The sequence below is a fragment of the Phaethon aethereus genome (assembly GCF_964289735.1).
Source record: "Phaethon aethereus genome assembly, chromosome: 1".
Classification (NCBI taxonomy): Eukaryota; Metazoa; Chordata; class Aves; order Phaethontiformes; family Phaethontidae; genus Phaethon; species Phaethon aethereus.
Window position 1 is genome coordinate 41,803,466 of NC_138575.1, and position 67,770 is coordinate 41,871,235.

At 38.3% G+C, this 67,770-nt stretch overlaps 2 protein-coding genes across 2 annotated transcripts in view; both read left to right on the forward strand.

The window, feature by feature from the left end:
* Positions 1-6,371, forward strand: part of RAB21 (RAB21, member RAS oncogene family) — a gene marked incomplete at both ends in the record, with an annotated part of 11,572 nt that extends 5,201 nt beyond the window's left edge. Inside the window, 6 exons of the mRNA XM_082004055.1 lie at positions 2,031-2,090; positions 2,273-2,380; positions 3,883-3,946; positions 4,756-4,810; positions 5,245-5,333; positions 6,232-6,371. Coding sequence (XP_081860181.1) covers positions 2,031-2,090; positions 2,273-2,380; positions 3,883-3,946; positions 4,756-4,810; positions 5,245-5,333; positions 6,232-6,371 — 516 coding nt within the window. The remainder of the gene's footprint in view (positions 1-2,030; positions 2,091-2,272; positions 2,381-3,882; positions 3,947-4,755; positions 4,811-5,244; positions 5,334-6,231) is intronic.
* Positions 6,372-33,776: 27,405 nt separating this feature from the next.
* On the forward strand, positions 33,777-60,275 carry TBC1D15 (TBC1 domain family member 15). The gene is made up of 14 exons (XM_081997351.1): positions 33,777-34,057; positions 35,659-35,869; positions 42,518-42,620; positions 43,594-43,791; positions 45,331-45,459; positions 47,603-47,706; positions 48,006-48,100; positions 49,532-49,648; positions 52,404-52,504; positions 53,222-53,321; positions 53,689-53,786; positions 58,540-58,656; positions 59,223-59,309; positions 59,999-60,275. The coding sequence occupies exons 1-14, from the start codon at positions 34,012-34,014 to the stop codon at positions 60,203-60,205; spliced, it is 1,713 nt and encodes a 570-aa protein (XP_081853477.1). The 5' UTR covers positions 33,777-34,011; the 3' UTR covers positions 60,206-60,275.
* The last annotated feature ends 7,495 nt before the right edge of the window (positions 60,276-67,770 follow it).

The window sequence follows — 67,770 nt, forward strand, 5'->3', positions numbered from 1 at the left end:
CCTTTGAGATTTGCATGAGAATATCAAGTACTGTAGTACAGCATATCAATATTATCAAGTAAGCTTGATTCCTTGTGTCTATCCATACCTGCTCTTAATATAGCCCAAGTGTTGGTGAATGAAAACTTCTGAAGTCACTTTTAAGGTTTTGGCTTTTAAAATCTGGTGTAGTAGGACAAATTATTGCATAAAGACTAGACACTGATCAGATAATCCTTAGGGACAGCTAGCTGAAAGCCATAAACTGCTTTCTGCAGAGTTTTTGATTAAAGAAATAAAGGTTTCCTGATGTTTAAGATTAGCTACTCTGCTGTTAAGCTGTTTGTTACAAGTTGGCTGGAGTGTTAAATACTTTTAACATGCTATCTGGAACTTTCTCTGAAGTTGACTTATGCCATCTCCTTGTAGACCGAAGGGGTAGCATTAACGCTTTAGTTACCTTGAATACAAGGGTCATGATTAGTTCGTTGATACCTGCTCTTGGAAAGCTTCTTTTTTTTTTCCTCTGGTCAGTTTATCAGACTTAGTGGAAAACTTTGGGAGAAGGTACAATTTACTTCAAAGAAAGAAGAGTTTCTTGAATCATCTCTGCTTAGGTCATACAGATGCCAGAGTTGATGTTAGGAAAGTAGCTGAAGAGCAGGAGCTGCTCTAGCAGCTGAGTGTTGGATGACTTTAACTGTAATCCAGGCAGCACTCCAGAGAGGCACTTTAACAGCAGTTTAGGCTGGTGTAAATTGAACTACCATGGTCTTCTGTGTGTGTACTGGTTGCTTGTATAGTTAAGCAGTAGACTGGTTCAAGCAGCTAACTTAGCCTATGACACTTTCCACATACACTTGGCTTTTAGTTAGCTCAGTGCCTGGTCAGTGCTCATACAGAGAGCTCATGTTGAGCTGCCACCAGTCCAGCCTAGAATAATCTGGCATGAATGTACCATAAAATACAACTGAGTACTTGTTTGTATCCAAATGCAAGTTGAGATGAAGCTGAAAGGAAAACTGAGTATAATTTGAGGAAAAAGACAAAAGTTAACCCTTGGCAACTGAATTGTCTGATGTTAACCTGTTACTGCTAGTCTTCAGAACGGAGGGAGCAGGTTCCTAATGTACCAACTCCTTCAGACCCTGTTCTAGCCTATTAAACTTATATTAAATTATAGCCCTTTTTAGCCACCGAATTATAAACTTGGCAACAGAGGTGGTGTTTGAAAATGTGGATCATGCAGGCTTGGAGAAGAACAGACGTACTCTTGAGTTACTGAAATTAGACTAACCATGCAATATGCTCTGGTCCTGTAAAATGTTTTCAGAAGATAATGTCGTGGAATTCTTAGAGCAGCTTGTATGCTTATTCTGAGGTTTTTCTTGTCCTGCCACTTGCTTTCCTTTTGTGTTTTAGCTGAGAAGCATATCACTGAGCTTTCAGGAACAGTGTCTGGAAAAAAAACCCCACCCCACCCCCCAACAAACCACACTACTGCCCCCAAAAACCACCCCAAAACAGATGGGGAGAGTTGTGGGTTCACTTGAGCAAAAAAAGGGAAAATATATGGACAAGGAAACTTAGAGAATACTGGTGTTCTGAGTCTTTTAGTGATAAACTATTTTATTTTGTTCTGGTAGCTGACTAATAGTGAACTACTTTGCCTAATTCCTGCAAATTAAAAATCATGTTAGGCCAGTTGCTACCCAAATTTCATGTACTTTTGTGAAATGCTTTGAGTTCATCTTATCAGTGTTGTGAATTCAGACTCTTTCCACACAACTCTTATCCTTCCCAAATCATTCAAAACAACAGCAAAAAGACGTAGTAAATCATTGGCTTCAGGCAAATGTATTCAGAATAGACTCCTGGCAAACTGTAGTGAAATGACTAACAGGTTTAGTATTGACTCGGCCTTCTGCCTTAAAGAGTATTTTGATCCAGAAATCTGTCTTTTATTGATTCAGATGTTTTTATTAGTAAAATAATCTGAAGTCAAACAAGACATTTGTGTGTAAAATTTAACTCTGTTTTCTGCTTTCTAGGCATCTTTTCTTACAAAGAAGCTAAATATTGGTGGGAAGAGAGTAAACCTTGCAATATGGGTATGTTTACTTTCCTATTTTCCCTCTCCTAGCTAAATAGACTATTTTCCTGAAAAATTACTTAAGTTTACTAGAACTCAAATATTAGGAACTTCTTAATAAAGTAAAATTTCAAAGTGTTGGAGTTTCTTGAAGTATTGTTTGTTTTGTCTTAAATACTGATAAGTGCATTTTAAATGCAGGATACAGCTGGTCAAGAAAGATTTCATGCGTTGGGGCCTATCTACTACAGGGATTCTAATGGCGCTATTCTAGTATATGATATAACAGATGAAGACTCTTTTCAAAAGGTACTGGACAGATTTTTATCTTGGATGTGAACTCATGGAAAGATAATCTGTGATATGAGTGCATAAATGGGAACCTTCTGTTTTCAGCAATAGCAATATATATTACATCTGCAAACTTAGACCATATAATGGAAGGATATGCCTTATTAGTATGCTTTTGAAGGCTGACTTTTTCAGTCTACTAAAGTTCTAGCAGGGTTATTCAAAGAACACCAGAGAATTAGATGTGTGAATTAATCTGTGACAAGCTATAAACATAAACTAGTACTGTTGTGATAGTATGCAATACTGATCTCAACTGTATAAACCAAATTGCTAAAAGATATTAAGTGACATGACCTTTTACAGATCTGAGAACTCTGAAATTGCAATACATGATAGTGGAAACATTACTTTCTCACTGATAATAAATACCTAGACCCCAAATCCTCATCAAAACCTGAAATTTGATGGCTGATTATTTTACAACAGTATTAGTTGATCAGTCTGAGTAGGTGAGTTTTTTCAAACCCTATGTCAAATCAGTGCTATCACTCTGTAGGATGTTCCATCTGAAAAATGGTGACAATCTTTCCTAAGTGAGTTTGTCTCCAATTAGCTTGTGGCAAAACCAGTGGGACTTCTGTGTAGAGGAGTAAGAAATTGTAATTGTATGGGCAACACTTGGGTTAGCAGTGATACAAGTAGTATAAGAGTATAGTTCCACAACACCTTAAGTAATTTAAATAGTCTGTAGGGCAAGTAAAGCACTTGTGCTAGCAGTTAAACTCTTGTCCCTCATCTGCAAAACTGTGACAACTTGTGAGTGCTACTTCAACTTGTGCCTTTTCATGCTGAGCCGTACTTAGTAAAATTCTGTGATATCAAAACTCTTATATTCTCTGAAAAAAGAGGGGAGGTTAATTTGCAGAAGTTATTGCCTAATTACCTGTGTATCACGTATCCTAACTATTTTGAGGTTCTTGAAGTGATTGCCTCTCTTCATGACTTAAATTCCCTTAAAATACCAGTAAGTCATTGCAGTGATCATACAACTTGAAAGCATGACAACAGATACCTTACTATCAGATGCCGTGACACTCTTGTCCCACTTGTTTTCTCAGGAAACAAACATCTATTATAATCTAACCTCAACAGCTCAGTTCAGGTACCTCTACCCTTAAAGTACCATTTGTGATCTGTCAGTAAGTGGCTGTTGATAAAAGATCTCATGGCTGACCTAAAGTAGCCAATGCAGTGAACTTGTTCCTTGGAGTGGTGAGTTATATTTCTGGAGTAATTGAACCATTTTACCCAAGTAATTTGCTCTTACCTTCAGCTGTGAACTAAAACCTGCTGAACAAGAGCTATGTGTAGCTATCTAAAGACTATTTTGTCCATCGATGTTACTTCTAAATGTTTAAGTTTAGAGTAAACAGTTAGTGAAGGAAATGGGTCAGTTCTGCAATGCTTTAAGCTAGTAGTATATCAAGTGAAAATAAACTTAACTGTTCTTTTTGCAGGTAAAAAACTGGGTTAAGGAATTAAGAAAAATGTTGGGAAATGAAATCTGTTTATGTATAGTAGGTAAGTGTTTTTTAACATGTGATTCTAACAACTGAATCAAATGTTTCTTCTGATTAATAGCAACTTCCAAACACTGCTTTGACAGCTTGTACATGTGAAGGGGTAAAGCTTATGTTAGTTTGATATTTAAAACTCAGTTGGAGCTAGAAATTTCAGTCGACTGAAGAAAATAAGAGTTAGTTTTGAAGAACAAGCTGTTTAATGATACACCATGTCAGAAGTGCATGGTACAGACACATGCAGACTGTAGTTGAACAGAGAAACACAAACCTCAAACATGTATTATCCTTCTTGCAAGTACTCAAATGTCATGTTTTTTACTGTTCTCAGTGGCATAGGCTGGATACTTGTCATAATCAAGTGCTCTGGGGTAGCACGAGTCCTAAAGCTTGGATATTTCAATGCAAACAGAATGCATCAGAAGTACTGGGTTTGGATTTAAAATCAGATCTAGTAATTAAAATGCTGTCGGGAGGATAAATGTATGGATATCCTATAAAAACTACCTCTGCAGCACAGATAAGCTGCTAATAAATTACAAAAGAAAAGCAGAAGGCTGAATCAGTGGCTTAATATGGAAGCATTTAGCTATCCTGATCTCTCTTAAAGAAGTAGAACTTCATTGCCTGCAAATGCTTGAGTGAAAGGGGATTCTTAAATCTTTGTGCTCCATATTGAGAGCTGTGTAAAAAGTCAGTCTTTACTGGGACAGCTTTTAAGAAAATGGTGGGGTACAATGATTACATGACTGCTTTTTTGGGGGCAATTTTGTAGTACAAAGACTTGAAAGATTAACTTGTTTCCATCAGGTAACAAAATAGACTTGGAAAAAGAGAGACATGTTTCAGTGCAAGAAGCGGAAACGTAAGTCACACCAATTTATTAATAGAAACAGTCATTGCAGAATTATGCTGGAGTAATAAACTTGTGATGCTGTTAACAACGGGCAGGCATAAACCAGCAGTGCCTAGCTGGCTGCTGTGTTAAGTGTTCTATTAGTATCAGAGTCCTGGAATGTCCTTACTGACCAAAGTGTAACTTGAGTGTATGTGATTAAAGTCAACATTTGCTGTTTAAATGCATTTCTAGACATGACATTTTCTTTATTTCAGCTAATGTTTTTCATAAATCATGGCAGTTTTAATTACATAGTTTCCTTTTTACATTAAATCAGCATGTGTAGATTAACTCTGAACTTAGAATAAAACCTCTTGTGATCATCTTTTTGCTTCATGTAAAGTGGCTTAGAAAGATTGAGTCCTTTAGTACAATGAAGTTCTGTACCTGCATTCCTACAGGTATGCTGAATCTGTTGGAGCAAAACATTATCATACTTCAGCTAAACAGAACAAAGGAATTGAAGAACTGTTTCTTGACCTCTGTAAAAGTAGGTATTATCTAGCTTCTTGGTAAAAAGCTTATTCATAAAATGCTCAAGGGTTCAGAATGCTTAAAACCCTATAGAAAAGCCTTAATGTAAACTATTACTAAGAACTGACTTCATTGAGTCTACTTCAAGCCACTTGTGTACTGTAACAGCTATGGAAGCTTGATCTCTGGATGCTTACAATATTGGAAATTCATGCTGTACGCCAGAAATGTCTTAGCAGTTGGTGTTCCAACAAATGACAGTTTCACTCAGCATATGTAAATAGTAACCTCAAATCAAACTTTGTGACTGGTCTCACTATTTCCTGCTTCAAAGTTTCAACCTCTTTCAAAAATCTTCTCAAATGATGTTAATTACAAATCATAAACTCAAAGCTGTAATGATGCAAATTTTACCCAGCAGTCTAAGCAAATGGTGGAGACCACGTTAATATAGGACAAAATGTTGCAACAGGGAAGTTGTGCTATTCATTGTATTCTCATGATACAAGGATTTAAGCAAAACTTCACCTGTGTGTCTGAAGAGTAGGTTGCACTTTTTGGGAGGTGGGGCGATAGATGGTGTGGGAGGTTTCTTGTTTTCATTTTTAACAGAATGTTCATGATATGGGTGGGTAAATCTAACTTTTGAAATCACTAACTTCAGAACATTTGAGTGTCTGAGATCTCCCTTAGTCAACAGGAGCTGCTGGATGTTTCTTACTTCAGGAAGAAGATTTATGTATGTTCTTACAGCTATGCCATGTGATACCTGAGTACTTAGTTCTGCACAATAAACAGGAGAACCAGTCTTGCTGAACTTTGTGCATGTAACTCAAGATGTCAGAGATTAAAATCTCAAAGTCGTGTGTAGAAAATGCAGTGGAATGTCATCTAATACGTTTCTTCCTTTACAGGAATGATAGAAACTGCTCAAGTGGATGAAAGAGCAAGAGGCAATGGTTCCAGTCAGTCAGGAATAGCAAGGCGAGGTGTACAGATCATTGATGATGAGCCACAAGTACAGAGCAGTGGAGGGTGCTGTTCTTCTGGATAATTACAAAACTGTGCATCACTGCCCTCTCAATATGAAGACTGCCATATTCCAAGTCACGCGTTCTTTACCAATGGAGTAATAGAATTAACAGTATTTAAAAATAATCACATGTAACACTGCAGAGACCTTAAGTGCTAAACTAGTGGCGTCTGTGACCAGAGAATTGGCATTTTCTACAGTGGTTAACAAAGCAATTACCAATGGCCTTTTTACATATTTTTTCTTTAATGAGGAATAATATGCATGTAGAAAAGACCTACTTAAAGGCTTCATTTATATTCTTTTAAATCAGATCATTATTTAATAACTTATATACATTGTTGTTGGAATGGTATACGTTTTTGCAGCTCTTTGTATTTTGTGGTAGATTGAATTGTATCACTTCTAAAATGGAAATTGATTTTTTTTTTTTAAATTAGCAGATATCTGAAGTAATATTTTTGCAGGGCCTCCACAAGCCTATAACTGTCAACTACTTTGATATATTCTGTTCATCCTGTATGCCAAGCTGGTAAAACACATTGTAAATTACGTATTATTTTATCTGCTTTTATAATTGCAGGTGCAGAAATATGTACATCAGTCCTGTCAGTGATTGTGAAGTGAATAAGTCAGTGAAAGATGCAAGCTTTTCATCTGTACTGTTGAATTGCTCATTCTATTCCCCCTACCTGAAAACAGCTTTTTTTGGTACATTCATAGCTACAGCATTTTTTTAAGCCTTTTCTGGCAAGCAGCAGTATTTCCATATCCCTTTAGTGGGAAGAGAATGCTTCCTTAGACTGCTGTTTAACATTGAGGTGTTTGACTCCCAGCTAGAACGGTTGGCACATGCATATATCTTGCCTCTGCAGTTACTTTGGCCTCTCAGAATATCCCCAGAAAGTCAAAGCAACTTTAGCTTTCATCTGTCTGGTAGCCAGTAAACCAGATGCACGAGAAACTCTTAAGCTGCATTAATACATTTGTGTCTCAAATAATAGCATTATAAACTATTAATGAGCATAATTTTTTTTCCCCTGTATTGCAGGGCTTGAGTGAACAAATGAATTGGCGTTAACTAGAACTGCTTCTGATTTGGAGTGATTAAATGGAAGACATGAAATTTGCCAGATGTAGTTGTAACTTTGGGGATACTAGACAGAACTGAACTTACTCCTGACTTGTTTTTTCTCTTGTAAAGCGTTTTGAAACCCACTTAAGTTTTGGGAGGAGGGTTTTCAGAAAAAGTGTATAAACTGCTATTGCAAAGGAACACAAATGGTGGTAGCTGAAAATTCAAAATGTTTTGTGCTCTGACTTTTTTTTACTTGTCTTGCTTGGAAAAAACAGTAAAGTTGATGTCTATGACAAAATAGAATATTCCTTGGCCTTCCTTTTTCTGAAGGGTAGAATTAGTCTTGTATATGAATGCATTGAATGGTGTGGGTATGTTCTGATGCACAAAAGGAGGAGTAGTAACTAATCAGGCTGTGTAAGCGAAGTGTGCTGTCTTCAGTCTGATTTTCATTTTCTCTGAAATAATAGGTGGCTTTTAAACAGACTGGTCCTGGTGCATCTCTCCCCTTTTTGCTTAAACTGTGGTATAGATACTTTCTCTTAAGCCACCATTGCTGTGCTCTTCTGACATGATTGTGTGCATGATAGACAAAGGTGATCTGTTCATGCTGGTGAAGGTAAAGTGTCTTGACTGCACAGAGCTTTGGTGTGAATCTAAAATTCATGAGTGTGTGTATATGTAGCAATACCATCAAGTTAACATTCTTTTATTGTAGTGAACTTAACAGTGAGCCTTGCCAAAGTTAAACAGGTCAGTTTGATCTAAAGCCAGTACCTTGAAATCCATACAGTTAGATGAAAGTCAGTCTTGTCAATATTGATATAAGGAGTGAAATTGGCAAGACTCTATGTTCAAGACTGGAATCTCCTCATAATAGGAATTCCAGATTTTTTGATTCACATTTCATTTTTCAGAGATGGGGAAAAAGACAACCCAACCTCAATTAGACTTGTGTCGTGGTTTAGTATTACTACTGAGAACTTAGGTGGGAGTAAGGAGGCTTACAATTTTGTATGATTAAAAAGGTTCTGGTTGGTATTAGCAAAATTTTTTTAAGGGAAATTCTCAGAAGTTAATTTTCTTAAGCTACAGCATGGAAAATACTTTCTGGAAATCTTCCTGTCTAAGCTCCAGTTTGGTTGGACTTTATGTATGGAACTTAAAGCCTGTGCTTAGCAGGGTATCATTATATTGCCTTACAAAAGAAGTATAGCTTCATGAAGTCAGGGAAGTTGGTTTTGAAGACACAAGTGAAAACATTATGGATTGTTTAGACTGATTAACATAAGATTTCAGCTATTCATTGTTAGCAGACAAAATACAACAGTTCCAGGAAAAAGCATCTTTATTGAAGATATCTATAGAGTGTTCTTTTTATTAAATATAGGAAGGCATAGATAGCTTGGTTTTCTGTATTTGAGCAGGATCTTACTCAAGTAACCTGGTATTACTACTGTGTGGCTTGGTTTTCAAGAGTCTGGCATTTTCTGGAATCTATCCAGATGGCCTGGTTTGTGTGTCTTTGGGAAAACTGTTTTCTTGTTGCTGAAAAAAGTAAGCTATCTTTTGTTTTTCTGAGGAGAGTGCAAGAGAACAGCTATGTCTGTAGAAAGTACCTCTATTGTGGGGTGGATAGAACCAGCCAGACATCTCTTACAGCACGTAAGTCAACATTGAGCATGCTTCCTCAGACTAAATCTTGACAAAGATTACTCATATAATAAAGGTCTGGCTTACTACAAATACCATTCTAAAACAACTTTATAGTACTTTCTCAGTCTTGATGCTGCTGCTATGAATACTTGAGCTACCTATGAAACTTTATCACTTGCCGAGATAAAAATCTAACAAACTAAAGTCCAAACACTTAATGCAGCAGTATGTATCTCTGTTAGGAGTTATAAATGGACATTGTCTTACTGCACTTAGACTATAGTTCAGAAGTTATCTGAATCAGTCCATCTGGTCTTTTATAAGAACACTGTAATAAATTCAGATGTGTAGTACTTGGAGATGAGTGTAATTAGCTGTAAAGATTGGGGGCGATTACTTCATCTGGTTTGCAGTGATCTTGCATACAGTTCCATGATGGGGACATCTAATGTCCAGATGAACTGCATTGGCTGGTCTCTTGAAGCAGTCAAGGGTGATACCTTGACTACATGGTTTTCTTCAATGTTCACACATTGTGGACAGGCATTCTTGCTTACTACCACACTAAAAAGTATCCCATAGCCCTTTTCATCATGCTGCTTTTATTCTAGGCGTTTAACTTGTACTTTTGCCCGCACCTCTTGAAGAAACTAGTAATTCAGTTTCTACTTTAGAGTCCAAGCCAGATGAAAAAAGCTATGCAAAAAGGTATGAGGTCACGGAAAGTGGTTGGAGCTCAAATAGAGTTCTCTGAAAATGTTAGATGCTGTCAGTAAAAACAGTTTAAAGAAGGTAAGAAGAATGGTAGTCCTGCTTGAGGACAAATGGAGGTCAGGAATCTCCACAAGCTGAAAGCAGTTAAGTGGTATGAATGGTAGAGTATGGGAATAAGAGAGTTGGAGCTGGCCACCTCTGTTTTTCTGCTTTTTGTAGAAGGAAAAGAAGTAGAAAGAAAAAAGCAAGTAAGAGAAGCTGAAGTTGCTGGTAAAACTGAAGGTGACCAGTTAGTGGGCTAATGAGTTATGTCTTGGTGGAGTTGCTAGTATATCTTCTCAGCAAGGTAGTTGCCTAATTCAAGACTTTTCTAATATTACTAGGTTGTTTTTCCTTCTGTGAAATACCATTTTTGCTTCACAAAAGAGAATACAACTACCTTTGAACAGTTTTTCAGACATGATGCTAACCTACTTAAAACGATTAGAATATGCTAGTTTATGAGCTATTTACAGTTAACTGACTTTGTTAATCTTAGTTTGTGTTGCAGTTTAGGATTTTTTTTTTCCTGACAAATCAGGAAATGCATATTGCAGTGAGGATAACTTTTACTACAGTTGTGTCAAGGAGTTGCAGATGAAGACTGAGATCCTTGGCACTAGTTGCTGCACAAGCTCAAGAAAGATAGCCCCAAAACTAGCTCTCTTTTAACTGTGCTGAGCACTGTTGTTCATGCTACTCTTTGGGGGATTCTGCTCAACACCAGGATTTTTATTCTATTTAGGACAAACCTGTCCATCTCAGTGATGAAGCTGTTTACTGAATTTAGGCTTTTTCTGTCAAAAAAAATAACAATGTGCACTTTTCCCTCTTGTATTTCTAGAGCTGTCACTGGCTACTGTATTGAGCAGAATGAGATGGAGAAACAGTTTTGAGAGTTGTGGAGAATCTGGAATGTTTCTTGTCTTCAGATGGCTTGAAAAGGGACAATTTATGAAACTCATTATTATGACAAAGGTAGTATTCTGTCCAAGACAACTGAAAATATTTTGGCTTGGAGAAAGTTATACTATAATCTGCTTAAAGTGATAGATTGCTCTACTTCCAAAATGAAAATTTACTTCAAGTTGATCTCTTTTCTTAATTTTTTCCAAGACTTAAATTTACCAAACTTGGCCGAAACAATTGGTTGGCATGTTCTACAGCACTAAAATAATGTCTGTGACTGTAGGGAGGAGCTGTGTACTCATTCATATGGCCCTGGACAGTTCAAAGCTTTGATTGTATTTATACCAGGATGTTGAAAGATAGACTGTAAAAAGAATTTTTTCCACTGCTTTGCATGCTCAGGCAAGCAGTGTGACCTGATGCAGCTGCAGAGTGAATGTGAAAAGAGGGCTTCTGTCCCTTTCCTCCTACTTCTTGGCTGCACTGATGCTCATGTAGTAGTAAATTCATTAACTACTACAGGAAACTTTCCGTGCTGGAGATCCCTCTGTATAAGTAAGGAAACATATGTTCCCTGCTTTTCTAGCTCTTCTAGACAGTGGTCTACTACAGCAGTAATATCCAGTTCCTCCTCAGAGGAGCTTATTTCTTGACAAGTCTTTTTTTTTAGTGTATCTAGTCATCCAGTCTCACTGATCTCTTGCAAGGAGTTTTAATACTTCATTCTAGGTCACCCAGAAGCAATGCAATGTGAAAGTATGACAACAAAGGATGATGAGTACCAGTATTGCAACAATCTTCCCCAGCAATTTGTTGTATCCTACCTCCAAACCACTGAAGAGAGAATATTGGAAGTTTAATGGTGAGTCCTTGCTACCTCTGGTACCTGACTCCTGATTCTTGGATATTGGAAGTGACTTAGAAGAAATCAAAGTCAAGAGGATTGGAGAGAGCAAGGACTACTCTTATCTGTTGCCAAGTAGTTGATATCCTGTGAGAGATCCAAACTCATGTAACAGATCTCTTTTGAGCTGTTGAAACTGTTAAATTGCAGACCCTTCTTCAAGTTAAACATCACTCTATTCTGAAAGGTCAACAAATTTGGGACTCAGAGTGGAAAAGAATTAGTTTCTCTTTTTCAGAACAGGAAACTTAAACTGCCTAATCCGGCTTTTCTTAGTGGACAAGAGAAGAGGAAAGCACTTGATACCTAAAGATTTAAGTGCTGTCAGTGCTGTTTGGTCATATAGGCATTATATTGATTGTCTTACTGGATTTTTCTCATCAGACAAGCTCACTGAGCTTATCAGGCTCAAATAGAATACTTCTCTTTGAACCCAGAGAAAAATGTTAACAGGGCAAAAGCCAACAGTGAAAAGGACACAGCATTTTTAATATTGGTTAACTTTGTCACTGTTAAATGTTGTAGGAGTATTCTATTTGGCATTTGTGGATAAAAAATTTTGAAAAAAACCAAAACCATTCAAAAATAGTATCTCGCAGAAGCTTCACAAACCCTAACTTTCCCAGTGCATTGCTACAGCTGAAATTCTTAAATATATCTTAGACTATTTTATATACCAATGCATTTACATGAAGGTATTTCTGTGATAAATTAATTCAAAATGATCAATCAACTAGTGAAACAAAACTTCTTTAGTATGACTGCTATTCTATGAAAGCCTAATATTAAAAGTGAAAATGCATGTAAGTGGAAATGGATCAATAGCAAGTGGAATAAATGTGTACTGAAAATCAATACAAGACAGAGCTGGAAATTCTTGTTGCTGTCATATCTGAAAATTGTTATCTCTTGCATTTTAGTAAGTCACAGAATTTGAAACTTGATGAACAGTCTGTAATAAAGTTGCCCTGAAAATTTTTGGAGGTTGGGGGCAGTGACCTGGCTGAAGAGATTTGGTAAAAACTGAGACCGCAGGTGTTTTGTTACAAACACAATAATGAATTTCTGAACCCATCTGAGTATGATGTGGTGAAAGATGGCTTTAAGATGCCAAAGCAGGCTCAGTGAGGTTGTTCAACATTATGCTAGCCTATACCACAGAGACTGTAGTTTGAGCAATGACCCATCAAAATTCAGCTTTGATTCTCAAAACTGGTCTTTGGCAGCCCAGGACAGTTCAGTGAGGAAGAAGCAGTTGCTGTTGAACCACATTTGCCAGTTTAATGATAGCCCCAGGCACACTGCCTGTATGCTGAGCGGCAAAAACAAGTCAAACCTGGAACCAAGGCTCAAGACTGGGAATTTTCCACCAATTATGTGTTTGTATCCTACTGATGTCCTACCTCCACAATGTATGTTTGTGCACAATTTTTTTCCCTAGTGAAAATTGATGTTCAGCTGATGCTGTGGATTTGAACTGGATGGACAGTGTGACTGAAAACAGCAAGCAACAGGAAAAGCAGGGCGAGAGGAGTTTGTGCAGTTCCTGATCTGGCTGTTCTTCGCCTATTAACTTGCAGTCAGTAGCTATATCCTACTATCTTTGTGTCAAAGGGTATTTTGGTAAGATTTTTTTGGTCAGGAAACTAACATCTTCAGAGCTTTTTAGAGTAAATGTAATTCCTTCACAGATCTAGTCTTTCCAAAGTATGTCAGCATCTCATTAAAGGCACTATATTAAATGGTGAAGAGGAAGCGAGCTGCCTGTAGTTACACCCTGCAGTCAGTGTCCTATGGTGAATGTTTCAAATGGCAAGAGGCAGCAGAGTATCCAATGCACTGCCGATTGCCAGTCCACTCTCACATTGTTTTGAGACACAGAGTAATTGCAAAACAATCATCAACCATAAGATGTGCCCATACTGGTTGGAGAAGTTGGTCTGAGGCTTAAAATGATGCTAAATTGTACTTTGATTGGAGCCTTCAAGGAATCTTGACCATCCTTTCAGTATGTGAATACTGCAGTGCTTGGCACCATGGGATACCGATTCTTTTTCAGGAACTTAGAGATTTCAGTTTGTACGGGAAATCCACTCTGAAGTGGATTATGATGGCAAGTTAAGAGAAGGAAGTAAGTATTGTGTTAGCAACACAGACCCATTCTTAGCATTGCTTTTTGAACAGCTGGGATGAAATATGTCATTAATTATCTCCTCCTTAAAACAATTGCTCTGTTAGTTTCCTGCTCTTTCCAGGAAATGTTGCCTGTTGGTGGTGTTGTAATGCATGTGTAGAAGCAATGGGGTTACTACTATTTGTCTTTGCGTTCTGCATTTCTAGCTCTGGCAGTACCATGCCAATCGGCAAACAGATCAGTTTCTGTTTAGTCATCACTCTCGGATAGCTTCCAACTAGTCTGTGGAGGCTGATGCAATCATGAATCTCTCCTTGCATGACAAATGCAGAGCATTTCATGTTGATATCTGCTCTGCTCCTTTTATATTAAAAAAAGTTTCTTGTCCCACTGAGAGAACAAAGCTATTGTAAACTTGTAATGGGTTGTACCACCTGTGATGTTTTCTTATGACAAATCTTACGTTTTCGGTTGTTTCATATTCTGAAATTTTATTAATACTTGATATGTACAGATAAAAAATATCAGGTTCACAACAGGACCTCACAGCTGTGGTTATGGATGTACAAAATGTGACATAGTGCAAATACTTGAAGAAAGCTCATCATCCAGTGTACTGCCTTCATGTCTTGTTTACATCTCTTTACATCTCCATGCCTTCACACTCTAAATGCAAATAAATGCTGCTGGGGAATGGGATTTCCATCCTTTTAATTTCAGTCTGTGTGTACTTAATTTCTTTGTCCCTGTCCTTGTCTCACCTTGTGGCAGGAGGCAGCCAAGCGCAGAACATTACTATACCTACATGCTGTACTTGTGCAGGCTAAATTTTTTAGGTTTGCTTAGAGGAACAGTTTAGAAAGGCTATCATATCTTAATTTCTCGGTTTCTACATTGAGGTGGAGATAACTAATGAGTAGAGAGGATCCTAAATGGTCTCAGAGGCTACATTTTTACTGGCAAATAAATTGGGCCAGGGTGCATAAGGAGCTCTGGCCTTGAGAGCAAATGGCACAGCACAGCTTTCATCCAGGTGGTTAAGTCCTCTTCTGCCCTTTAAATCATATTTATATGCTGCCTTCTTGGAGTGGTTATGCTGCTCCCTGTGCTGTGGCTGTAGTCTGAGAAACCTTATATAGTATGGGCCATAGCTAATACAAAAGAGCATGCTAATGATTAAACAGCAAGGTTGACTGTAGGTCAGTGCCCCAGGCTTACTTGGTTGGCTTGCATGGATGTACCCAGAGCCTGATCTCCCTTCTGCTTTCCTAATTGTGGGGTATGATAGGAGAATTCTTTTTTGACCTTATCCTCTTGTATGTGGAGAACAAGAGCATGTGACAGCTAAATCCTATGATATCTCCCTTATTGTCTATAATATAATTCCTGCTGAGCATGATACCTCTTACAATATGAGGAACTCAAGAGAAGCCTGGTCTGCAGCATCTTCCTGGGTGTCCTGCTGTACCCAGAGTCCAGGACAGCACCCCATTTACTGCCTGCTTGTGATCTGTGACTAATGAGGAGCCTAGAAAAATTGTGTTGCATCTGTCAAAGCAAGACTTGGAATATATCCATTTCCTGTGAGCAGGGAAAAAAAAAGGTCAAAGGGAAAGATATTTTTTGCACTGTTAATCTTTGTTTCTCTGCTGTAGGGTTTTTCTGTATACGAATTAAGCCTGTGATGGAAGGACTTGACAGAATCTGCACTTGTCTGGTGCGGGCCAGGCTTTCATGTCATTGAGCATGTGGGCAGCTGACACTTCTGAATACAGGAATGGATCTTGGAACTCTGCTGAAATAGCTGTGTGAACAACAATAGTGGCTGCTGCAGCTCTTAGCATAGCAATAACAGCTATGCTTGCAGCTGTGACAGCAACAGAAACCACGGGAAAGCCAGGAACACTTTCTGGCTGTGCACTTGGTGCTGTCTGCAGTGTTGTGACTGCCTTTATGTGGCAGAAGATTCCTTATTAGAGCAGATGGCTACTTTAAAAGCTAATGAAGAGTAAGCCACCAAGCTGAAGATACCTTTCTTCAGCTTTCTACTGATTCCTATCTGTGTAGTAAGTGAAGGGTCGGACTTTAGCATAGAGCTACAAACTGCCCCGTTGTTTTAACGGATTTATGAAGAAGGAAGAGGAACCTGCTAGCGCTATGTCAGCCTGTGGAACTTGGTGTTGTTTATAATTCAGATTTGTAAACTGAAATAATGTAATGCACCATTACAGGCTGGGGACTGATCTGAGTGTTCTGGTGCACAAGAAGTTGGTGACGAGCCAGCAAAGAAAGCCCATGGCATCCTGGGCTGCATCAGGAAGAGCATTGCCAGCAGGCTGGAGGAGGCGATCCTTCCCCTCAGCCCTAGTGAGAGACTTCTGGAGTGCTAGGTCTCGTGCTGGGCTCCCCAGTACAACAGAGACATTGACATCCTGGAGCAAGGCCTGTGAAGGGCTATCAACGATGATTAGGAGACTGGGCCATCTGTCATACGAAGACAGGCTGACAGAGCTGGGACTGTTCAGTTTTGAGAAGGCTCAGAGGATCTTGCCAACATTTAAAAACATATTATGAGAGAGGGTAAAGAAAGTGGAGCTGCTCTCTTCAGTGATGCCCAGTGAAAGGACAAGACAAAATGGATACAAACTGAAATACAAGAAATTCCATTTAAGCATAAGAAAAATCTTTTTCACTCCAAAGGTGCGCCAACAGTGGAACAGCTTGACTGAGGAGGTTGTGCTGTGTCTATCCTTGGAGATACTCAAAACTGGGCAAGGTCCCGAGCAACCTGATCTGCTCTGCAATCTGTTCTGGGCAAGAGGGTTGGACTAGATGATCTGTAAAGGTTCCTGATAACCTCAACCTTTCTGTGATACTGTGATATTGCAATCTGATAGCAAAGAATAATTTTGCTCTCCATCTTTAATAACAATCCGCTCATTTTTATGCAATGATAGTTTGCAAAAGAACAAGGGAGAAGGGCCCAAGAGGGATGTCTAGTAGATTGGGCAACTAGCTAGAAGGTGGTCATGTATCTTGTGGAGTAAATTGGTTGATGAGACTGAGAGCTCTCTGAAACACTCCTGCTTTCCTGACAGTGAGGCAAGCCGTGACTGGCATGCTGAGAGCAGCGTGGTAGGATGGGAGACCCAGGAAGAGTCCTGTGGGCCTTTCTGATCATTCATCAAAGAAACTTTGAGCAGAAACTCCTTTCCTACGTCTGGTGGAAGAAGGGAGCTGCACTGAGCACATTTCTCTCAAAGGAAAGTCAAATCTCAATGCTAAGCCTGAGAAGTCTCAAGCTTGACTTTAAGGCACCCCTTAGAGAAGACTTATCTGGGTAATGAAAAAGAACAAGCCTGCTTGTTGTGGGAGAACTATCACTTAGTGAGGATTAATTTTAAACTCGGGGTGCAATTCAGTGGGACCAATACCTGTGTTTGGGACTAATGGATGATTCCCAAAGATTGGTGTGGTCCTAAGGCCAGACAAGAAATAAATGGATTTAATTTTAATGCTTTAAATAGATGACAAGGTGAAGACTTTACACACATACTTTTATTCCATATTCCATATACACTGCATATTCCAGTGATGTTTTCCAACAAAATGTTATTAATTTTGGAAGTCCAAGCATTAACTGATGCCCAGCAGTAATACAAATAGGATTTATCTTTTAATTCTTTACTTAGTTGGCAGCTCCTTCAGGTAATGCAGTGCCGCTTCCTGTTCTGGCTGCACAACAGGAGTGCAAGCTTTTCATCTCGGGCTTGTTTCACAGCCTTTGAAGGCTATCTTTTCCTCTGTTATGGTGCTGCTTTGGAAATTCTTGGGAATCAAACCTTTAAAATATCTTTAAATAAAGATAAATATGATCTGTTCCTAACCGTTCTTCCATTGGCATACAATGTTTCTCTGTAAAGCTATTTTTCAGAATTACTTCTATGTTGCTTTTGCAGTATACCTGTATATTTGCAAAATGATGGGCCCATCTGCATGTACATTTTAAAGTCTATGTTTGAAGACTGCAGGAGCTCTTCTTCCTCATGCTAATCTCTTCCTTTTGAACTGCGTGTTGAATAGGGTTGGGCACAACTCTAGATCCAAAGATCAGGGATGTTTTAAACATAGGGTTTTAGGTCATTGTTTTTCCATGTTTTTTGCTCAAGGCTTATCCAGAACTCCACAATGCTTCTATAACTATTCAGGCTCCACTGAGCTTCAGGAATGGTCAAGTATTTGCTGGTCAATGATTTTTTTTTTTTAAATTGTACCTTTCTTATACCTCTTGTTTTCTCCAAGTCCTTGGTCTCCAAAGCCCAGCTGCTGCTTCTCTTAGAGAATAATGGAAGATAGTTTTGTCTCTTTGGTCAGGTTTTGAGCTGGAACTCCCTAGTACAGACACTGATTACCTTAGCACAGGTCTGGCTAACAAATGAAATAATCTTTGTCTAGGTTAAAATGTTCAAGAAAATCAGTCTAGAAATAATTTGCCATTTCCCAGATATTTTCACAGCTCGCTCTCTTTCAAAAATTTATTCTGAATTTATCTGTGTCAGCCTGTCCCCTGCTAAAGTGATCTTCTTCTCCCATCCTTCTTTTGAAGAGCATCTTTGCCATTATTTTGAGTCCTAGTTCCATGTTTGGCAAAGCAGCTCTGATTTTGCATATAGATACATAAACCCGTTAAATCCCTTCTCCCCTCAGAAGGGGTGAACAGTAGCTGTTCCTCACTGCTCTCATCTTATGTGGAATCTGCATCTTAGTATTCTCCAGCTGCCACCCAGTGTTTCTCTTCTGATTGAGTGACTGTACAAATGAATATGTGAATGCTAGAAGCTTAAAGGAAAATGCATAGAGGAGCACAGGTTAGCATTCAGTGAGCCTACAAAGACACTGTAATTAACTGTTAATTAGCATGTTTTTAGTGATGAAAACACTGAAAGAAGAAACTTTTAGTAGTAGTATTACCATAGTACCTTAAAAATCTCACAAAGGAATCTCATAAAGATCCTGATGTGCTAGATTCTTTAGCTTGGTCTCTTAACTCAGGTAAATAAGTGAATTTGAATGGCAGTCTCTCGAACTGGCTTTCCCTTAAATGACCAGATTTGTTGAAAAGCAGACATTAACCCTCACATTCAGGTCAGGAAAAAACAAGATTTTTCAACCATCCTGAGTGGAGCAAATGGAAAACACTTGTCTTGCTCAGAGCAGGATCTTCTGTGTAAGCATGTTGCACTGAGTGCATCTCTAACGCCCACGCATTGGTTGTGGTCCCTCTTTCAGCCCTTCAGCTGAGAATCATGCTTATCCGCTGACTGCAGGGTGCCTCTGCAGTTGTGTTCCTGATTCTGCCAAGACGTCATACGCTCTGTCACAGAGCAAAAGTGACCCTGAGCAATCTGACATAAACACTAAATTAGTCCTGCTTTGAGTAGGGAGGTGGACCAGATGATGTACAAAAGTTCCTTCCAACCTAAATTATTTTATGATCATGTGAAGAATAAGGACCCTATTCAGACCCACTGACAATCAAAGAATTGGTAAGAAACAACAGACAGATGCAGACAGACAGAATAGTTAAGGAAACAATGAGACAATATAGTGATCAGCACCATCGGGGTGGTTTTAGTTCATCAACCATGTACTTGATACCAATTTTTGGGGTACCTTTTCTAGCAAAAGGGAGAACATTTAAAGAAGAATAATGAGACAGCCTGGCGCACTTCTAAGGGAGTTTTTTGCCCCGCACGAAGGTCAGCTTGAGGAAAAAGCCTTTCACACAACTTCTTGCATGAAAACTTTACAAATAATAGGCAGAGTCTAGCACTGAGTTGACCTGATGTGGAAGCTGGCCCTTTGGCACAGTGGGAGGTAATCGTACTCAAAATGAGGAAGGGCATTTTATGTTGGGCCCTAGAGAAGGGTGAGAATTGGAAGATGGACAGGAGGAGATAGATGTCAGGGTTGAAGTGATACAGTCTAAACGAATGACCTCTGAAAAAGTGTGAACAGATCAAAATGGTGTTGGTCACTGTCAGAAAACAGAATGTTACAAAAAAAAAATGTTTAGCTGTGTGGATAGACAGGAAGAGCTATGCTTTGGAACTGTTGTATAAGGAAAAGCCTGCAAAAGAGCTAGCTATAGGAAAGAGAATCCAGAGGGTTATCTAAGACTAAGGCATCAATCAAGCTGTAGGCCTTGAAGACAGCTCAGTATTGATACTGAAGAGAGAGAGATGGGTGCCAAGAAAGTCTGGAGGAAGATAAAACCATCTTGTCTGTTAGCTGCTGGCAGATGATGAGATTTTAATTTGGATCAGGATTAATGGCTGCAGTAGAAATAAAACAGTGAGTCATGAGATAGATGTGTATTTATTGACACAATTGCCTACAAAGAGAGGGAGTCTTTCATTGAATATGCTAATGATCAAGTCCAAGAGATAGAAGAACTTGAAGATGGCAGTCATGCTAGTGAGGAGAGCAGACTTCAAGGAGTCCTTTGTAGATTGTGATACACCCTAACGAAGCTGAGGTGGGAATCTTATATTATGAGCTTCTCCTAGGAAAGAAACTTTGAAAGAAACCTGGACAAAGCAGTTTCAGCAGAGTGCCAGAATGAGAGTGTGCAATGGAGCTAAGTGAAGGAAGTCCCCAGTATTCCCTGCAGACTCCAGGGAGCTGAGAGATGAAAACAAAGTGGAGACAGGAATGGGATTACACATGGGTGGATAACTAATACTAAATTGTATATTGCAAGGAGAAAGAAATAAAGGAAAGTGATAAGAAAGGGAAAGGATGAAAACAAACACATGGAAGAGAAAACAAGATGAAACCAGTGCGGGTGTACAAGACAGCAAATGACAATTTCACCTCTCAAAGCAATTCATTTATGGTGATGCATTTTTAAAGTGCAGCCTGCTTCCTTGTATTCACCTTAACACTCAGTTGTACTCCTACTAAATTCAAAGAAAGGGACCATCATAGCTATGATGTCCATTTTTTTGCTATGCCCATACAGCTTTCCAGACTCAGATACTACAAGGACTTGTGTTCTGACTGCAGTTTTATTTTCTTGTCTTTATGCACATTTACATACAGAGTCACAACAGGCTCTTAGAACTTTGAAGCTAATCAATTCTGATTAGCTTGCTAGTCTTGAGACTAGCAAATCTCATTTTCCATAGTAAAAAGTACAGTATGGGTGTTAATCTAGCCAAATGAGTTAATTTGAGGAGTCAGAAGCAATTATGATGACATTTTATGACAAGACAAAAAAGACTAAATTACCTTTGCTCTTTCAGAGTAGCAAATCACTTTCCTGTGAGCATCTCATTCATCCATTTCAAATAAAGAGTGTTTGGGGATATACTATTTTCTCAAAATATTTTATGATAAGGTGTTGGAATGCAACAAATGCCTTAAAAATCATCTCTTCAGGATCAAATTACAGCAGACATTAAGTGAAACCTATTTTTTTTTCTATTTAAGTAATAACATACGTTATATGCTTTTCCAGTTAAGAAGACCAATCAAAACCTGTCAATATCCGCAGGAGAGTTCTTTCAGAGTTTATAAATCTGCACACATATGGATGCTGAACATTTGCTAACATTGATGAGACTGTAATCAACATTTGGCTTTATCCTGTGATGAAGATAAATGTGTTATGTGTTGGAAGCCAAAGGAATCCCATCTTGAAAGTGGTGCATTTCTAACAGTACAAATCTGGTTCATGGGTATTAGGGCAGCTTAATGGTGCCTATGGGCTGGTATTTCCTTTATATTTGCACTGTGCAACAGCAAGAAGAGAAAGAAAACAACTATAGAGAGTACAGTGTGGTTTGTATCAAATTTTTAACAGTCACTAAATTGTAATTACAATCTCAGGTGGCTCAGAAAAAGCGTTAAGGATGAGGAAAAACCCCCAACAACCTCTTTTCTCCTTACTGCCATACTTGCACGATCTAACTGGGTCACTATTGCTCCCATGGCTGTGGAGGCCGCACGGGGAGTTGCTGTCGATAAACGTTTCGCTGCTGCCTCGTCCGCGGCTGCTTCCTTACCCTCACCGCTCTCTCCTACACCTGCGCGGGGGGTTAACGGCCAGGGACGGGCCCCGGGGCCTGCCCGCCCGGCCCAAGGGCGAGCCGCTTACGCCGCGGCTGGGCACCAGCCGCTCTCGCAGAGGCCTGCGTGCGGGGGGTTCAAACTGAGCGAAAAGGCCAAGGAAGAAGAGCGCAGTATTCGGTTAAAAACATTTTTAAAAGTAAAAAAAATACACCCGCCATCTTCTCCTCTCGCCTGGCGGCGCCCTGTACGGCGTAGTGGGGTACGCCTCCGCGCGGCGGGGGTGGGACTCTCCCGCCCGCAACGTGGCCGGAGCCCCGCCCCCCGCGGCCGGAGCCCCGCCCCCCAGCTGGGCCCAGACGTTTCGCCCATCGCCGTCGCGTCTTTCCCTTCCCGGGCGCGGGCGTCTCCGCCCTAGTGCGCCTGCGCCACCCACCCGGCCGTGGAGGGGCTGACGGGGGTTGTTGTGGAGCGGCGGGGAAACACGTGAAGAGCGCAACGTCATCATAAACACTCGTAGGCAACATGGCGGCGCCTCCGAGCGGCAAGGTAACGGGGGCGGGCTGGGCCCCGGCCCCGCGCGGGTGGCGGTGGCTGTCGCCTTCTGCCCTCGGGGGCCCCGCTGTGTTCGGCGCTGGGGTCGCCCCGGCTGTCGGGAGCCGCGGGAGGGGGAGGGGGGGGGGCGGGCCCCTGCGTGGCCGAGCGGGGGCCTTTGCTCCCCGCGGTGCGGGGCCGCGGGGTCTTCTCGCGGGGCGCGGGCCCACTCCTGCAGGCACGGGACGTCCCGCTCCCGGGCGGGCCCGGCGGTGGCAGGAGGCCGTGGGCCCTCAGCGCCGCGGGGCGCGGGAGGGGGTCGCGGCCGGCGGTTGGACTTGGGCCCAGCCTGGAGCGGGTGCGGCGGCCCCCGGCAGCGCCTCCCGCCTCGCCCGGGCAGGGCCGGGCCGGGCCGCGTCCCATGCCGCCCCTGCTCGCCTCCGGGCTGCGGGTAGAGCCGGCCCCTGTGTAGGAGGAGGCCCCTTTCCGCCGGAGACGGGCAGCCCCGGGGCCGGGGGCTGGCCTCCGCGGAGCAGACGCCGAGGCTGAGGTGGAGGAAGGAGACTTCGGCCGTCTACGTGGCCGCATGTCCTAGAGGTGCTCGTAGACGTTACTGGCCTTTCTCCTGGTCTGTACGCTGGTAGTGTGGGGATACTTGCCCCGGGGTGGCTACAAAGCCTGGTCAGTCGGATAATTTGGTAACGTAAAGATTTTCACATGACGCCGGTCCTTGCCGAGTGTTCTTCAATGAAACAGTAGAGCCTGACAAGGATTCAAATGTCGAGGTCACAGAAGGGAAGGTATTGGTAACCACCTCTGCCTTCCTCCTCCCCCACCAACAGATTCGAGTTCTGTCTGTATGGTTTTGTTGTAGAAATTATTTTTATTCCATGACTCTGCCTTCTAAAAGTGTTACTTTGCAATGCCTGAACTTGTGGGTCCTTTATCTAGGATTTAAAATCTCAGTGTAGTGCCTGACTATGTAGCCAGGGTTAGAATGTGATAGTCCTCAGTTTCCAGTATATGGCAGCAGATGATTATGTCAGCTCAAGCTGATCTCGGCATAAGAGAACATATGTAATTAGCCATGTCTGTCCTTCTTGGAGGGTGCTGAGGAATGCATTTAGCTAGCAGGAGAATTCGGTAGGGATCTCGCGTTTGCCAGTTTACCATATCTCTTTCAACCAGAACTGGTGGAGCAGGCAGTTTGTTCATCTGCAGTTGTTACAGCTTAAAAATAAAGATTTTACTGCTGTTAGGTGCTGTAAATGTAAAGACAGCCATAGTGTCCTCCCAGCTGTTTCTAGCTATGCACATCTAGTTTTCATGTATACAGAGAAAAGTTACTGTTGGTCTTGTCCATTTTGAGCTCAGTCCAGCAGTTTATTGGATGATGGTAAATATTTTCATTTTGCAGCTTTTTTTTCCCCAATGTAAGTTTTTATCGGGATCTTCTTCAGGAAGTTTTTTCCTGAAAGCAGCTATATTATCATAGTTTATATGAGAGGCTAAAACTGGTTTCAATTCATTGTTTGTAAATTTGCAGTGTATTCGTTGTTTCTTTTAAATAAAGTCTGTTTGCTTGAGACCAAATCTCTGAGATGTTGCAAAGCTAAGTTTCAGTTATTCCACATCCACAATACTAATGCAACTTGTTAACACAACATCTAATTCAGTAACATTCTTTGCCATGTCTCTTTTGATACAGAGGAAAAAATGACAGTTGTGTTTTCTCAAACTTCATGAAGTGTCTGGGCTAGTTTGGAGTTTCACTCCTCTCTGTAAGAGCAATTGCATCCTTCTCTAGATCTCCCTATCTGTGTGTTGCACTTCTGCTTGCTTGGGTACTGTACACATTTGATCTCTTGGTGATTTGATTTAGCAAGCTGAAATAATATTAAAAACTGTGTGTGCTTATTTTTGGATGGGTTAGCTTTCCATTGGTCTAAGGAGCACATTGGGTCACAAATTGTTCCTTTGGATGACAGCAAGGACTTTAGAAGGGCTCACAAATTAGATAAACCTCACTCCAGGTGAAATAAACACAGTGTAAATTGGCACAGACCCAGCATTCTCACCGAAGGCGTTTTGCACTTCGGTGTCTTTCCAAGTTATGGGTGTCCTAAATTAATTACACTTTTCCTTCTGGCTGTGCAGTGTTGTAATGAGGGGTTTCAGGTGGTAAATTTCTGAAAGAGTAGTAGGCATTAGTTTGTGGGGTGCTTTAGTCTCATTTGGCAGATCTTATCACATGAAAGTAATGTATTTTAATGTATATCTTCTTTTCTGCAAAATATTACTCAAAGTAATTCCCATGGAATGCACATGGCAATATATTAAGCAGCTGGGATAGCCTGCATTGTCTCAGTTTTCATGAAATCTTGTTTCAGCAAGCCATATAAGGTTGTGGTTTCTATTATATTTTTACCCTGTTTGCCTTCTCCTTCTCTATCACTTTTTTTTATTTACCAGACATCATTAATATTAGTGGATTCACAACTCTGCTCTTTAACATTGTGTCTGGCTTCTGCTCCATACATTAATGGGATATGAGTTATAAATTTGGTTACTTCGTGTAACTGTATGTACTACTCGGATTTTTGTCCTATTTGTTTTTTCCTACTGTTTCATATCCCAGAAGGTTGTTTTTGTTGTTTTTCTCTATATGGTTATGTCTGTTCTGGAAAACTTAAGTTAACGCTCTTGAGTTCTGGAGTCGTAACTCATTCTTTATTAATGACCATCTGCACTATAACAGTGTGAGCTTCGTTTTTTTGCACTTTCTTAGAGTTGCCACTTTTTTCTGCAAGTAACTTGGCAGTAAAGTCTTTTGTTTTCAGTGCTTTTGACTTTATGCATGAAAGCAGGTATATTTTCTTTTCATTGCTTTGCAAATGGCAGTTTGTTTTCCTTATTTCAGAGAACTGACTCTGGACTCGCCCTTATAACAGAAAGCCATGTTAGCAAATGAGGTAAAAAGCTGTGTATGGGGAGAAGTACAAACTTCAGGTTTTTTTGTGTGTGTGTGTATAGGCTATTATTACAGCTGTTCTAAAGACAGTAACAATTCTTGGTTTATGCTCTTGTAGTTCAGAGTATCTTCAGCACATGGGCTCTTAGATCTTTCTCAAATTACCAGCTGGCATGTGGGCTGTCAGAGGAGTTATTTTTCACTTGCCTGTGCCCTTGCTCTTGAAGTTAAAGCTTCACAGCTATAACTGGCCAAACATCTGAGCTTCAGGTCTAAGTTAGAAGTTAGTTTTAAGCTAGAAGTGTTTGAGTAGTACTGTAGCTACTACTAACCAATAATATTGTAAATGCTGTAGTGTTGGGGGTGGGGTGTGTGTTTGCTGTTGAGGCTCTTTTTGTGGTTTTGGGGTTTTTTTTATAGCCAGGACCAGTGAAGAGATTTAAAATATGGTCTCTTAAGATTAGCTTTGCATCCTTCAGGTAGTTTGTTGGCACAGATATAGTGGATTATTTTAGATGTATGTATGTTTTGTGGTGTAGGCAGTGTCTTTCTGCACCTTCTACAAGTTAAATTTGGGGGCAGAGAGACTCCTATACTATGCATTGTTGTGCCATTTTATTAAGCACTTGATTTTAAATCTTCATTATAACTTTTTCAGCCTTTATCATTTACTATGTACAGAATCGTAACCCTTTCTGAATATATTGTATTTCATAGGTTTTCTTAGTGAACAGAAGCCTTCACCTGCCTTTGCCTCTTTTGAATTTAGTTAAGGTTTCATTAAGCTTGAATGTAAAGCAGTTCTTTGATAATTCTGAAATTTCTATATATTCTTTCTACTTTCTATTCATTAAGGATTTCTCTTGCAGAAGTGTTTACTATATAAATAGTGTGTTATCACCTCAAGCTCGTACTCTCAGTACCCTTAATAGACTTGTATTTTCACCGATATCACACTATTGTTGCATAAGTAGCAGAAGGACTTTGTGATTGAAGAAATCTTCAGTGGACCTAAGGCAGAACTTGAAAAACTTACTGTTTTCAAGCAGGAAACCTTTCTTATGATATGTGGTTCCTGGTGCTGTGAGCTTTCTCATATTTGTCACAACACAAACAATATTTGTGGGATCCTTTTTTTCTTCTTCCCTGCTTAGAAACTTGGTGTTTGTAAGACTTTTAAGTCTAGCAGGGTGTGAAATTTTACTGTCTTAGGAAAAGGTTGAGCCATAGGCTCAGCAAACAAAAGACATACAAGGTAATGACTTCATATTTTTATTAAAATTCAAATGCCAGAAGTTGTAGCATATCTTCTATGGAGCAGAAGGTCACGTTGGTCAAGTAATGCTAGCTTGATGCTTTGTGGAGCACTCAAATATGATGGTATCTGGTCATTGAAAGCAGACTATTGATGTAATAGGTACTTTGATGAACCCAGTGACAATTTAGCAGTGGATGTGTGAATAAACTCTGGGGAAACCTCAGCTCTTTTAAAGAGGGAAATAGAAATTAAAGCAGCATAAAGCAGATTTTTAAATTGAGTTTGCTTCTAACTTCAAGCACAGCTCTGAACTAAGATACTTTGTTTTGTGGATGTAAGGTCTCGCAGGACAACCATTGTCTAAATTGCATTTGTTTTATTGGCCTTTAGCTGTTTCCTTACTGTGTTGCATCTTTTGTTCTGTTCACCTTCTGTCAGAATCTGAAAATAAGGTGCTGCACAGCTGCTATATCTGTTGTTAATGTTTGCAGACAGACCCATTTTTCCATAATTTGTAGTCTGTGGAGCATTCAGACTTTCTTAGTCACTTTCTTACAAGCACACCTGCTTGCTGCTTCAGCTGTTGAATCCACAGTGAGGTCCTTTACCTGATTCTCTAATATGAGGCAAAAATGAAGTAATTGCTATTGCAAAGTTGTTAGAATTAGGATTTGCACAGTGCCATAATTACTTAATGACCCCTGAGCAGTGGCAGATTCACTGTATAAGTACTTGCAAGCTGTGTCTGTCATGACAAGTTGGATGGCATCTTGGCAAAGTGATGCTGGCCCTGAGCTGTATGTACTCTGGCAGAAGAGGAGAGTGAGTTGGATAAGAACACAGAGAGAGAGTATGAAGTGTCTGAAAAATGGGACTGGGAGAGTTGCAGTGCTGCTCTGTTCTCTCAAATGTCCTGCGTTTGGCAGGTTGTTGGTGTGTGACAGAAGAGTGAAAGTATAAGGTATGAAGGATCAGTGCACGTGACATCAGCTAGTACTTAGGTGCCCAGCACCTAAGGGTGGGAAGTACATGAGTGAGGAGGGCAGGACCACCCTGTTCCATGGTAGCCCCAGATCCTAGCTCTCCTTTTTTATTGCCTACACCTCATTGTCTTTGGGTGCAATGTTGTTCTCCGTTGCACAGGGCTTATAAACTGCCATCAAATGGCAAGCATTTAATCCCAAATTTTGCTTGTGTTCTGGCATGTAGTGTAACTGTTGATGTGGTATGCTGAAGCCTTCCTGCCCGTGTATGTCCCTGGCAATAAAATGCTACAAACATTGCTTGGTGACTGTTCATTGTAAGCAGCATAATAATCTGGAGATAAGAATTGTCCATGCTGTGTTCGTACAGTATTAAGAATGACACCATCTATTTCTCAGAAAATGTTACTGGGACAACAGTGGGACTTTAGAAAGTTGTATTCTGCTGGGCATGGAATATAAATACTTGAACAGTTTTCCAGAATCTTAACCAGCATATGCCACAATATGTAAACTGGGCCTACATCCTGCTGCTTCCCTCTGTTTTTTATAGTAGGTGGGTAGACAACTATTCCTTCGTGCAGCTTTCCTGAATTTTGTGCTGTGGTTCCCTGTTTTTACAGACCCTCTGTCAGTATATGAGATGGAATAGCTGTGTTGCACAGTGCTTTTAATGACTGATTAGAATGAATTGTGAATTTGCCTTTGACTTCTGTAGCACCTAGGGAAAAAAACAAAAAAACAGGTCAAGGTGACTTAGCAGTGTTTGGAAACTCTTGCATCAATTTTTAGGTTTTGGTAGGATTCTGAATCAAATAGGCAATGGGTCTAGTTTTCGCTATATAGAACTGGAAAAATAAATGTGGTGTAAGTCATGCTTGCAGACCGCAAATGTGGACATGCGTGACAAGCAGGAAAGAACTGTGAACATAACGTACGTATTAGTTCAAACTTGCAGTTTTAAGATTATTAAAAAGTAATACTTAATCATACAAACTTATTTTTTCCTACTTTCTCCATCACTTCTTTATAGAAGAAAGTTGCCAGATGAGTGATTTTTACAGTGGTAAGTTTCCTTAGGTAGTCATGGTTATGATTTGAAGTATTCAAGAAACTCAAGGATACCATAAATGGATAAATCTGGAAACTGTTTTGCATAGAACTAGCTTTAAGCTAGTAAGACATCTGAAAACCTCTGAGTAACTCTGATGCATGTACAGCTACAAGATAGAATGAAAATTTGTTTCAAGTCAAGTAATTTTTTAAGTTGCTTATCTCCTGTGACACTACATCTTCGTTTGCTGTGGTTGTGTTGGTGTGTGCTTTTGACAAACACTCTTCTGTCTTTTTTTCATTTGTGTTTTTGTTGCGGGACCAGCAGGGTCTGGCTTTCATGTATGTAATAGCATCTAAACCCGAGGAACATGCATCTCTCTGGACAGTTCAACAGATGTTTGCAAATAGGTGTAGCAGAAAACAAGAGTACCGTTGTTTAAATCTGTTGTTAGGCTTTTCATGGCTGGATAACTTTTTTGGCCTCAAGCATCTAAGCAACATATGCTACTTTTATTCCCTGGGGTTCTGTTTCCATGACCAGTTGGTTGACTGTGGCAGAGCACAGGTTTCTTACTGGGTGGATGGGTGGAAGGCCTGTAATACTGGGGTGAGGAATACCTTCGGGTTTTGATTGAAATCCTAGGGACATATCAACTTATCTAGTCACCTGTGGTATGTACTTATTAACATGAACTCATCTTTTTTCATGATGGACTTATTAATATTGTGTAGAGGAAGAGTGATGACTCTAAGCATATGAAATGAAAGATTGAGCTTGACTCCACCTACTTCTCACCTTTGAAAAAGAGACCATGATGAAATATGTAAAATAATGAATAGTACAAAAACAAGATGAGCCAGTAACTTTTTAGTCTTGAAATACAAGAAGCATAATCAACTAACTGAACAGATGATGTTCTTAAAACTCTTCAATTTTCACACAGTGGATAATGAGATCTTTCTAGATCACACACCCCTGATGCTGAAGTCGAAGATTAAGTTGCTTTCCTATGCAGGGGGTGTTGATAGGTAATAACAATGCAGGTTTCGATCAGTCTTGGGGGTTTTTAATTACTTTAACTGCTAATAAGAAGGCAGTGGGCTCATTATCCTGCCCTGCTCATATCTAGTTCCTTCTACTATCTTCATACATACCAGGATCTCAACTACATACATTTTGCATGTACAACCTTACACAAGTCCTTTGTATTTTAATGATACTTCTGATTGTCTTCCAACATTTGCTGTCTCTTCTCCCACATCTTATTTCAAGATACTCATCTTACATGTTCTGCAGTAATCTGCTGTTTAGGCAAGCAGCAGCGTATGCTGCTATTGCCTGGTTTTGAAATGTCTCTTCTCCTGACTGCTTAAGAGGTCCATGTGTGCTGATTGACCAGACGTTTGCCTGGTTGTTGCATTGCAACGGTACTGAGCAAATACCTTTGGGCTACATGGTGTGTGGGGTTGAGCTACACAGTGTTACAGCAGTTGTCTACTGATGGATGTTTTTTTTATTCAAAACCAACTATTGGTATACTATCTTTCAATTTGATACTTTCCTTAGTACTTGTATCTGTAATTTAACATTACTTTCCCTCTTTGAATTGACTAAAAGCTTGCCGGTGCTGTAATACCAGAAAACAAAAATCTATCACAAACTACATTTTCATGTAAGGTGCTATAAGAATACTTAGTAGTATTTTTGAATCTTTAGCTTGCTGAGAACACTGTGTGAAATACAGTCCAGTGTAGCTGATCTTCACGTGCTACCACTATAAAATCAAATTCTCAAAATTAGCTTATTCAAATTCAGTTACAGAGTTATCTTACAAAGTACTGCTAAACAGAGCAGCGCAATATTTCAGATAATTTGAAGATGGTGACTTCTGAAATGTTTTGCAGTGGGATAAGCTGTTAAAGCACTTCCTAGATAAAATTTTGTAAGATTAATGCCATATCTTCAAAGTAGTTACATTATTGCACCTTCTAGACTCCCATCGATGTGTGACCCAACATTTTTCTGCAATGGTATAAAAAAATTGCACTTTTTAAGCTCAGTTAAGTACTTGATAACTGTTGGAAAAAATAAATACAAGTTTGTACCTGTTGTTGGGTAAGAATAAATCCCAACGGTTTGGCCTTCTGGCCTGTCAAACTTGGAAAAGTTTTTCTCTCTACTAATAGGAGGGAAATAAGCTGCACTGTGACAAGTCCTTAGTTTTACAAATACTTTCCAAACTTCTGAGCATTTTCTTGCTGCTTCAGTTTTATCACCTGTTTTGGTGGAGCAAGGGGCAGGGAGCTGGATCTGTTATGCAAAGCAATGTAGAATTTTTCAGTTGCATGACGTCTGTGGCATTGGGAACATGTTTTCCTTTCCCGTGAAAGGAAATGTTTGTCCTTCTGAGAGATTAATGGATGTAAAATAATAAAAACAATTATTAGATTGTATGCCTTCTAAACTGAGAAGGTATACTTTGTGATAGTTACTAACATTATTGGCAGAAATGCACTTCTACCAGTATAACTCTGATATAAATACTTTTTTCTGGAACAGCTGTCCCAGTGATTGATCACTCAAGTTCATACTTCTGAGTAATTGTGATGATAGGTAAGGTACAAATAGCTAAAAGGTAAAATTTACATAAATTCCAAAATTGCGCTGTTTAAATGGGGACTGAATTTAAAAACAAGTATTTGGTAGAAATGGAGGCTCTTTTTTTATAGAAAAGAGAAAAACAACTGAAATAAAGAAGAAAGAAGGCTTCTGATACTTGAAAGATATCTTGACGTAGTGTTGGCAGTAATCCTTCAAGAGGGAGGTTAGACTAAGTGACCTCTGGAGGTTTCTTCCAAGTGGTATTTTTATGATTAAATTGACAATTTAGAAATTTCTTGCTTGTGTAAAGTGAAGAGAACTTTAAGAAAATTCTACAACAGAAAGGATGAGTTAACTGAATTTTATTGCTATTTTTAAACTCTCTATTTTTGGCTAGTTAAGCTTATATGCCTAAACTTCTAGTTTACTGGCCTGACTGCAAATGTGATGATTTTAAAAATCTGACAAACGGGTAAGTTTAGAAAAAGAGATACTGGTATTTTAGTACCAAAGTAGTATATCTGTCTCTGATTAGTTAAGAATTAGTTAGTTTTGCCTCTAAAAATACGTATTTCTTAAGGCAGTGTTTGTAGCTTGGTTTGAAAATTAACAGAGTTGTGGGAAAAAAAAAAAAAAAAGAAATTGCTGTTACTACTTGATGTATTTCACTTCCACAAAATCTAAGTTTGGTATATTAGGGACTTTTCACTCTTCTTTTAGAGAGTTGTTTAAACCAGAACCTGTTCATGTTGCTTAGAGCTTTTAACAGTATGTATAGTGTGTAGCTCTGAAGAACCTGCTGAATTTTGACAGGCAATAATTTTCTGATTTTCTTTTTTTTAAGAGCATGATCATAATACTGTGAAGAGTTTTGTAAATGCTTAAATGTAAAAGTTACGTGGGCAGTGTGTACTCCTACAAGCCTCTCTTATCTGACTGTCACATATTCTGCCTTTGAAATGGAACCTTTGCTATTCACCCTAAATGGAGAATTGGGCCATTATTTAATCTAATACTGCAATTTTTTATTTCTGTGGAGTTAATCTTTTGTACCTTAGACTGTCTATTTTTAATTTAAATTCAGGTTATAATTTCAACATGCTTAAATGGCAAGTGGAGAAAAGACAGACTATGTAAGAAAGCTTTTTAATGTTCTGAAAGCTGTGTAGTATTTCCATATGAGCTTCTGCCCACTGATATAAAAAATACTGGGTATTGAATGCATTTTTCGTGATTTACTGGTGAAGTAGTAATAGTCGGTATATTGCTTAGAGAGTAAATTTAATAAGTTCAATTTTTCTATTGTTTCTTGATTTGAGTAAGTGAAAGACTCGGGTCTTGGGAGCAGGGAGGAAGGAAAGGTAACAAAGACCCTAGCAAGCTAGAGGTATTCACTTCAACTTATGTAGGTGAGTCAAAATGATGAGTACAACAGGAGACAGAAACAATTTTAAAACCTTGTTTTTTATTTCATTACCCACTTTGTTATAGGTTGTATATGAGCAAGAAGGAGTTTTCATTCATTCATCTGGTGGAAAAAATGATGACCAGGACAGCATAATATCAGGAGTACTACGTGTCATAGAAAAGGTATTTGCGTAACACAGTTGTGGAAATTTTGTGTATTTGTTGGCAAAGCACAATTGGCAAATCTTAAATGTCTCTTTAAGTATAGGATTTTGTAAATGAACAAACATCACGCAATGTTTGACATTGTCTGCGTTATTTTTATATATATGTTGTACCATAATCATATCTTGAGTAAATAGGGAGATGTGTGCTTTGTTGTGTAGTACTGAATGTTTTTATGATTGTTTTGTATCATAGGAAAATGAAGTAATAGTGGACTGGAGACCACTGGATGATACTTTGGATACTTCTAATATCCTCTGTGCTGGAAAGGTATGCTTGTTAGTTATCGGTGTTCTTCATCTTGTTTCTCCAGAGATTTTTTTGTGTTAACTTATGCGTAGATTCTCATAACTGGAAGCAAAATCTATTTATGTCATTGCTGTTGGTATTAGTTACATGTAGGAATCATATTTGTGGACTGCAGCCCAGTTCACGTTACTGGGATACATGCGCAGGTGACTATTTGGTTTTTATTTGATTCATATATGAAACAGAAGTGGACTATCTATATGAATAGTAAAGACCAAATGAGTGTAAGTGTATCATGGTCACCAGTCCCCCCTGCATCTATTATGTTGTAGTCTGATGATTCATTCTTCGTAATTAGACTCAAAACAGAGAGGTACTGTTCTAACGCAAAATAAAAATAGAAGTCTATGGAGGTTCCAACATCCAGTGATAATGTGGTATTTAAGCAATATTAAGAGGATGTGACTAAAGAAGAAAGATTTGTTTTACATGTAAATAAAAAGTTTGGTAAGTTTGGTATGTTGGTAGAGTCTGCAAGAGAGGCTAGGATATTTTAGTATCATGTTGAATTTATTAAGTAAAACCTTTTTTCTTAGTCATAGTCATAAGTCCCAATTTCCTGGGTTGAACTGTATCGTGTTTCTTAGGATTTTAATAATACAGATTCCTTCAGTCTGTGAAAATGAAGATGCTTAGTCCTCTTGTTGAATCTGAGAAACTAGCTCAATTTTCATCTCTTGTGTTTTTTGATAGTAACTTTTTTTTTTCCTGCTCAGGATTCCAGTTCTGTTGTGGAATGGACTCAAACTCCTAAAGAAAAATGTTCCCGAGGAGCAGACCGTCCAAGTAGTTATGAAGCAGAATGGGACATGGTCACCACAGTCTCTTTTAAAAAGAAACCTCATTCAAATGGAGGTACTTAAAAATAAGTGTGGGGTTTTTTTATTTTTTGCTTTATGGTAACTTGGAACTGAAGAATTGCCCCTTAGTAAAATGGATTTTTATTAGGAATTGGAAAGCTGGGAGTCATTTGTGGTAAGAAGTGAATCTCTGGGTGTGGAAAAAATTCACAATGGAATAGTTGCTGTCTGCCTCCAATCTAATTTTTTCTTTAAATTGCTAGAGAATTGTATTGAAAATAAATATAACATATAACTTCTTGCTGTGATGATCATTATATCATGTAGCAATTTTATCTGCATTGGGCTCTTGCATTCATTCAAACAAGTAGAATTTGAAGTAGATGTCGTGCTAGAAAGGAAAATGAAAAAATAAGTGGTTTACTACTCAAATGCCTTTCCATACTGCAACAGCAGGGGGAGATGGAATGTACAGTTATGTGGTATGTGGATCTTTTTTTATATGGTCTTTTTTTACTTTGTAGCTATACAATTATCTTGCCATTGTTTTTGTTATACTGTTTCAGTAAATATGTTGTAAAAAAAGGGAGGACAGGAAGGACAGTGATTCTCAAGTAATCTTTTTTTTCTCTGGTTGTCCTGTAGTAGTTTTCTTTATAATACTTGTTTTCTCTGTATTATTTTTCAGCCTATAACTGGGGACCCTTGTGCTTGTTTCACCATGTCTGTGGTGGTTTTAAATGTCATCCATGTCATGTATGAGTGCAAGGTTTAGACTTAAGGTTATGAATGTTTTTGGGTAGAGCACAGTCCTTGCTTCTAGAATACTGTGTTTGAGAGGAGCTTTTAGTGCTAGCATGATGTAAAGCTAAAACCAGCATCTATCAGGCACAGGACAGTTTATTATGTCACTGGTCTGTATTGATTTTTCATCTTTGGGTGTCAGAATACACCTTCATCCAAAGTGAGCGTCAGTGAGCACTACTGACCTGGATTATGCTCTTCGCTGCTTCTGGTTCATTTCCAGTAGCTGTAGTTTGATGGGGGTGGGCCAGGGGGTGTGCCAGATTCCCTCCAGCCTTTCTGGTAATTTTGTGTCCTCTGGTAAAGTAAAATTTAATCCCTTCTCTTTGAATATATACAGTCTTGCACAGAGTGTGTACATGCTTGCACAGTGGGGCGGGGTGGGGGGCAGGGGGGAGATTTTCAATTCCTTCTCCCATACTTTGGTTGCAGTCTTACAACACATACTGTGTGCTATGTATAGCATACAGTATTGTGATGTATGTCACATTCAGCTTGAGTAAGTAGTACTGCCTGGTGGAGTTGCTGGTGGGATTCAGCTTGTGGCTGGAACTTCATATAGCAGTTGCACATTTAACTGCTGGATCACTTTTATAAAGTGTAGGCACAGCTTTAGGGGAGCACTGTCATGGACTTGCTCATTTTTTTAGAAGCCTGCAGAAGACAGGGAGGCACAAAAAGAAATACAGAAATAGCAGTTACATTAGTTAATGTACACATTTTATTATCAGAACCAATGCTGGGTTTTGTGTTTTGAGTTTGTTTTTTAGGAACAGTGACAGATACAATGTATTTGTAACTGCTAACACTGGAAGTCAAACTAAAATCATGTGGTAATTTTTTTTTTTTAAGATGCTACAACTCATGCAAATGGAGAAAGCAAGTGGTCCTTCCTGTTCAGTTTGACAGATCTGAAATCAATCAAAAAAAACAAAGAAGGCATGGGATGGTCTTATTTGGTGTTTTGTCTGAAGGATGATGTGAAGCTTCCAGCTCTTCACTTCCATCATGGAGATAGCAAACTATTGATTAAATGCCTTGAAAAGCATGTTGTGCTGAATGAGTAAGTATCGGACAACTTTTAGATCTGATTTAAAATACGGTTTACTGGTTTACTTTTTCAATTCTGTAATGAATTTCAGATTAATGCTTCCTGACTTTTCTCCTTAATGCTTTTCCTGATATTTTACCCCCCTTTTTTAATTGGTAGAATCAATTCTCAAGGTGATTGAAACTGTAATTTCACATATGCATTTGGAATAGAGGCTGAAGTTTTAAAACTCTTGGATCAATTTATGAACTGGTTTACAATCTGTTGAAGTGTCACTAGCTCAGTAATACCTCAGTAGCTCCCTCTAGTGGGTGTAGAAGCTTCTCAGCAACACTCAGTGTAAAGTTAAATCCTTCTTTGTGAACCACTTCTATTAAATGGGATAATTTGTGTTAAAATTTGAGATCTGAGAATTTCACTTTGTGTGAAATATCTATGAGCACTGACATCAGTGTGGGAGGTAGCTTATAGTACTGTGAACTAAATCAATTTGTATATAAATTTTTTTCCCCCAGAATTCTGTTCCCTTGTAATTTCTTGCCATGGGGAATGTTTCATATTTGACATTTACTCTGCAAGTCAACTTTCTGAATGTAAGCATAGTTAGACCTTATCATGGTATTAAATACTTGGATTTGGTTATGTATTTATACAGTGTTACCTCCAAGTTTTTTGCTTGGATAAAAGCCTTTATGATGGGCATAGCATTAAATGCAGAATAAAATAAAATGTTGTGCTCTCACTATGTAGGCATAATCACAGAATCATTAAGGTTGGAAAAGGTTGGAAAAGATCTTTAAGATCATGAAGTCAACCATCAACCCAACACTACCATGCCCACTAAACCATGTCCCACATTTTTTAATAATTCCAGTGATGGTGACTCCACCACCTCCTTGGGCAGCCTGTTCCAATGTTTGACTACTCTCCCAGTAAAGAAATTTTTCCTCATAGCCAATCTAAACCTCCTCTGGTGCAACTTGGGGCCATTTCCGCTCGTTCTATCAGTAGTTACTTGGGAGAAGAGACCAACACCCACCTCGCCACAACCCCCTTCAGGGGCACAATCACTTCCCTACTCCTGCTGGCCTCACTATTTCTGATACAGGCCAGGATGCCGTTGGCCTTCTTGGCCACTTGGGCACACTGCTGGCTCATGTTCCGCTGGGTGTCAACCAGCACCCCCAGGTCCTTTTCCACTAGGCAGCTTTCTAGCCACTCTTCCCCAAGCCTGTAGCATTGCATGGGCTTGTTGTGGCTGAAGTTCAGGACCTGGCACTTGGCCTTACTAAACCTCATACAGTTGACCTCAGCCCATCGATCCAGCCTGTCCAGATCCCTCTGTAGAGCCCTTCTACCTTCAGGCAGATCAACACTCCCACCCAACTTGGTGTTGTCTGCAGACTTACTGAGGGAGCACTCAATCCCCTCATCCAGATCATTGATAAAGATATTGAACAAGACCTGCCCCAAAACTGAGCCCTGGGGAACACCGCTTGTGACTGGATGCCAAGTGGATTTAACTCCGTTCGCCACAACTCGGGCGATCCAGCCAGTTCTTTACCCAGTGAAGAGTACAACTGTCCAAGCCACGAGCTGCCAGTTTTTCCAGGAGCATGCTGTGGGAGACACTGTCAAAGGCTTTACTAAAGTCCAGGTAGTGCCATGTGATGGCACTCAAGATGATCTGCTCCGTAACCTTCCCTGATACTGAGGTCAGGCTGGTAGGCCTGTAGTTCACTGGATCCTTCTTCCGGCCCTCCTTGTAGATGGGCATCACATTGGCAAGCCTCCAGTCGTCTGGGACCTCCCCTGTTAACCAGGACTGCTGATAAATGATGGAGAGTGGCTTGGCAAGCTCCTTTGCCAGCTCTCTCAGTACTCTTGGGTGGATCCCATCAGGCCCCATAGACTTGTGGGTGCCCAGGTGGTGTAGCAGGTTAACTGCTTCTTCCTGGATTATGGGGGTTTTTTCTGCTCTCCACCCGTGTCTCCCAGCTCAGGGAGCTGAGTACCCTGAGGATACCTGGTCTGGCTATTAAAGACTGAGGCAAAGAAGGCATTAAGTACCTCAGCCTTGTCCTCACCCTTTGTGACAGTGTTCCCCCTGCATCCAATAAGGGATGGAGACTCTCCTTGTCTGTCTTTTTGTTGTTAATATATTTGTAAAAGCATTTTTTGTTACCCCTTACAAAATCCCCTTATAAGTATAATTTAAGAAGGAAACAGGGTAAATAAAAGTAGAGCATGAAGAAGCAATGAGGTGTAACAAGTACACCTGTAACAGGTGTAATAACAGGTATTCTGTTTTCAAAAGCATTTTGTTATCATCACTTGCAACATAATATTCTGATGACGAATTTGAAGGTGAATACTGAAATGGCTGTGGGAATCCTTATAGAGGGCTCTTCTCACATTGGTACCATCAACAAGGCCAGAATCGCCTTCGACCAGTAGGGAAGGCTATTGCCAAGTAATACTGTTAGGCTGGAGAGGGTTCTATGTTCATTGAACTGAGTTGCGAAAGGCTTTTATAGTGTCAGGATATGGTGTTGGAGTTGGCAATAATCAGAAGTTGTCAACCGCTTGGAGAAGGTAGTGACCAGTTGATGCGGTGGTACTGGCTGTAGCATTGTATGTGAGCTTTTTAAGGGGAAAATTCAAGAAGACCAAAGGAGAGGCTAGTAAGGGGACAAGATAAAGCTGTAAGAATATTTTCTATGTAACTGTAGATAAGGAAATCCTGGGTGACAACTTCCTCTTAAATCCTGAGTTTTTTTTCTCTAGGTTCCTTTTGAGTTCTTCCTTAAAACGCATTTCATTTTGTTTCCTAATTTCAGTACTTCTACAGGGGCAGGGGAATATCGTTGTCTTGACATATTCCCACCTCCCTTGCCTTCCTCTCAAGGAAATTGTTCCTTTTTGAGCGTACTGCTCTGTGTTTACTTATTTGTGGATATCTTCTGACTAGTTGCTGGTAGGCTAGGGCAGGTTTTTGAGGCAACGTGTAGCAAACACTAGAAAAAAACCTGTGTTTTATGGTGAGTCACTGAAAGCTTTATACCCCATCTATGTGATCTCTTGCCTGTGTACTGCAGCAATGTATTTCAAATTTTCTAATTCCCAAAATACGTATTTAATGAACAGGGCCAAGTTTTATGTAGGTCTAGTGAGTGTATTTGACAGTGTAGCAGACTGTAATAAAAACTTTGTTCTTGTGATGAACTATTAAGTAGAAACTTTAAAATTTTAGATGAAGATTTTCCCTTATGCCATCTTTCCAGTTAGTCCATTTGAGGCTTTAACAAAAGCAATTTAAAACTAATGAGTTCGTGCTGCTGGGTTTTTTAATTGCCACTATTTAAAGAGCTTATTATTTGAAAGTGTGTGTGTGTGTGTATACACATATATACACACATAAAAAACAATAAGCAACAGAAAAGTTCATAATTAAAATGCAGTACTGCAACTACAGAGCTGTAGTTATACTTGCATTAATTTTGGTGGAGTTCCACGTACTTAATGTTGAGACACCTGGACTAAACTTATTTTATATTTAATATTTTTTGCTCAAAGGCATAAAATATTTATAACAAGATACTGCTCTGCTATGTAACAAGTTATTTTGTCTTTTCATATTCAGGAAGTTTTTTGTATCTTTTGACTTTGTGGTTGAAAGATTTTAAAAAATCATGAATCTAAACTAACATACCAGTAAATCTTAAACCATTTTATAAAGTTTGACACCTAAGCTCGGTAATCTAGATAAGTCGGACATCTAGGTTCTGTCCAGCATTTGGTTGTCAGTTTGTTACTGCACATAATATTAGACAGTCTGTGTTAGTAACAGGAATTAACAGTTTTATTGAGTCATGTGCTGCAAATAATTATACTTCACATTGCTGTGTAAAGTTAATGCTTACTGATGAGTTACTGGGTGAAGATGAAACTGGTAGTGATTTTGGTTCTTCTTTCAGACCGTCTGCAGTGAGTGAGTGGGCATTTACCATTCTTCCTTTATTTGACCCAGTGAATTCTTAGTTCTTGCCCTTCATAGGCTCTTGCCAGGTGATGTGGACATTCCTGCTGGGACAATGCAAAACATTTGCTGTTGTGTGGGGAAGAAACTGTACGAAGAGAGACAGTCATGTCCTTGTGTCCCTTTTTAAAAGAAGGCAGTGGTGTAGGGTTTGTACAGCCTGACTCAGCAGCTGTGCACTGGGGTGTCCAGGAATGCTTACCAGGTGGAGTTCCCTGCCTAAGGTAAGACAGGGAAACTCGAGGTGATGTTCAAGCATTCACGTTGTGCTGAGCTGCTTAGTATTGCCACCTCAGACAGTTCTAGGTATTGATGAATGCAACAGCAGATACTTTGGGAACTTCAAAAAAGCTGAGGCAACTATGGAAGTTAAATTTGAAAGAACTTAAGCATTGAGCTGAGCAGGAGCTTCCAGTTTTATTTTTCTTACTTGGATTCGTCTCTTCCAGTTAAGCTCTGCTTCTGGCACCAAATTCTTGTCTGTGGTCTAGTCATGAATTATGATGTGTGGGTGTTTTTGTTTTGTTTTTTAAGAAAAAGAATAAATATGCTACATAAGTTGTGGAAGTGGCAGACTTCAGTTTATGTATGTTTCTCTTGTTTCCTAATGGCTATATTATGCCTTAGTGCATGATTTATCTAAGCTTACAATCTCTTTTAGGGAAAGATGTTTACTCAGCTTTCTGGATGCCATAAGCAAATACTTGGCAGCATAATTACTTGTTGTCCCAACCTCTAGTTTATAATATATGAGGTATTGATCTTAAGGCAGAAAGTTCAGCCTTTCTTTAAAACATCTTTCTGTCATAGGTATTTCCTTTCTCTGTTTCTATTACCTCAAAATTTTTTACCCTTCTTTAACACCAGCCTTATAAAATGTCACGTCATTGCTGAAATCAGTGTGTGTGAAGTGACTAAACTTGAAAAAAATATTTGTAATTTGTTGCTTTAAGATTATGTGCTTCCTAGTTTGGCAGTACCAGTCTAATACTGAGAAAACACTGCCTGTATGGATGACACTAACTTGCAGTATTATGAGTAATGAAGTGTCTAGCTCACAATTTTATTTTGAACGTTACCCAAGTAGCTGTTGATACCCAATCAGCTGGCCAGAGAGAATGTTTAATTAAAATGGAGATAGGGTACAAAGTTTTTTTCCTTTTAGTTAAGGAAAACATAATACATGACTCAGCCTTTGCCTCCGTGCTGCTTTTTAGCAAAAGCCAGTTGAGCTTCATTAACTGTTGCTGCCTCAGAACTATGACTGTGGTGTCTGGCTGTCTCAAAACGAGATCTTTTGTTGCATTTCATATCCGTCGGTGTAACAGTTTTCTGTCCTGTTGGAATGGGAGAGAGAGATAACGCTTATTAAAGTTCTTATCTTTGATTTCAATAACATGGTAGATGATGCAGGTACTAATAAAAATAAAAGTAATGTTTCTTGCAAAGACTAGAAATAGTGGATTTAAACTTTGAGAGTGAGCAATAGAGAGGTATTTTATAAATCTAAGTCTTGTGTGATGTATTAGAGTCAGATGTCAAAGCGCTTGGCTTTCCTCTGCCTGGCTACCAACTCCAAGGCTTGAATGTCAGCCTGGCTTCTGAGCTGTTCCCTGTTCTGTCACCTATTGAGGTATAAATTGGTAATTCAGGAGCTGGTTAATGAATTGATGGAGTTATTTGTGTCAGAGGAGGGGAGAAGATGGGATGTTGGGGGGGGGCGGTGAGAGCAGAAGAACAGGTTAAGTATTAGGAGCAGCATGGTTCTGCTGTCTCTGTCAGCATTTTCAGCTGCCTGTGCAAGCCTGTCAGAAGCATTATATTGAAGAAAAAGGGTGTACAAATACACTGAGTTAGGCCAAATCAGGTTTGTGTTCGTTTAGCTTTTGGAGTCTGCTCACAAACATGTTTGCAGGGCTGTACTGAGATGGTTCTGTTTCAGAATACAATGGCTGTGGTGTTTTTTAAGCTCCTATCAGTATGAATCTGAGAATTATTCTGACAGTAGCTGTTGTAATACTGTCAGTTAGAAATTTGTTGACTTGCTTTCATACATTGAAAAGCAGTTTGTATTCCTTTATGTAATGTTTTACAGGGTGCCTTAATGTAAGATTTACTATGTGGTGGAAAGAATTCCTTAACTGTACATGGTGGCATGGGCTTTTTTAACATCTTCTGTTACGCTAAAGGAGTTTCAGCATATATGTGTTGAGGCTGACCATGTCTCACTAAACTTCCTTCCCTTGTCACCTCTTTTTTTTTTGTCTGTTGTTAAATATAGAAAAATAGAGTTGAAGAAAACTTTGTTTACATGTAGGTGACAAAAGTTATCTTCCAGAGTAATTTCTCAAAGATTTCTCAAGACCATGATGATTTTTCAGAGAACAAAAGAGTAAATTCAGAATTAATATGATTATGACTAACCTTGTGAAAAGTGAAAGGCCTGTTTTGTAGTGTGTTAGCTTCTGAACTTGCGCCAAGAACTAAGAGTGGTCTTGCATCAAACGTGCTTTCTTTACACAAAACCTGAAATGTGAGTTCAAAAACCAGTAAATGTTGTAAAAACATTTTCAGGAAAAACTGGTGATACTTACAGAAACCCTTTTTTAATTTTATTGCAGATCTCCACAGGATAAACGGATTCTTCTTGTGAATTCTCAGAACAAGTCTCTGTCTCAGTCTTTCGAAAATCTCTTTGATGAACCATCATATGGCTTATTACAAGTAGGTATTATCTTTGATTTTTTTTTTTATTCTGAAGACATTTATTGAAAAACCCCCATGCTACCATGTCACACAGATATTCCCTGAATCATTGCCATTGTAGAGGCATTGATTGTATCCTAAAATAAATGCTTACTATAGAAAGTACACTTACTTACAACTTGTTTTCTGTGTTCTAATAATTTCTTAACTTCCCTATGGTACTATTTCAAACCTATTCAAGCTAGTGTTGTCTTTGATTCTACACATTTAGATGCAGATAGTTTTAGAAAGGGGAAGAATGAAAAAAATTTAGGAGTTACCAAAATGTATTAATTAGAATTTTCTAAATTTTCCTTGACTAAAAATTCTTTTCCTTGATATTTTCTGACAGTTTTGAAGGGGTACTGGAAACAAAACAGCAAAGAGCACAATACTGCCTAAAAGAGGGCTGTTATTTCTAATGTTAAAACTGCTGGTGGCGTTTGTGGACTTGTGAAGGTCAGCAGCAAAATTTCCAGTGACTTGAATGAGGCCAGAGTTTTGACCCACCAGTTTCTTTAATGAAAGAAAACCTTCATGGGTGAATTACATTAGCTTCTGGACTTAGTTGTCAAATCAAGTTTTGTGAAATTCCTAGCAGAGTACGCTATTCAAGATGTGTTTTCTCTATGAAGGTAGAGAAGCTAGGCATAAGGAAGATGTTTTGTGGCATTATTAACTGGAAAGTAAGCAGTAGATCCACTTTTATATGTAGGTTAGGCTTACCGAGCACACTGCTATCCAGTCTTTCAAATTAATTAGTAGTATTAGCTTAATGCTTAAGATATCTTTTTTTAATCATGTAATGAATGTAGTGTGTGAAACTACTGATACATGAAACTTCAATAACTGAGACCTACAATACTATCCTTGTTTTGCTTCCGTTGAGTACAAGAATTCCAAATAATCTGAGGCTTTTTGTATTTTACTTGTTTTCCTTGTTATAATACAGAAATTGAAGAAAGATCCATACACAGTAACAATGGGAAGATTTTCCAAAGTCACAAACTATATTTTTGACAGTTTCCGTTTAAGTGACCCTTCAAGTCAAAGGCGACCACCGTCAGAAATGGCAGACTTTCTCAATGATGCTATTCCAGGCCTAAAGATAAATCAGCAGGAAGAACCAGGATTTGAAGTCATTACACGAGTGAGTGTAAATGAATATGATACAGATGCATTGATTCGTTTTTTGTGCACACCTTTAAAGGAATGGCAGAACTTGAAGCTCGGTGAGCTATACTGTTTATGCTTGGCAATTGTGTATGGTGCCCTACCATTTATTCACAAGTGTAAGATCATTATCAGCTACTTCTAGACTATGTCATTTTTATGCCTGCAAGTGAGAGTTCTGCTTTGAAAGAAGGTTTGTCATTACTGGAATGAGGATTATCGTTATCTTAGAGTCACTACCCTGAAAAGTGACCCATTTCATGTTTAGTGTTTCTCTGTGGTCAAATAGGGCTATGTTAAGGAAAATTGGGGTATACAGGTTAATAACCAACTTTCTTGACTAATCACTTTAACGTTTCAGTTTGTTTTAAGAAAGCTAAGAAGATTAAACCAAATTATTTATTGGATAGTTAATGTCTGCGGTGTGTGAATGTGCATATTTATGTATGACTTGAACCAAAGCTAGAATGAACTTGTAATTGGATCATGAATCACTTTGTGTGGGCTCCTGTTGGTGTCTTTTACAGATAGGTGGAAAAGGTTTCTTTTTGAATGCTTGTGATTACTATTTAAGCATCTCACGTGTTTTTAGAGTGTTAAACTGTTTTGAATATTATTTTTTTTTCTTGAGCTCAAAATAGTGTTAATAACTTAGCAGTAGCTCAGTAGCTGTATGAACTATGTAATTCTAAGAACTTGCTGCCTAGCAATCAGTTAATTTATAAATGAAGAAAAAGTATAATGAATGCTACATATTAAAAATAATACTGACTTACATGTCTTAATCTGACAAATGCCGTAGACTTCTAAAGAGTTGAAACTCAAATTGACTTGGTGGTTTCCATCATCAAAACATTGTTAGAAAGGAAGGAATTACCGTCTGCTGAATTCTGCTGTGCTTAAACATGCAATTTGGGAACTGAGAGAGACTAACCACAAACTGTGAAACTTTGGTGGGTGTTAGGAGTAGTGAACGCACTTAGAGTATTGGGTTGCTTTTTTAAGGGGCGGTTTACTTAAACTGATTTGTCAGCATAATATGTCTGAAGCAGAGTAGTTTTTTAGTTATCTCAAGATGTGCTAGTGTGTATCAGGAATGTACTTTTGAAGTGAAGCCCCTTATTGTCCTTGTTTGTTGTGTTGCACATACCTAATATATTGCCAGTTGCATAGAGGCCTTTAGTCCATGGGAAGCTAGTTCAGAGGTTTTTGTCGGGGTAGAAGGTTATTTAAAACGCACACATACATCCTACTCCAAAACCTCAAATATTAACCTGTATTCCCAGGTCCTCATCACAGAGTGTCGTGCTCTAAAGATCTGCTTATGTTGGTCCACACTACTTGCTAGTGTGGACACAGCCTTAGATTCTTAGAGTTGCTCATTGAGGTATGCATGTTTGAAAATGTAGTGGCACTGAATATAACAAACTGGCAAGCTTAGTACTATTTGTGCAGTTGTTTAAAACTACTGAAGCACTTCAGTGAGATTCATATAACGTATTTGCGTGTGTTTCAGATCGATCTAGGAAAACAGCCTGAAGTTAGTAGAAGAGAGCCTGTGTCAGCTGAAGAATGGGCTAAGAATATGGATTCTGAAGGAAGAATTTTAAATGTCGACTACATAAAGCAATTGATATTCAAAGGGGTAACTTGTTTTTCTAAAGTCAGCAAGACCTATGGCTTGCTTCTGGCCTGTTTTTATTTCCTTCCAAACCATGGTTATGCTGCTTTCATTATACTTGTAATGCTCTGTGCAGGACTTTGAGCATAAGCCAGTCGGTATTGTTGAAGAGACTTTATAAAGCATGTTTTCATGCTAATCAAATACCTCAACAGTCTTGCAACCTTACAAGGTGCTCTACAAGGAGAGAGATCTTGTCGTGGCTGGCTAAAGTGAGTTGAAAACACAGAGGCTTAAGTGATAAAGAAGAGAGATTGAATTGCCTTTCAGGAAAACACCAGTGCTTCAGTGTTAGGATACTGGGTTTATTCTTTTTTTTTGAGGGTTGGTTCTTTTCCTTCTCCAACAAAAGCTTCTTATCTTTGCCCAGCAGTTTGCCTGGATTTGGCCCTCCTCATATGAGCAGTCCTAAACACTTTTGCAGATATTTATTATTGAACTGAGGGGTTTTGCAATGTGAATGTGAATTCAGTCTCAGTGGTGGAAATTTTCAAAACTTTAGTTACGTCCCATAGTTACTCTACCTAATGTTACTTCAGTATTTCTCTCTTTTGGTGGGAATCCAGCTGCCTTAATGTATTCTTCGTGCACCTGTTGATGCATGCTTGCAAGCATGCAGTCTTGCATTCCTGGAGTTTGAGCAGAATTAAAGAATGGTAGCATTGACACTGCAGTTTTTTAAAGACCTATACATATTAAGTAATATACTGTGAAGGAGTTAAAGTGAAACTGAGGCTGGTTTCAGTTTCTGTGACTGTTCTTTAAAAGACCTGTGCCTGAGGTGCCCAATTAAGGACCCTTCTGCAATCATGAGAATTACTGCAAACCTTTTCTTCCAGCAGCCCATTTTCCTGTAATTGCTGTTGTCCGTTGACAAAGGAGCGAGTGCCCGATTTTATTTATGGCTCAATAAATAATAATAACTTCCAGTACCTTAAGTGCAGATCCTCTTTAAATTAAAAACAGGAAAAAAGTTAAAATGCCTTTCTTAAACTGTTTGCCTGTTACTGGAAAATTTCCAGTTGCTACTTGTTTTTGCAGTGGTTGATGCTATTTGCTGCACTACCTTCCTTGCCTTAATCTAATGGTAAATGAAGATATACAGTGAGGAATCAATCTGGCCTTGGACTGGTAAACTGGGGAGTCTGATAGCAAAAGTGCCTTATTCTCACCACGATATTGCAGGAGTTGAAAGAAACTCTTTTGAGAGTAGGATATGATTCAGCTAGTACATTTTTGGTATCTAAAAATGATGAGTGTTACTTGGAAAGATTTTTGACAAATGGTGTCCTTGAGTGGGCACTAGTATTTTTGATTGCTTGGAAGATTCATCTGTATGTTGGCCATGCCTTGTTAGAGGGAAATAGTTGTTTAAAAAAAAAAAAAAAAAGGAAGTCTGGTCCTCAAGATCAGTTTGTGGGGAGAATAGAAGTTTGGCAGTTAAGGAGCATGATGTTTAAATACATAAATTTTGAAGTTACTTTTTTGCTGCTTAAAGTCTGTGATGCCCGTAGGGTTTTTATTTCCAGCAGTGAAGCAAAAATACAGGAAGAAATACCTTTTGTGAAGGTTCTTTTTTATCATCTAAGGATGAATCCAGTGCTTCTACAATTTTCTGCTTAATCATATTCTCTTCCTTCTGTTTCCTCCAATCTGATAACCTAGTTAGAATCATAGAACAGTTTGGGTTGGAAGGGACCTTTAAAGGTCATCTAGTCCAACCCCCCTGCAATGAGCAGGGACATCTTCAACTAGGTCAGGTTGCTCAGAGCCCCATCCAACCTGACCTGGAATGTTTCCAGGGGTGGGGCATCTACCACCTCTCTAGGCAACCCGTGCCAGTGTTTCACCACCCTCATTGGGAAATTTTTTTTCCTTGTATCTAGTCGACATCTGTCCTCTTTTAGTTTAAAACCATTACCCCTTGACCAAACTGATGCCCTCTTTAGTTAGCAGATAAGATTTGGCTACAGTGTAAGAAGAAGCTTAATTATAAAAATTCTCTTTTTCAGTTGTTGCTTTAAGAAGTATTGTATCACTATAGGAATGTTTTCTCACAAAATCGAAATAGTCTTTTTGTTAACGTTTCATATACATTTTTCTCTAGGGTCTCTGCCATACTTTAAGAAAAGAGGCATGGAAATTTCTTTTGGGGTATTTTCCTTGGAATAGCACTAAAGAAGAGAGAGCAAATCTGCAAAAAAGGAAAACGTGAGTACAGTGGGGGTTTTCTTACAAAATAAATTTAAAAGCTGCTTTTTTTTTTATTAGCTTATAGTGGTGTAGAAAGTTTTTTGGAAACTTGAAAGAGCTGCTAAGTATTGTTGAATGCAAGGAAGTGTGTGAGACTCTCTTAAAAATGATTGTTATATTAAAGTAAAAATATTGTATAAACAGGGTGTTGTTATCCTATTTATGCCAAAGAACAAATGGAATGAATGAATGCTTAAAGAAAAAAGAAATTTAGTAATTGAGCATGTTTTGGTTTCAAAATTATCTATCTTCTTCAGGGATGAATATTTCAGGATGAAACTGCAGTGGAAATCTGTCAGTGAGGAACAGGAAAAACGAAATTCAAGATTGAGAGATTACCGGAGTCTTATAGGTAAGTTGAGATTTAGAAAAATATGTAACTACAAATTGACACATTTTTTACAATGCAACGTGAAGTTGAAAAATAGTAACCCTTTGAGTAACCTGTATGAAGAAGCACTGAAAACTAACGTTGCTGTTTTTAGAGTTGTCTATTGTTGTTGTACAATTAATACTAAAACTTTCTTAACCAGAGTAATTCAGAGCTTTAGACATTAGTGTTACAGAGTGGCTGGATTTTTTAACTTCCTTTACTTAACAACAAAAGGCTCTTTATTTTGTGTTATTTCATTATGTAATTTTACTGGGAATGACATTATAATAACAACATACAGAAAGAATGCGGAAACGTGTCTGTCTATATTTTAAAATTTATTACAGGGATTTGTATATGTGCATTCTGGCTTGTGGGGTTTTATACCTACTTTTTAAAATCTCATCAAGTTCTGCTGACTGTTAGTGGTTTGTATCTTCAGTTTTCCTTGGTAGTGAGATTTGGGTGCCAATGTTTAGGATTACTAAATAGTTATTTCAGGAGACAGTATAAGATTTTTCTGTTATTCTGAGACATGGATTAAAGTTGTTTCAGCCATTTATTCAACAGGCAAGCTGAAGGGGTTGAGAAAGTCTAATCTTAGTGAAGATTGGTAAACTACCTTTCTAGAGAGTGTGTATGTTAACAGGAAAAAAAAAATTTGTAGTTCAAAAAAGGCTGCAGTTTTGTTTCTGTTGAAACAGTTCTGTCCTTTTTAAGTGTTTGAAATGTAAATGACAATATTTGGCTTATGTTGTAAAATAGATCCAACAGTACAAAATACTCCTTGTATTAAAGTGCACTCAAAACTTTGCTTATTTCAATACATCAATCTTGAATTTCATATTATTAAAGAGGATGTTGTGTGCTTGTTATGTTTGAGGCATGAAAACTGCCTGATGAAACGGGCAGTTTCAGCTTCCTATGAGTTATAGGAACTTGTTAAACAGATTTTATAAACATGCTGTTGTGAACTATCACTGTGTCTTTGAGCTGATCATGTCATAACTTTCCTACTATGGCTTATGCTGTATCTCATAAATATTCGTAAATGGCATTGCATAGCTAACTCACATAAAATTATTCTTAATCCCTGTAAGTGTAGAACATTCTCACCGAACTATAATCAGGATTTTTTCCATAAAATGTATTAACACAAAATAAAAGCAAAAAGCTTTAAAATCTGTTTATAAGCAGATTTTTTTATTCCAGACAGGAAGGATTTTCTTTCTTTAAAATTTTCTTTATTTTGAAATTACTTTCAGTTACGCAGTTGTCTTAAACACTTCAAAGCTTTGCAACAGTGTTTGAGGAGAAAAATCAGCAGCTTAAAAACATTGTGAATTCATTTGATGCTGGCTTTGTAGAACTTGTTTTGAAAACGTTTTTACATATGGATTGTTTTCTTAGAAAAAGATGTAAACAGGACAGATCGAACAAATAAATTCTATGAAGGCGAAGATAATCCAGGACTGATTTTACTTCATGATATTTTGATGACCTATTGCATGTATGACTTTGACTTAGGTAAGTTGTATTCCTCTGAATGTAAAAGCGTTTTTAGTTTCTGGTATGTAGCTTTGCTTATATTAAGGCCTGTCAATACAATTGAAGTCATATGGATTACAATGCTTTTTGTAAATGTCAAGATTCATACTTTAATAATGTAGATAACTTTGTTCAGTTTCTAATCCTGCTTCTTCCTCTCTTCTACCTGATGCTTATTACAGGCATCTGAATTCATCAGTTGAGATGGGATTGGGTATTAAGTGGCAGTTTGTCTTTTCCATAGCCCTACTGTTGTTGTGGTGTGGGGTTTGATTTTGTAGAATTGAAGCAAGTTTGCTTTTCAGAGGTTTAAATGGGTTTGAGTCGTTAGAGCTTGAGTGTTATATCCATTTTTAAGACTGATACATCAATAAAAATGATAAACCAGCTGCCACTGCTGTAATTACAGCTCAGCATGCTGAACCAGCTGTTTGTAAACACGGGTGTTGTTTCGAGTACTTTAAAAGCTGATTCTTGAGGACCACACTTAACAGTCTGTCAAAAATTACACTTTAGTGTACGCATCTGTTGCAGAAGGAAGAACGTGTAAAGTTTTGCTTTAATCACAGTGTATGTGAGATGTCTAAGTCTTGGCTTCTGTTAATTGTCGAGGGAGGGAAGAGATACTTCTAGCTGCTTCCCCCCTCCACCCTTGGCATGACATGTGGCTGTTGTGTACAGGTGATTTTGTATTCTGTCTTGGAGAAGTGTTGGGATTCCAAATGCCCACTTTGTGCCAGATTTTGAAGGCAAAAAGTAGGAACAAATCTTTAATAGCTAGTAAACTTGCTGCAGTGTGGTCGTACTTACCGGCTTTTGTCCTTTCTGTCAAGTCTGTAGAGAAACTTCATCTTTGGCTTGAAAAAGAAAGGGAAGACTGAAACTGATTGAGGCTGTTTTAAAGATGTAGCTGTTCCATGTGTCTTTATACATTTCAACCTGCATTAACATGCAGTGAAACTAAAGCATGTTCACCACCCACTCTAAAAACATTGTTTACATGGCTTAAATGTATGTGGTGGATAAGTCTTGTGTTTTATAAACAAGCAAATACAGTATATTTGACATTGTGTCTGTCTAAAGCTTCTAAGCTACTCAAACATTTATACAAATGCTGCTCTTAATCCTACAGCAGCTGTAGAGAGGTCTGAATAATGCAACAAACTGCCAGGTACAGGAGGGGACAGATGCAACATCTTCTGAATGAATTCTTCAAGTCTGTATTAATGAAACTGGTTTTAATCTTCAAGAGACTTTTATACTGTCTTGAACAGAATTTTCTCTGCATTTATTTTTAATTTGCTATAGTATTAAATGTGTAGGGAATGAAACTTCTTTTCTTTTGATCTTTTAATTATTTACCTGTTTTCTGTTTCCTGCTCTATTTTTCTTCATGCCTGCTCCATATTTTCACAGTCATTGACTCCAATCCTCTGTTCAGTTTTTCAGTTATAATTACATTGTTAAGAAGTGGAATTAGCTGAACTCGAGTCTGAGAAATGTCATGTCATGTTGAACCAACCATTGATGATAGACATACACATTAATCGTGTTCTCCCTTACTTAGAGAGGTCAGCAGCAATAGGGCAGTAGATAAGCTGACTTGAGCATCAATGGTAAGGTAGTTGGAAGAGTTAGAAAGAAGGGGAAAAATGAGCTCTAAAAATCCTTGTCCTCTATTCTTCTTAATTGGGCTGTTAATTACAAATAAGGAGGCTGGAAGAAGCATTAAAAGGTGTAACATTTTGAAAATGTTTTGTATAGAACTAAAATTTTCTAGCTATTTCTAAAAATTATATACTCTAAAAACGGGCATTTTATTCTCCACTTAAATGTAAGCTTTTCTTATAAGGCATGGGAGCACTTTTTAGGGAATAGGAACTTGATTCACTGTTTCTGGGCACAGAAACCTAAAGGCACTTCCTTGAATCAGGTCTGGATATGTGTTTCTTTCATGTATCTCACAAGCAATGCTTTGCTGTTAATCCCTTTCTGCAGTTTGATAGGTAGAAGTCTTTTTTTGTTGTTGGCTGCTTGGTTACATAGATGGTGTTAGGCTTTAGTGTACTTAAAACCCAAGCAGAACAGTCCCTACTTCCCTAAATACAGGAATCCTTAAAGCATATTCAGTGCCACAAAAAAAAAAAAGTTGTGTGAAATTTTCTTCATAAAAGCTATTGCACCATATGTTTTCCTGGGATTGAAACTCAACATCTCTTCTTCAAATCTGTTTGAAAAGAAAATCTTCAGTTGGGGGGGGGGAGGGGGAAGTGGGAAAACATTAAAAGATTTTAAATGTATTGAAGAAAGCAACCAATTACAGGTGGAGAGGAGAATAAATAGGAGTCTGTATTTGTGATGGTGCAAGTTACATATTTAATCTTCTTAAAAATATCAATATATGCTTCTGAGCTCTAAATGGGAAATTTTTTTTTACTAAAAATCTATTCTGGTGTCAGCTCAGTTTCTACTTATTTTAACAACTACAGAAACAATGCGTTTTATGTTCTCTTTAGATCAGCAGAAACTGCTGCTAAATCTTGTTAGATCTGCTGGATGTTGGTTATTAATACAAAAATGTCTTTACTGGTTGTTGAGTTGGAAAATTGTAGTATTTGTACAAACTTGGAATGCAAATATTCATTTCACTCAGTCATTCAGCACACATGAAAAATTACTATTTAACTGCTGACTTCAAATTCCTGTTGGCCTTTTTTTCTTTTTCTCTGTCAAGGTTATGTCCAGGGGATGAGCGACTTGCTTTCACCTGTCTTGTATGTTATGGAGAATGAAGTAGATGCCTTTTGGTGCTTTGTATCATATATGGATCAAATGGTAAAATAAAACTTTTTTTAGCCCCCATAAACAGATAAGCTATGAACAGCATTTGGGATGAATTTTGTTTTATAAATTTCATTGGGCTTTTTCATTTTTTTAAAGCAATCATCTTATCTTTGAAGTTAATATATTTTTTCTGATTGACACAGGTTATGGTGGGTTTGTGATACTATTACTGTGCAATACAAACAAATTTGCCTCCTTGGAAATTCCAAAGTAACTCAGAGCCATCACAGACAAATTTGTATTAATCAGGAGTCCTCTGGCAGGACTTTGTTCAGGATAATGGTTCCCTGTCACACTTGCCTTTTGACATTTATTAAATGTGATTTAGACTTTTCATAAACTGAAGCTTTTATGAATTGTGCATGTGACAAAACAATATGTGACTGGTATGAGAATAAAAAAAGTTGTCTTTTTGGTTTGAGTGCAGTGGTGCTGCTTGGAGGTACAGAGCATAGGCTGATTTAAAATATCATTTATCACATACAAAAGTGTTATGAAACACAGCTCACTGCTTTAGTTAAACCTTTCAATAAAAGGCAGATATTTCATTAGATAGAATTACAGTTAAATATTCTTATGTTAAATACGTAAAAGGCGAGAACCACTGTGGCAAAACCAAAACTTTTTTAAAAATGAAAAATAGCTGTAAATCTCAGAACTATCATTGAGTTACTAAAAATGACAGTGCTAATATTTTATTCCATCCAGCATCAGAATTTTGAAGAACAGATGCAGGGTATGAAGACACAACTAATTCAACTGAGTACTTTGCTTCGTTTACTAGACAGTGGATTTTGCAGTTATTTAGGTAGGTGTATTATTCATGCACAGTAACTAAAACAACTTGCTGCATTCTGTGTGCATTGATATCCTTACCAGTCTTTAAACATAATGCCAATAGTAATGTTATGTGAATAAAGGACTTGTAAATCAATAACGCCTAAAAGATTTCAATAATTGTTCCATGCTTATTGGAAAAACAGGGTCGTCTTGTTACTGATTTTAAAAAATATGCCATCCTCTGGCAAATATCTTTGATTCGGAAAAGGGCCAACCATCTTAAAAAACAGTGGTATGATTGTGTACCTGTAAAGTGTGGTGTGTTTTTTTTTTTTTTTTCCCCTGTTGTCTTAACAAAATTTGGTGTTTATGAAATGTAACACTCTTATTCCTAGAATCTCAAGACTCAGGCTACCTTTATTTTTGCTTCCGATGGCTTCTTATCAGATTTAAAAGGGAATTTAGCTTCCAAGATATTCTTCGACTCTGGGAGGTAAGATGATATTTCATGACATAAACTCCAGCAGTCTTTGGCCTTTCAAATAAAAAGCCTGTATCGTTCTGCAGAGTGATTAATATTCTAATAGATCTGTTTTTTTAAACTGATTCAGTGCAATGAGGTGAGGACATATTAGCAAATGTCATGTCTTTTTAGTCAAAAGAACAACTTAGGAAGTTAGTGGAAAAATACTTATAGGATCTGGTGGGCATAAATTGGCTTTGTCAAAAAGGTTTGGACAGGATCCTTCAGATGAGGCTCTTAACTGATACTCTGCACTTACTACTTTCACTTAACTTGTAATGGAAAACAGCTTATGCCAGAAGAAATGGCATTTGTGTGTGTGTCTGGTTAGTTCCTTGATATCGGTAGGACTTCATAGATTAAGTGGAATGAAGCACTGACAGGGTGGTTTTAGTGTTAGCCAAAACCATAAAGAGGGTGATGTCAGAAGATCCAGTTCATCTTCATGATAAGTCTTCATGATGCCAAATAACATAAAGTAAAACACCAAAATGTGGAAGTTCTGATAATTTCAGGTTAATGAGATATTTTTTGATTTAGGTGATCTTGCAATCAGATGGAATAATTAAGATGAATATTATTGTTGAATTCTGTAATTCTTTGTTCCCAGAAAATGGAGAAGCGTGTCAACAGTACAGGTTTATTGTCTAAGACGTGTTTAGCAAGAGCACAGTGTCCACTGAAAACTCCCAAACAAGAGAATAAGTGTACAGATGAATGGAAGGAGTATTTTCTAGGATGTAACATTACATAGAGTTGTGTTGGGGAACAGAAGGGTAATGAAAAGAACAGCACTGATGCATAAAATTTGTACTATAATGAAAAATAATGTTGTTTCTGGTATAATGAAAAATAATGTTGATGCTTTTATTCACTTTTTCCACTAATGAAAAAGGAGTCACATAAAGAGGAGGACCAGTATTTAAAACTGTCTAAAGTAAATCTTTCTTAGCTTTGTATCATCAGTTGGTGGAATTTACTATTAGAGAGTATCGAGGTGATATTTTAATTGAAGAGGACTAAAAAGTTTATGAACAACATTCATAAATAAGGGAACCAAAATATACGAAACCAATTCTTTCATTCCAAGGGATAAAATGATAATTATTTTGGGGAAAAAAATTCACCCATCATCTTGTTTTCTCCACTCAGTGTTGTCTTCTCAGTATTTTTTTTAAAGACTAATTTTTCTTCTGAAATTTATGACAACAGTATTTTTATTTATAGTTTATAGTCCCTGTCTGGCATGTTTTTATCACCTCTGCCTTAATGTGTGTATATGTGTGCATACAGAAAAGAAATACACTGTATTTCTAACTCGTAAATTCTTTTTTCTGTCATGGGAGGATGATGGAAACCTATTGATATATGATAGTCTTGTAGGTTCCTTCTAGCACATCATAATGTATGTTCACAACAAGTATTCATTATTTTTCTGGGAGATATGAAATGGGAAAAGGGATATCTTGTTTTCCTTTTTAAAACAAAGTAATTAAGGCATCACGTTTTTATGTAAAAGTTAGTGTCACCTTTGTCACAGTTGAAGTCCAGCTTAAAACAGGTTTTTTTTCCTCTTCATAGCTATGCAGCTTCATTGGTATCAGTGGAGTGTATATGTGGGATTTACAAAGGCAAGCTGTAGGCACTGGAGATTATTTTCCCCTTTGTAATCAGTAGAGAAAAATGAACTGCTTTTAGGGTATTTCACTCTGAGCAAAATTCATGTGCTATTTTGTAATAGCACATGAATTGAGGGAGCCCATTTGAAGGCAATGTTAACCTATGATATATTCACTTGCAGAGGGTAGAATGGGAAGAAGGGGAGGTACCATCTGAAGTTCCAGTCCCAAGGTCCAGGACTTCCAGGGCTTTTTCCTGTCTAATCTATGAATTTCAGGGTGTTCTTTTGGACCTCCATTTCTGTCTTCTGAGTTGCCTGAACCACTAACGTAGTGTAGGATACATTTTCCCTGTTGCCACTGGGAACATGACTTTCCAGTGTTTTATCTCAAAAAAAAAAAGGAATGAAGATTCTCCACTAGACTGGTTATTAGACATTCACCTTAGAGATGGGAGGTACCTGTCCCTATCAGCCGGAGTAGATGCTAAACCCCCCCACTTACTGAGCAAGAGCCATGATAATCAGGTTGTGGTAGAAAATGTGGGTGGTTGTGTCATCGCTACATGGTGTAGCAGGGTGTGCTTAGGCAGTGCACACGCTAGAAGGGTGGCGTTCCACCTCGTGTGGATAAGTTGTGACACATTGTGTGATTGCAGTTATTTGCAATGCTATATGAACTCCTTTTTACAGAAATACGAATGCAGGTTAAACTGCTCTCTCTGTGGGTGGGATGATTTACAGTACATTTTAGCAGTGTCTCTCAAACTCAGCTCAGATAGACAGCGTACTTGAGCCACTGCTTAGATGTCCCAAAATGGAGAGCAGCTCAGTCCCTCTCTCACAGTGGAGGTACAGACAATATTACCTTGTAATTCCAGCCAGCTCTTAATCTTTCCTTTGCACAGTGAGCTGCTTCATTCCCAACGTAGTACAGGGAGACTGGGTAGAAAAAGAAGAATCCCAAAAGAAAAATTCTATAACAAAATTACACAGCTAGCTCACACTTACCTCCAGTGTTATGTTACAGCTCACATTGTATAAACCAGAATGACCTAGTGATAAATTGCTGTACATGTATGCTAGTATTTGTTACGAAAATTCATGGATGCTGAGGTAGCGCTAGAATAAATGAGTCCTTACTTGCATAGCTTTATCAGAAAGAAATAGGAAGAAAGGAGTTATCACACTTAAGGGGTATATTTTTATATTCTTAATTTAAATGCTGTTTTTCTTTCATCCTTTTCCAAGCATTTTGTGGTGCTGCTGTTACGCATTTATATACATAAGCTTAAGTGCATGCTGTGCTCCAGACTTGAAAAGGTACATCAAAATGGTAGCAAAAAGTATGGAATTTTCTGCAGTTACATTAGCAGCTGGTAACAGTTGCTAATGTTCCTCAGAGGAGAGAATGTCTGTGAACATCCATCTTTGGTTTTTTGGGTTTTTTCCACTGTTGAAGCCAGATCCAGCTTCCACTAAAGTTACAGCTTGAAGTAAATACTACTTAAAGTAGATATTTCAGTAGGATAGCATTAAATGGTAGATATCAAAGTTAAACAGTCTGTTAAAGTCTATGAAAAGGTAACTGTTACACAGATTTTGGTTTGATTTCCCCCGAATCCTGCATTGTCATGTTTCAGTCATCTATGGTCTGGATTAGATTTAATGCCAAGAGGCAGCCTGTTGTCTGATACACTTCATCAGTGGTTGTTGTAGATTAATGGTGTGCATACCATGAGAATTTGAGTGTACCGGAAATGTGTAGGCAGTAGTTTGCTCTCTATGTTCAAACTTGATGTTGAACCAAATCCATGTACAGCTGTCAGTATTTCCTTCTTATGAAGTAGGAGTAAGAAAAACCAACACAGTAGTGTGTAGGCAGACTGTATTCGATAGACCATAGGCATTTTTATATGACTGTTACTGTTTATCAATGTATTTACATTCCAGCCCTTTTTCTGGAGTGAGAGAGTGCTTTAACAGAGTACTGGATATCTGAAAAAGATAAGAAATTTAATTCTGGACTGGGTGAATTGAATCTTAATTGAAACACTCAAGATGAATTGCACTTTAGTTTGGGTGAACTTTGTTTGGATATCTTTTAGCTTTATGCAATTCTGTTGATGTGCCACATGTACTAGTGATAAAAGTTCAAGTATAAGTAACCTTTTGTTGAGCTTTAAGGCTGTGTTCTATCAGTAATGAAGCAAGAAAATTTTTATTAGTGAAGTAAGACTGAATCTTCATGAGCCTGCTTTTTTTACATGCCTCTTTTGAGAGTAAATCTGTTGATTTAAATCCTTTTATCTGTTTGTCAGAGTAATTTTTGCAAACAATTTTTTGTTCCCTTCCTTTTTTTTGTTGTCGAAACAGTTTTCCATCTTTCTGCCCACCACACACATTCTCTTCAAATACTGCTTTTTTAAGATTTTACTCTCATGAACATGCTGAAGTGGGATATTAATACTGAGGTTGCACATTTCAGTCCCAGAGGACTAGAGAATGATTACCTGTGGCGTCTGTAGGACCAAAAGCCAATGTGTTTGCAGTCAGAAAGTAACAACCGCCCACCGCCAACGCCTGCATGTCCACGTATTTAGGCTCTTGTAGTGGGGTGATTGGGAACAACTTTAGAACCTTAGTTATAACCGTTAGAACCTTTTGGAGGGATTGCTGAGCATGACATACTTCTACCAATTCACACTTAATGCAGACACACCAAGCCACATAAATGATTTGTTAGTTTTAATTACTTCTGTGTAGTTAGTAATTTTGAGTAGGAGAATTTCACATGAGCTGAGATAGTATACACACATTCAGAAGACTGCAAGCTCAGGCAGCTAATAGCCTTACAGTGGACAACCTGGTAGACACAGAAGTTTTAAAGAACCAGGTAAGCATTTGGTGACTCAGACTTGCAGTTGTCACTAAATTGGCCAAAACAAAAATTTCAAATAATTGTACAAATACTTAGTTGCCTTCAAAAATATCTTATTGTCAGTTAAGCTACATGGCTTGAGGGCTTACTTATTTTCCAAGAACTGCTTTTATTTTCAGAGGAGAAGCACAAATACTTCAAAAGTGGTTTTCATATTATAACAGGTCATGTGGACGGAACTGCCTTGCCAGAATTTTCATCTTCTACTTTGTTGTGCTATCTTAGAATCTGAAAAACAGCAAATAATGGACAAACACTATGGCTTTAATGAAATATTAAAGGTACTGAATTCTTATGCATTGTTTAAATATTAATTAACTTTGGGGAGTTAATGCAGTATGTTCCTATTTCATGTTGGAGGGAAGAAGAGGTGTGTACTATCTTCCAAAGGGTTAAATGTGAACTGAATGTCTATCTTCCATGCTTTCGAAATGGTTTATTTGATGTCTGTGTTTAGTGACAAGATCATTAATGGATGGCAAATGGTTCTCCCCCTTAGACTATTGCTTAGTATGTTTAAGATTAATTTTTTCTTCTATAATCTTATTTGTTATCTCTTTGAAAATGTGAGCTGGGGGGTACCTAGGAGGGCTAGATAGTTTGTCACATTTAGAATTACCGTGGGTTCTTCTTGCAGCTCTCAGATACGGGTGAAAGCCAGCTGTTGCATACTACGTCTTTCAGTACACATTTGTCAAAGCAAATAGAGATGTTTAGTATTTTGCAGTTTAAAGGGCAAGCTTATAAGGTGATACTTATTAGCAATGCAGTAGAGTATTAGTGTCTTTCACAATAAAGCATATTTACCATTTATCACACTTACTATTCTTTGTGAATATATTTATAGCATATCAATGAACTGTCTATGAAAATTGATGTGGAATATATACTCTGTAAAGCAGAAGCAATTTCTATGCAGATGATGAATTGCAAGGTAAAGTTTTTTTTTAATATATCTACTGTGAGCTTCTACTATCTACTATAGACAGTAAAAGTGTGTAGTTAGCTGTAAGTGTACATGTATGACTTGCAAAATAAATAAATGCTGGGGTATGATAAAGGCTGTGCTGTATCTATACAGCACCTACGTTCTAGAAGTGTGTAACCAAGAGTGATTAATTTTATAGAGTAATACTGTTCCCTGGAGGACAGTTGGATTGTGCCTTTTGGTTGTGATCTCTTAACTCTGACTAGATAACCTCTGTACAAGTAATTTGATGTGCAGTGTACTTGAGAAAAACAAGGTGAAGGGTGCATTGCACTGAAAGCATACCAGACTTATTAGGCAGAAACTAATGGTTCACTCAATAAAACTAATTTCAATATGTGAAGTGTAATTATAATAGTTGTTTAGACTTTATTTTTTGTCATGAAGATTATATTGTTAATCAGGAATTGATTCCTGAGCCTGTACCCTTTGCTGTCTTTTCAAAAAACAGATACAGAAAATGGTAACTTTAATGGAACTAATGCTGAGACAGATGCTTTCAGTACAGATAAATTCAGATGAATGATTATTTACTGGGGGTGGGGGACAGACCGGCAGGGACTTTGTTAACTTTTTTTTCCATTTAATTACAGTAATTTTTAATATTTTTCTTTTTGCCCTGTGCTCCTTTTTAGGAATTGCCTCAAGCAGTTAGTGAGATCCTGGGGATAGAAAGCAGTTCTATAACACCAGATTCAGATACTGGAGAGGATGAAAGTGGAGCTGTGTTGAGTTGTCCAACGTCGTCATATCAGAGTATCTCAACACCTGTAATTGCTGCCAATGGAACAAGAGACAGCACTCAACAGATGTCCGATACGCAGAGCCTGACGCCTGCGTAATTGTAGTTGGTTAAATTGAAGAAAGACTTTCACTGAGCACGTTTTTTTCAAGAACTTGAGAGATGAATATTTAAATTTGGTGTTGATTAAGCTTTAAGGTTGGAAAGAAAAATCTGTACTGTAATGCTCTTGCATTAAAGCTTTACAACATGACTCAACTTAACTATTTTTGTAGTTTCTTCTACCAAAATAGCCTTTTGTTTTCAATAACATTCCTTAATATTTTTGTAGCCAAGTGCATTTTCTTTTTGCTGGTGAACTGGAAATGGATGGTGATTAAGAATGAATTTGAAAATTCTGCATTTGCTGAGCTTTCACACGTATTGATCTAAGACAGTGTGAGCTCTTTGATTTGAGCAGGTTCACAATAGGCTGGCTGAAGCTGCTGTACAAAACTTTCAAGCTGAAGAAATGCTGATGTGTTAAAAGAAGGATCGTTTTGTAAATGAATGGGTTTTCCCTATCTCAAATGTTTACAAAAATACTTCTAAGTATTTGTTGCTGGTTGAATGTAGATTTGAAATGGACATTTATACTTAAACAGTTGAATGTCCAAATACTGAATTTTGTGTAATTGGGGGTGGATGAACAGTATATTTTTACATTAACATATCTTCACTTTATATATGCATATATATATTTACACACATACACACACTATATACACAAATGTTTGTGAATACTAAAAAGGACAGTCATATTTTCAATATCTGAATAAACTTGACTGTTCATTCATATGAATCAGTTTGACCAAATTAATGCACAGCTCCAACTTGGGCTCTTTTTCAAAACTTTTCTAACTGAAGGTAACTTTCATGTGAATACATTCAGTCCTACACTTGAGGTAATTTTGCAATTGATTTATTGCAAACTTTACTAATGTTTATCTTTGGTAATATATTCACTGATCAATTAACTACTTACACTTTTTATGGCAAGATTATTTGGAGAATTAATAAGCAGGTTATTAAAAAAATCAAACCACAAACCAAAATAGTAATCACAATTAATATTAATGCATTTTTGTATATGCAAAAGGCAGTGTGAGTTTATTCCATGCCATGCTGATGTCCTTTGATGTTATGTGAAATTTAACATAACTGATTGAGTGTATTCGTTATTTGGTAACTACTGTACATATATAAAATAAAAATCAAAGCTGATTTAGCGTTTTTAATTAAATCATATTTAGAGAAAAAATCTAGTTGTCTGGTTGTTGATATAAGAACATGAGACAGAGGGGATAGCTAGCAATGGTTAGTCCATCTATTATATATTTTGTGAGTAATGAAGAGTAGTGGGAATATCTTTTTGTTACAGCGTGGAACATGCCTTTCATCTCTAGGAGGTTTATGTGTGGGATGTGGTGGAGCTTGCTTTTCTTCTGGAGCAGTTTACTTTTACAAATGTTATTTGTGCCATCTAAAGCAAATACAAGTAATACGAAAAGGTTTTAATAGATAAATCAAATTGTTACAATAATTTGAGACCCGATTAAACTTCTCTCACCAGTTGTGAACAAACACTGGAGAGCTGAATCAGTATAGATTTTGTTTTTAATACTGCCAATGTGCTATCTCTCATCAGTTAATAAGAAGAGTCTTACGCGGTGACTGTCAAGGATTCACAGCTCGGTGTAGCTGTAGCCTTTCATTTCCTGTCCAGGAAATTACTGTGAAGCATCATGCTTTTGCTCACTGTTGAGCATTGTGCTGCTTGGCAGTTCATTTAAAGTGGCAGAGAATACATAAAGGCATTAGAACTTACATAATCAATACTTTCATTCAAATACACTAAGGAAGTTAGCTTTGGTATTTTTGGAGCACCTAGTTCACTTGCAAAATGTTGTTAAAAATTATGGAGACTATGGAAGAGGGGAGGGAAATGTCTAAAAATGAGAAACTCAGTGGGCAAGTCTGGCAGTTAACTATGCATGGTTCTTCAGGACATGCAGCCACAAAAAATTATATGCAACATTTTAAGATCTCAAAGAAAATAATAATTGACTGAACATGAATATTCAATTGTTTAGGAAAAGCATATTTAAGTGGAATTCTGTCATTTCTTAGAATTACAGCTCTGGCTGTGAAGAAACGTTACCAGCCTTGAAGTAAAGTTTGCCTTGCCTTTTTCATAGAATCATAGAATCTCTGGGTTGGAAGGGACCTTTAAAGGCCATCTAGTCCAACCACCCCTGCAATGAGGAGGGACATCTGCAACTAGATGATGTTGCTCAGAGCCCCGTCCAACCTGACCTGGAATGTTTTCCAGGGATGGGTCATCAGCCATGCCTCTGGGCAACCTGTGCCAGTATTTCAGCTCCCTCATTGTGAAAAATTTCTTCCTTATATCTAGCCTGAATCTGCCCTCTTTTAGCTTAAAACCATTATCCAGGCCCCGCTAAAAAATTTGTCCCCGTCTTTTTTATAAAGCCCCCTTGAAGTACTGGAAGGCTGCAGTAAGGTCTCCTGGAGTCTTCTCCAGGCTGAACAACCCCAACTCTCTCAGCCTGTCCTCATAGCAGAGGTGTTCCCATCCTTCTGATCATTTTTGTGGCCCTCCTCTGGACCTGCTCCAACAGGTGTAATTGTTCTTTCCCCTTTGTATTAAGCACTCTGATGTCAAGGGTGAGAAGTTTGGTCCTGAAGTAACAGTGGGCAGCTGCTCTGGAAGGCTTGGAGTTGGTAGGCTTGCTCTGCTTCCCAAGAGTAACATCAAATGCCCCTTGCAGCATTTGTTAATTGTAGTTTCCTGCTGACAGGCAGCCTTGTGAAGAGTTGCAATCAAGAGGAAACTCCTCCTCCAGCAAACTACTCCCAATTGTTAGCGATGGATTTAGTGTAAGCTGAGACTACAGACACTGTGAGAGGATCATGATGGTTGAAATAATGCCATGCGTTAGCCGGTTCTAGATGTATAAATTTCTTTTTATGTAAATGATTTAGATTGCTTAGAACTAATAAATATGAACTAACTCTGAACACATTTTTGGTTACAGTTGTCAGGCTATAAAAGAGACAATACTTGTTTAGTTCCTGCAAACCTGTTCTGTTTTTTTAATGCTTGACTTGAAGATAATTGTCTTTTGGGGGTATTTAAAACGTCATACTTTTCAGTCATAGCAGTATTCTAGTGTTATCTGTTCCGAGGTAAAAATTGCAGTTAGGGCTCTCCTTAGGAGAGATTTTCTTATTTTACCTGTTTGGGCAATTTTATTTGTTTCAAAAGTATACTCTTGAGGTTTATTTCTTCTGTTTGAGGGCAAGGGGATAGCTTACAAAAAGAATTGTCTGAAGCTTCTTGGAAGTTTGGATCAATGTGAATGTTCATAGAATGCTACTGATACTGGGAGGTTAAAAACTATGAAAGGATGATACTGAGTTGCCCATAGTAATCACTTAACGCTGCAGTTATATTGAGTACATTTAGCAAATGCGTGCCTGTCCTGTTCCTCTATAATGACTGCGTTTGCACCCACTGCATGTTGTAGCCAGTGGCCTTCCAACCCATGTTGGGTGTGGAGGTTTTGCGTTCATTGTTGTGGGTCATCTTGCTGAAGAATATAAAGGCTACATATATGTTATAAGAGGTCCTGATTGTTTTAAGAACCAGACGTGGAAATACTGTGATATTGATTGTATTACTGATGTTTTTGTTTTGATCTGTAGTTTAATTAAAATTAAGGTGTTAATGTTCAACAAGCCCAGTTTTGTCGCTAATAAGTTTTTTCTTAAAACCTTTGCCTTTTTCTAGTGGACAAATTTAAGATGCTGATGGTGCCTCTTCAATTATTCTCTCTATTTTTTCCTCAAGCATGACTCTACAAAATTCTTTGGCCCCAGTCAGCCAAAGCAGTGAGGAATCAGATTCCTCACTACTTTCAAACATGTTCTTGAGCATCGAATCAAAGCTCCATTGCTGAAACTTTTCAGAAAGCTGTAAGAAGTGTTCTTCTAGCTTCCTCTTTTTGAGATAATGTTTTAGTTCAAAATAAGTGAGGCACTTTTTCCTCACTTTTCTAAATAATTTTCTGTTACAAGACTCTTCCCTAACTTGAAAAAAGATTTTACCATAAATGATTCGGCATTCAGAATTTGGACCATGAACAAATTTTGGTACCACTAGCACAATTCATGCATTGTAGTGTGATGCAAATGAAGCCTTACGAAGTTTGGGATTGAATTTCTGTAAGTAAAATCTTATGTTCTCCTCAAACTGTTTCCTGTTAGACAACAGAAATGACAATGCTGAAGAGGTTAGTGAAATTTCATGTTACAAATGTGATTGGAAGAAGGTAATTAAGTGGTCTGTGTACAGGAGTAATTATTTGTTTAGGAATTGCATTAACTATTCCTCAGCCTTGTTTAGGAAATATGTTAACTATTCCTCATACTTGGTTTTAGCCAATATTCTTGCACAGATGCAATTTAAAACCGAAGTTTGGTCTGTGGCCTGTAGAAAAGTGGCTGGTAACACGATTTTGTCTGTGGCTGGCTAAATATCTTAATATATTTTTCAAATCTGTTGACTGTTTTCTGAACACTTCTAGTCAGTGGCTGGTGCCATCTCTCCGTCCATGTGAAAGAATCATGGCAGAGAGGTCAGTGCTTGTTCTTAGACTAGAAATTCCACCAGCTGCTCTGTGGTGGCTGGGATTAAAGCAGGACATCCTAACCCTTGGTTCTCAACGTGCGTTTATATAACTTTAGCTCAATAGTTGGCATGACTGTATATGAGCATTGACAAGGTGATAAGAGAAAAAGATACATAACTGAGCACTCAACAGACAGATTTCGTATGTGTGCGCTGTTATATTTGATTTAAAGATATTTTCAAATACTTTTTCTGTGGTGTTAAAAGACAAATTGTGCTTTATGTTTAGTGAGACTTGATAATGTCTGCTATTCAATTAAGTGATGTTATTGCAGTGCAGGCCTCATAAATTAAGCTTGAATTTCATTTTTCATTTAAGTGGGGATTTTAATCTTAAATGTTTTTTACAGAATGTGTGCTATTTTTTCATGTTGAATCACTATATCTTTTGGCAGAAATTGAATTTTCTGATTAATTGTAAACAAAAAATATGTTGTCGGATGTCACTTTTTGCCTCATCCAAAATGAATTTCACAATTGAATCAAATATATATTTCAAACTGGCCATGTAATTAAAATAAATTAAGTCTTTTAGATGGGTTGTTTTGAAGGAATTCAATTATAGTATATATTTTGATTATACAGGCTACATGTACCCTACCTCAACATTAATTCTTAGACTGTTTCTACATACTTACTTTAGAATCATAGAATCATTAAGGTTGGGAAAGACCTCTAAGATCATCAAGTCCAACCGTCAACCCAGCACCACAGCAGAGCCCTGTTGTGTAGAGCTTAATTTTTTGCCCAGGCTAGCAGTTCAGCAAGTGGTAGTCACTTGTTTCCTCTCTCTGTGTGGTGTGGTTGGCGCCGGCCAGCATCCAAGCACCCACCCAGCTTCTCACCCACTCCCCTTTCCCGTGGGATGGGGAGAAAATTAGAAGTCGGGCAAGAAGGCACATGGATTGAGACGACGACAATTTAACGGGTAAAGCAAATACTGCTCCCACAAGCAAAGCACAAAGGCGATTTCATTCACTAGTGCCCATCAGCAGGCAGATGTCCAGGCACCTCCTGGAAAGCAAGGATTCCACACAGGTTCCTTGGAAAGAGAAATGCCATGACCATGAACATCCTTGCTTCCTGTTCCTTTCCCTGAGTTTTATTGCTGAGCACAAGGGCATGCGGTACAGAATATCCCTCTGGTCAGTTTGAGTCAGCTGTCCTGGCTGTGTCCACTCTCAACCTCTTGTCCACCCCCAGGAGAAGCAGTGAGAAAGCTTCAGTGCTGTGCAGGCAGGGTTCAGCAACAGCCAAAATGTTGGTGTGTTATTTACACTGTTTTAGACACAAACCCAAAGCACAGCACCATACGGGCTGCTCTGAGGAGAGTTAACTCCATCCCAGCCTGACCCAGTTTGGTGTGATGACAGCCATTCTTAATGGTGTCTGAGATCATGTTAGAAATAAATTAATCCTTCTTACTGAAGATGACACTTTTTAAGTGCCTGTTTAGACCTGGGTTTTTTGTTTAGGCACAAAAAACATTTGTATTACATATAAGCAACTTATATTCAGCTGTTCTGTTGCTTGTCATAATTCAATGAGCTGCAATACCAGAAACTTTTCCAAAACACTCTTGATGTATGAATTGGTCCAGATGTCCTTTAGGTTACATGGGTGCATGCCACCTTTGGGCATTGGTCTTGCAGAGTTTCCACATACTCCTCTGGTTTTACTGTTAAAGTAACTGATGAAGGAGACCAAGAAAGTCTTTCAAGTATGGACATTTGGGTTCAGGGACTTGTACTGCTTTGCTGGTTGAGGAATTACCAACTACTGCTACCAAAAGTGGCACTACCAGTTCCTCGTTCTCTTCCTCTGTGCCACTACATCTTTTATGCTGGTATGATTAATTTGTGCAGTGTATGGTGAACCACATAAAGGAGCTGATAAATTTCAGACTTAACCAGTTCTTTTAGACAGATCAATCATATCACATGTTTTTTCACCATGAGGTATATACCTGAGTATATAAATACAGCAAGTTTGTTAAAATCATAGATTTGCAATATTGGAAGGCACTTTTAAAAGCTTGTGAATAAACTAGCTAGACTACCTCCTGTTGGAAGGCATGTTTGTCTTCTGCCAGATGCTTGTCTAATCCGTTTAGAGGATACCTTTGTAGATCCTGCACTTTTCAGGAGTTCATAGACTTCCAGGGCAGACTGAATGGTCACATGGAGCTGCTGGTTTTCCGTAACTTCTGATTCCCTTCATATCAGCTCTGCCTCCTCTTGTAATTGTGAAGCTGGTCATCTATAAGTAGCCCTCCCCCCAGCAAGGTCTGTTTAAATTTTGTAACTGTTGCAGCATCTCTGAGGTAGGTACAGTCTGGGAGTTTACCAGTGGTCTCTACAGGGTCATTTAGGCTATTATTAAATAGTATAGGAGCGAGGGCAGGTACGTGTGGCTCTCCCATTCTCTGCACCCTTCCCTTTAACAGTGAACCCACTCCTTTGTCCAATCCATTAGTCTCATCTGGACTGGGTTTCCTTATCTGTGTTGTGAGAATGTTATGAGACACCATGCCAAATGCTTCACTACCATCAAGATGAATGATGTGCATTGTTTTGCCTTGGTCCACAGGGCTGTCACAAGAGGAAATGAGATTTGCTTGACTCAATTTGTTCTCAGCAAATCCATCTTGACTGTTTAATCATCTGTTATCTTCTAGGTCTTTGCAAATAACTTTGGTACTTCTGTTTTCTCAAACAAATGAAATTAGACTGGTCCATAATTCTTGAGCCCTTCTTCCTTCTCAATATCTTCTTGAAAATGGGCATAATCTTGGCCTTTTCCCAGTCTTTTGTCACTTGTATCTCCCTGAGTTCTTAAAATAGTTATTGATGGCAGACTTTTAATGAGCCTACTCTGTAAGCATGGCTTCTGTGCCAAGCCTTTTGCTACGA

What these genes read in the sequence shown, in the direction of transcription:
- TBC1D15 (XM_081997351.1), top strand. Translation starts at nt 34,012, where the DNA reads ATGGTCACCACAGTCTCTTTTAAAAAGAAACCTCATTCAAATGGAG. An exon ending in GAAACCTCATTCAAATGGAG is followed by an intron (nt 34,058 to 35,658) that starts GTACTTAAAAAT and finishes TTTTTTTTTAAG; the next exon opens with ATGCTACAACTCATGCAAAT. An exon ending in AGATTACCGGAGTCTTATAG is followed by an intron (nt 48,101 to 49,531) that starts GTAAGTTGAGAT and finishes TTGTTTTCTTAG; the next exon opens with AAAAAGATGTAAACAGGACA.